The 72,089-nt window shown below is 39.9% G+C and overlaps 1 pseudogene; it reads left to right on the top strand.

Moving 5' to 3' along the window:
- Positions 1-50,548: 50,548 nt before the first annotated feature.
- LOC149258536 (pentatricopeptide repeat-containing protein At2g22070 pseudogene) lies at positions 50,549-53,267 on the top strand (annotated as a pseudogene).
- Positions 53,268-72,089: the final 18,822 nt, after the last annotated feature.

Below are 72,089 nucleotides of genomic sequence, written 5' to 3'. Positions count from 1 at the left end.
AGCACAGAGGCGGAGCATAGCTGCAAGTTTAAAGAAGATCCACTCGTGATGAAAGAAAATTTTGAGATTGACGCTATGAGGCAATGGCACTACAAGAGGATCGCACGAAGGCAAAGAGAGAAACAGAGAAGGAATTACAGGTGTTGAATCACAAACTCAAGGAAGAACAAGAGTTGCATGGACAAGAGAAGGAGTTGCAGCAAGAATAGGTATAGTAGGAGGCGCAACATGCACAGACTGATGAAACTGTGCCCATACAGGTTGTAGACCCATCCAATAGCTGGCATGGAGAAAATAGGGTGAGCAATGTTGTTGATTGCATGCAAGGGTGTTTAGGAGCATGGATGTCATTGTGCACATGCATGTGATCCCACCCATTGGCACACTCACCGAGGCGAAGACAACAACCAATTTCAACTGGAGCTAAACATGTATGTCGACAAGTTGATGCACATAGTCACCAGCACACACTTGGAGGTAAACACAGACATTATGGATCAGTATGTTTTTGTTCCTACTGAACTCAAGACGATGATGTGCATGTTATCAAATGAGTTGGATAAAGGAGCCACGTCAGTGTACTTGGATGCAACGGAGGCAAGAGTTCACTTCCAGCAGGATGTCACCATTGAGCGCGTAGACACCATCACAGATGACCAAGCTTGGAATCAGTTCACCACCATCGATCATCATGAGGATGTCGAGGAGTCTTAGTGATATCTTGCATGGCTTTCTCAAGCCTATTTTGTATCACATGGGTATATGTGCAGATTGTATGTAACATATTGTAAAGTGAAAGTCCAAGTGTCGATAGTTGAATTTACAGTCATGTAGTAGGTGAAGAGTCATGAGGGTAGGTGAAGAGACACAAAGGGGGATGTCAAGGGTCACCTCACCCTTTTTTATTTATAGAACATCATAACTCATTGTATGGGATTTTGGGAAGCCGAGTTTCCGATAGGAGTATCTTAGAGAAATCTTGGAGTGTATTGTAACGAGCCTTGACTTCTCCACAGTGCAGAGCTAGCATATCTCTTTGGAGGAGCAGGCGGTAGTGACTATAACGTTCTGTTATTGGGACTAGTGGTTCATCATGGTTGTACTATATGATTGGAACTTTCACTTCTTAATATAACAGACTCATCACATTTCATGCATATGTTGTTATTGTATTTCAGTTATCTTGGTTACTCTAATGATATATGTAGTTGTTTGCTTATGCATGTATGTATAGAATTTTTATGTATATGTATGTATGAATATTACTAAGATGTGTTGTTGGTTTAACCATCAATTTGGATTGTTGGTTCACCTGCCTTCTATTTTGTGATGCATTTTCACTCATGTGTTCCCTTCCAAGCCACATGTTTCCACAGGTTTCCAAGGGGCACACTCACCCCACTTTCTGTGTGTTAGAGCGGTCATACACCTTCCTTAGCTTCATGACTCTTAATCTACTCTTCATCTACTCTATGATTGTTACATCCACCATTGACACTTGAACTTACTCTTGACAAGATGTTACATAGAGTCTTCACATGTACCCATGTGAGACAAAATGGCTTGAGAAAGCCATGCAAGGCATCACTAACACTCAGACCATTGTGGTGAGACTAACTCTTGACATCCTTGTGATGGTCAATGGTGGTAAACTGATGCCAAGATTGTTCATCTGTGATGGTGTCCATGTGCTCAATGGTGTCTTGTTGAAGTGAACTCTTGCCTTCGTTGCATCTGGGTACATTGATATGTATCCTCCATCCAACTCATCTAATAGCATGTGCATGGTCGTCTAGGGTACGACCGGACCAGAAACATGTTGATGCATAGTGTCTGTGCTGATCTCCAAACATGTTCTCATGGTTGTACACATTGATTTGTCAAAATACATGTTCATCTCCAGTTGGACTTGCTTCTTGTCTTTGCCTCAGTGAGTGTACCAAATGGGTGGGATCGCATGCATACACACATTGACATGCATACTGTTGAGTTCCCTTGCATGCGATCAACAACACTTCTCACCTTGTCTGCTCTGTGCCAGCTGCTGGGATGGATCTATAACTTGTAGGAGAGAATTTTCATCCATGAATGCATGTTGTGCCCCCTGTTGTACTTGTTCCTACTGCAAATCATTCTCTCGTCTATGCAACTCCTGTCCTTCCTTGAGTTGTTGCTTCAGCACATGAAACTTCTTCTCTATTCCATTCTTTTTTTTCACGTGATCTTCATGTTGTGTTGTCACCTTATAGCCTGAGTCTCCAAAGATTTTTTCATCACAAGTGGATCTACTTGAGCTTGCAACTTTGTTTCGCCTCTGCGTTGTCAACAACCTTCCCCTTGCGTTCCTTGCATCTGGTATTTTGCCTTCAGTTGTTGTTGATGGTGCTACTTGCTATGATGTTGCTTCCATCATATCTTGATGTCCTTGTCTATGAACAACTTGATGTCTTCGTGGGTAGGCAAGTTCATAGACACTTGATCGACTGTATCCCCAAGCATACTTTGAATGGTGTCTTCGACTTTGCTCTCCTAGAAACCATTTTACTTGTGCTGCTGAGAGGCAGATGAACACCTATGATACCTGGAGACATGGAAACACTCATGGAAAGCAATCTGTTAGTTGAAAACCAAAATGAACTTGAGAACTTAATTGCAACATACCTGTGTGACTGATCATGAAGGTTACACAATTTCTGTCGGGAGGTTGGGAGACTGACTTCCAAGACTGTGCAAGGCATAGTTTGGGTTGTCAGGAGGCTAACTGAATACTGAAACTATGCAATTCATAATCCATCCTAGCCTATTGAGTACTGAAACTGTGCAATTCACAATTTCAGTCAGCAGTGACATGAACCAGCAAACTGCATTACGCAGTTTCTGGGGCCAACAAGACATTGCCTCCAAGAATTGCACAATGCATGCCTGGAGGTTAGTTTCTGGCTAGATTTGCATAATTTTTGGAGCGAAGGCAGAACCTTCACTTTTGGAAATGCGCAATGCTAGCCGGTCAAGGCACGGTCTAGGCCAAGGCATCCTAGTCCAGCCAATGGGCGACAGAAAATATGAGAATTGTGAATGCATGAGGAGATAAGTACAAACAAGAGAGAATGAACATTCATGCAAACAACAAGTGCAGGACTCAGGAAACGGGAAAGAATGCAAGTGTGTGAATCAAGTCTGCAATGGGGACTGTCTGTGTAAAAACAGTTCCATGCATGCGATAGCAGTGAGATGCAAATAAAAACTGAAACAGTGCTAGTACAAGCTAGTATGCATGTAAACGACATAAAGCTCTCATTGAAATAAAGCAGTCAACACTCACAAAAAGTGACAAAAATGCAGTGCAAGTCATGAACAGCGAGCTTACCCCAAGACAACTGAGTTGAATGTGCTGACGACTCCTAGATGCAATGTGGGATGCCAAAGTTGCAAGGTCAATGTGAGGAATGAACTCTGTAGTGTCTAGTTGATGAGTTTTGATAAGATCGAGGTTGTGACGCGCATGCCACAAATATAGGAAAAGCGACACTTGGTGGGAGGTTTCTGAGATGATCCTTGCATGTAACCTCCAACTGCTAAAAATAGATCCCTGAATCAAGGGATGCCTTTGCATGTTGCCTTGGGAGGAGTAGCCCATGCATGTAAATCAGTTTTTCTCGATCCTGGAGGGAATTGATCAACTCAACTGCACATGCAAGAGCTTGCTCAACTAGTAGGAGAAAATGTGAATTTCTGGGAGGGAGTTGGGTTGGCTGCCCAGGAGATTTGCGCAATTTCTAGGTAGAGTAGCTTATTGTTGCCTAGGATTGCGCAATTCCTGGGCTAAGCATCCTTGCTGGGAAGAATTGCGCAATGTTCTCAATGAATCTTGATTGGTATATTTGCACAATTCTGAAGCCCAGTAGGCTGCGAGACAAAATTTGCACAATTTCTGGAGGGAAGGTTGGTTTCACTCCATAATTGCACAATTTTTTGAGGGAGTTGCTCGACATGCAGCTGGACCAAGTCCAGAAGAATAGACTGTGAGGGGAATGCAACAAGCTCTGATGGATAGGCTATCATTCTGCAAGAAAATCATTGAAGTTTATGTACTTGACGAAGCAAGACATGTTTCTGTGAAAGGTTGGTAGGGAGGCTCCAAAACGAAGCAAGGGAAAAATATTGGAGGGTGGTTGTAGCTGCTACAACACTTGGCGACAAAAGACCTCTTGTACTTTACCCAGCTTGTTTCAAGATTCATACATGGTTTCATGCGAAACTAACCTACAAACAAAACAAGAAAACAAAAAACAAATAAAAGAAAAAGAAAAGTGAGTAAGCGAACAAGCAAGCAGACAAACAAACAAACAAAACAAGTAAGCAAACAAGCATGCAAGCAAACCAACTAAAAGCAAACACTACTCCTACTCCTAAGCTAACGGTGCATGGGCCTGATCATGTGAAGTGATATTTCCAATGCAGCCATCGGCGCATTGGTTGACCCATGTTGGTGAAGGCTTGGTCCGCGAGCAACCCAGTTGTGCAGACTAGCAAGTGAGAAAGATATAACAATGAATAGAAACAGCCTTTATGTTTAAAAGTGTCCACGAGACATAAGTGAGTGCAAGTGCGTGACGAGAAATCCGTGGACTTGTCATGGTCTTGTGTGACATTGCATGTAGCTTTAAAGCATGTGCACACTCTTGACTATGACATGCAAGCAAACGAAAGAAATAAATCCAACTTGTGTCATGCACGTGTGCTTGCAATGTAAGATTCCTCCAATGCATTTGTGATAGGATCGTGCAATTTGAGTAGAGGAAGTATGATCTCTGTGTGAGATTGATCTTCAATGCATACAGATGGGTGATGAGGAGCCTTAGGTGATTGATCAATTTCCTGATCAGAAGTGAAACCGACCTCTGGACAGCGAGGGCCTAACATAACCATCAGCTCGGGATGAAGTGCCTCAACGACCTGGAGTGTTTTAACTTCATCGTGAGATAGATCATCATAGACCAGTGGCTTCGAAAAATAAACTGCAATAGAACCATGATCATGATCGAATATGGGAGTAAATGGATCACAACAGCAACGATAAAAAAAATCAATGATTTCATTGGCATCCTCATGATTTGATGAATCAAACAAAGGAGTAGATGAGAAGCGTACAAATCCATCCTCTGTGTATCCAGAAAAGGTAGATGAAAAATCAAGTGGATTTTCAATGAATAAATTATCCTCTCCATTGTCGGATGATGGACTAACATCCAGTGTATCCTCTGATTGATCAACAATGTGTGCATCTGTGGATGAAGATACACATGCGAAATCATGGATGGCAGGTTCACCAAATATGTCAAGAAAGAACGAAGGAGGCTCGGATGGAAGGGAGTCATCCTTCGTCGAGTGTTGATGATCAAGCTTCCACTCATACTCTTCATGAATGACAGTGCATGTTGGTTGTGCAACACCAACTCCGTCAGTGGCTTGTTCCTCGTTCACAACAAGTGTAGAGTCTGGAATGGAAGAACACAAGATAGTATCATCTAGAGGAACAGCCGAGTGCGAAGACGGAGGTTGTGGAACATAATGCATATGACAACTATATGGGCTCACAACTAAATGTGTGCGAAAATTAAGGAAAGTGATGTCGGTAGGATGTGACAGCTGAACCGGTGTGTGAACATGATCCTCAACATCACTCTGTAATGGTGGAGTTATTTGATGAGGGGATAGTAGAGAGTCACTTCTGATAGTGACCGCATCTGTCTGAGATTGTGCGGATCCATCACTGAAGAATGTTGAGCGAGGCTTGATTTCAAACTTCTTCTTGGGACGAGCATAATTCTTAATGCAATACTCAAATCAATCCCAAAGATAGAAAAACTTCATCTAGCTCTTTGGAGCTTGAAACTGCAAATCACATAAGTGCTACCAAAAATCCATAATCAATTCATGCAGAGCCTTCCATTGTTGTAACAGTTTTTTGTCAAGATGTTCTAGATCAAAATGATAGAAAGTGTCTTCAATGAGATCAAAGAAGTGCTCAAGTGAGTGCACGATGTCAGCCGGTAGGTTGCACAGCCACCGATGTGGAGATTCGCGAAGTGTGTATGCAAGCAGCAAGCTTGCATGTTCGTTAGAACATCCATCTTCCTCATGAAGCATGGAAAGAAAGTCATGTAAGAGCTCAGGTCAGGCCACTTCACCTTCACCATCATACGTGTAAGTGGACAAGTGATCAAAAAAATCCTTCGTGATGGTGACATCTTCGTGGTTTGAAAAACATCATGGAGGGAGAAGAGTGGAAGAATCCATGATAGATATGCAAAGGTTCAAAACAGGATGAGAGGACACAACTTGTCATCTGGCCCTCCTTCTAGCGCCATAAATGTTGATAGTGCTGGATCCACCAACATGTCAGGGGATCTCCCAAGTAAGAAGTCCCAGTTAGACCTCACACTGTTTGGTGTAGGAGTCCCAGCAATGAGTCACACGATAATGCCATGACCGCGATTTCGTACAGAAGCAAGTAAGATAACTCTGTTGGTAGCAAGGGTGTGATAGTTGTAGTGAGCCAAGGAAGGTGTATGAGAGGTTCTAACACACAAGGGTTGAGATGAGTGCACGCCTTGGAAACCTATGATAGCACGTAGTTAAGAAGGGAACACACGAGCAAAGATGCATCACAACATGGAAGGAAAGTTAGCTAGCAATCCAAAGTGATGGTTAAACCAACATCACATTTCAGAAAGATTCATACATACATACACAGATAGCTATACATGCATGCGTAAGTAAATAGATACATATATCATTTAGAGTAAACCAGATAGCATAGAATACAATACAACATATGCATGAAATGTGTTGGCTCTTGTTATATTAAGAAGTTTAAGTTCCAGTCATACAATACATCCATGTCCAACCACTAGTTCCGACAGCAGAACATTACAGCCACAACTGCCTGCTCCTCCAAAGAGATGTACTAGCTCTGCGCAGTGGAGAAGCCAAGGCTCATTACAATATTTTCCAAGCTCTCTCCAATATAGTTTTATCGGAAGCTTAGCTAACCAAAAGCCTCTACAATGAGTTATGAGGTACTATTTATAGCAAAGGGTGGGTGACCCTTGACATTCCCCTTCATGACAGTTCGTCTACCCTCATGACTCTTCATCTACTCTATGATTGTTACATCCACTATCAACACTTGAACTTACACTTGACAAGATGGTACATACAGTCTTCACATGTACCCATGTGAGACAAAATGGCTTGAGCAAGCCATGAAAGACATCACAAACACTCGGACCATTGTGGTGAGACTAACTCTTGACATCCTTGTGATGGTCGGTGGTGGCGAACTGATGCCAATCTTGTTCATCCATGATGGTGTCTGTGCACTCAATGGTGATATCTTATTGAAGCAAACTCTTGCCTTCATTGCATCTGGGTACACTAATAAAACTCCTCCATCTAGCTCATCTGATACCATGTGCATGGTCGTCCAGGGTGCGATTAGACCGACAACATGTTGGTGCATAGTGTCTGCACAGATCTCCAAGCATGTGCTGGTGGTTGTGCGCATCGATTTTTCAAAATACATGTTCAGCTCCAGTTGAACTTGCTTCTTGTCTTCACCTTGGTGAGTGTGCCAAATGGGTGGGATCGCATCCATGCACACATTGACATGTATGCTGTTGAGTTCCCTTGCATGCGATCAAAAGCATTGTTCACCTTGTCTACTTCGTGCCAGCTGCTGGGATGGATCTATAACTTGTACGAGCACAATTTCATCAGTGAATGCATGTTGTGCCCCTTGTTTTACTTGTTCATGCTGCAACTCATTCTCTCGTCTATGCAGCTCATGTTCTTCCTTGAGTTAATGCTTCAGCACATGCAACTCCTTCTCTGTTCCATTCTCTATTTTCACGTGATCTTCATGTCGCGCTATCACCTTATAGCCTGAGTCTCCAAAGTTTCTTTCATCACAAGTGGATCTACTTGAGCTTGCAACTTTGTTCCACCTCTACGTTTTCAACAACCTTCCTCTTGCATTCGTTGCATTTGGTATGCTTCCTTTAGCTGTTGTTGATGGTGCTTCTTGTTGTGATGTTGTTGTCATCATATCTTAATGTCCTTGTCTAGGAAAGTTCATAGACACTTGATCGACTGCATCCCCAAGCATACTATGAACGGTGTCTTCAAATCTGCGCTCCTAGAAACCATTATACCTGTGCTGCTGAGAGGCAGATGAACACCTACAATACCTGGAGACATGGAAACACTCGTGGAAAGCAATCTGTCAGTTGAAAACCAAAATGAACTTGAGAACTTACTTGCAACATACCTGTGTGACTGATCATGAAGGTTCTACAATTTCCGCCGGGAGGTCGGGAGACTGACTGCCAAGATTGCGCAAGGCATAGTCCGGGTTTTCAAGAGGCTGACTAACTACTTGAACTGTGTAATGCACATTCCAACCTAGCCTACTAAGGATTGAAAATGCGTAATGTGAAATTTTAGTCAGTAGTGACATGCAACCAACAAACTGCATTGCACAATTCCTCGGGCTAACATGACACTGCCTCCAAGAATTGCGCAATGCATGCCTAGAGGTCAGTGCATGGCTAGATTTGCTCAATTTTGGGAGGGAAGGCAAGGCCTTCACTTCCATAAATGTGCAGTGCGAGCTGGTCAAGGCATGGTCTGGGCCAAGGCAGCCCAATCCGACCAACGGGCGATTGAAAATATGAGAAGTGTGAATGCATGAGGAGATAAGTGAAAACAATAGTGAATGATCATTCATGCAAACAACAAGTGTAGGACTCAGGAAACGGGAAAGTATGCAAGTGTGTGAAGTAAGTCGCCACAACGACGACCATCCGTGCAAAAACAGTTCCATGCATGCAACAACAGTGAGATGCAAACGAAAACTAAAACGGTGCTACTACAATCTAGTATGCATGTAAATGACAGCAAGCGCTCACTGAAATCGAGAAGAGAGCACTCATACAAAGTGAAACACAAAAATCGACAGAAACATAGCACAAGTCATGAACAACAAGCTTACCCTAAGACAATTGATTTGAATGTGTCGATAATTCCTAGATGCAATGTGGGATGCCAAAGCTGCAAGGTCGATGTGAGGAATGAGCTTTGCAGCATCCAGTTCATGATTTTTGATAAGATCGAGGTTGTGACGCACATGTCACAAATATAGGAAAAGCAACACTTGGCAGGAGGTTTCTGAGATGATCATTGCATGTAACCTCCTGCTGCTAAAAATAGATCCCTGAATCAATGCATGCCTTTGCTTGTTGCCTTGGGAGGAGCAGCCCATGCATGCAAATCATTTGTGCTTGATCCCAAAGGGAACCGGTCAACTCAACTGCACATGAAAGAGCCTACTCAACTACTGGGAGAAAATGTGTATTTCGGGGACGGATTTGGGCTGGTTGCCCAGGATATTTGTGCAATTTCTAGGCAGAGTAGCTGACTGCTACCCAGGATTACACAATTCCTGGGTTGAGCAGCCCTGCTAGGAATAATTGCGCAATTTTCTCAATGAAGCTTGACTGGCAGATTTGTGCAATTCTAGAGCCTAGCAGGCTGCCAAACAGAATTGTGCAATTTCTGGAGGGAAGGCTGGTTGCCCTCCAGAATTACGCAATTTCCTGAGGGAGTTTCTCAGCGTACAACTATACCAACTCCAGAAGAAAAACCTGTGAGGGGAATGCAACAAGCTCTGATGGACAGGCTATCATTCTGCAAGAAAAATCATTAAAGCTTGTGTACTTGACGAATCAAGACATGCTGCTGTGAAAGATTGGTAGGGAGGCTCCAAAAAGAAGCTAAGGCAAAATTTTGGAGGGTGGTTGTAGTCATTGCAACGCCACTTTTTGTTAGAAACCGTGATAACATTGAGAGTGGGGAAGGAGGGGGAATCAGTGTTATGACCAAATTAAACAACTATTTCCGATTTATTTAGCAATAACTTTTGTAATCAACATCATAAATCAACACATGAATCATACAACAACACTATAATTTAGCATACTCGTATGGCAACATATAAGACACTAGATGTACCATCAATATTCTTCTTGATTCCTTTTGCAAAGGAAGCTTAAAATTCTTGTTACAATTTTTTTTTGGCACCAACTAGAAGGAAGAAACCACTCCCTGGTTTATCAAAACCAACTGAAAGGATCACTAACCCATTATTTGTTTTGTTGGCACCAACTCCCTATATTGTTTCTGAAGCACCCACCTTAAGGAAGCACTGATTCCCTTGTGTGCAAACACCAACCTAATGAACTTCACATATCCCTCTTTCATTCATTTTCAAACTCAGATCAACTCTTACTCATACTAATATTGCTTCATCTCTTTCAACACTTAATGGCTTCTCTACCTAGATAAATTATTTATTCTTCTCACTCAATCACCTATATCAATTCATAAAACACCTTTGATTACCAATGCATTCTCTATAATCTTGCTTGTGTTGAATTTCCACAAGCTTGGGTCTAGGTTAGAATCTTAAAATATCATACACTACCAAACCAAGAATCTCAACAAGAACTACTTAGACAATGGAAAATATAACGCAGCAAATCACATATGCACAAGTATACACAATTTTTAACAAAATTGTACAATAATGTACAACCCAATCTTCGTTATATTAAACCAATCTGAATAATACAATAGCTTATGGTATACAAGATACAATGACAAACTTCGTTGTGAAAACTTTATGTCACATCTTGACTTGTCGGTCCTTCGCTTTCATACTGCTCACTAGTTGCCCCTTAGTCCTTCAAAGTACAACACATCGAGACTCCAGGAGGGCTACCACCTAACATTGTTGCAAGTCACTTTTGTAGCATGTACACGAGCTGATCCAATCTTCTATTTGGTAGGCCTAATCCCAAGCTCCAATCTCCTAGGCTAGCAGTAACCTTAGTCCATCAAGGTACTGCACTTCGACACCAATCTTCACCTGACCTTCATCTCCTCTTCATCACTTCAAGATAGATTGTCTAGGGCTACTTTGGGTAGCCAACACACTACCCTCTGTGAAAAATCATTGACCTGATTCCTAATGCACCAAACTAATGATATTCTCCTATTTGTTAAATTACTTGTAGTTTTCTATGAAAAATATCAAAATACATACACTGCAGCCTACACAAAATAAAATATTATGGAAACTAAATATTGCACTAGAGATAAATACACACACACACACAATTACACCGTTATTTTTGGACAAACATCCCTAGAAAAACCTAATGTGGGAAAACCGGTGTAGCAGCTGAGGATTTTATTATTATGCAGTAGTTTTTTAGTACAAATCCTTAGATTCCCAAACTGGCAATCCATTATAGAGAATAAACTGGCAAAGAGGTAGTGAGAAAAATCACACATTGTCATTGGCAATCTGAATCTGATCCGGGTTTTGGATGGCTAGTCCCATGCTGCCATTGCGCAGCCTCTACGTCAACCTACGTAGATCTATGCCACAGTCTCTAGGCTCTACATCACCCTTCTCTCTGGTTGATTTTCCTCTGGAACTTCGACACTCAGGCCCTCCGGTGTCATGCCCCGGCTTTTGGCCCTAGATTTCTACTCTCCCATCAAAATTTCAGACTCGCTCTGAAGCTTTGTGCTGCCTCTCTAAAGCTCTATTAGCTTTCTCTGCCTTGCACTCTCTGGATCTAGAAAAAACTCTCCTTCGGTCTACTATCCCTGCCCCTCACTGCAAGAATATCACTCGATCTCTCTCTGGAAACTCAATGCTACTACTCTTGAAAAATTTGATCTCTTGGCCTCACTATCTTGGTGTCTCCAATGTGTTCTCCAAGTGTCCATCAAGCTCCATCTTATAATATCTCATCGGAGCACCAACGACCAAGATTAAAACATTATCAAAGGCTAAGATTAACTAGGAGTTGATCCTCATCTTCCTCTAGAAGATTCACGCCATATTTAATTAATTCCCTTTAATTAATCACATTGCCTAAGTTTAGACTTGGGAATACATTACAAATTATTAATTATTTTAATTAAACCATCTCTAGGTGGAATTTTACCAAATGATTTATGGGTATTGGAAAATACATGTTTCTTAGCCTCTCTGCAAAATTTCAAGGCTAGAGCGCAACCAATGCTACAGAAATCAACACTACCTCTTAGCGAGGAATGTGCTATAGTTCTGCAACCCACTGAAGCATCACTCTATCTCTGCATCATCTCCAGCTGCATTGTTGATGTCTCAATGTTTCTTACCACCAACCACTGCGAAACTCTAGTTGTTCCATCTATACTACAGCTGGCCCAACTGAACTGCTGCCAAAACTGCATCTACACTGCAATCTTCTCCATCTGTTGTTTCTCCAACTGCAACAACTGCAATAGAAAATCATCCAAAATACTAAACCAATTATGGTCAGTGTGATGCATCTATCACCCGAGTTCTAACTTCTGCTAGCCTCTACACTATCATTGAAGCTTCTACATTGTTGTTAACTCTGCATTGTGCCAATTGCACTACTATTAACTCTACACTCCATTTCCCAACATCTAACCTGCTACTAGTTATTTCATTTGTCACTCTAGCACCTGACTGCACCAACTGCCACTAATCCATCCTACTACTGCATGTCTTGGGCTCCCGTAGCAAGGTAGTGATTCATGAGGTGGACCTCCTCAATCATGCCCATTCTGTAGCTCTTTGGGGCTACAACTCCATATCACCCCACCTCACCTCTGGAGGCATCTTGGCGATCATGGAAAACTCTTCCTCCAATCTAGAGGATAACCTGTCAATCTGAGTAGATGCAGCCTGTTGATCCTACTTCTCCTCTTTGTCCTTCTTTTTAAGAGGACACTGAGTGTTGTAGTGGGCTAGCTTACCACACCTGAAGCACTTGATCTTCGAAATGTCCTTCTTTCTTCTGTGCTGCTCCTTCTGCCCCTTCAATGCAAGGGCGACGTCCTCCTCTTCCTTCACTTGCTTCATCCCCCTACTGCTACTTCCACTGATGGTGGCCTTCAGTAGATCATGCCTCATCTCCTCCTGTTGCAGATAAACCCACACATGTTCCCAATCTAGCATTTTTTCTCTACCCAGGATACTCTCGACGAAAACTTGCCAATCTTGAAAAACGTTGTTCAGTGCTAATCGTACAAAATCTATAGGTTGGGGCATTGATCCTACTGAAGCTAGTTGATCCCAAACATCTTGAAGCCTAGTAATGAATGGGTCTACACACTCCACTTTTTGCATCCTCGTGCTTCTTAGCTTCTCCTCAAGATACATCTTCCTCTGCTCGGAAGATCCTTCGTATAGCATAGCTAGTGCCTCCCACATCTATCGAGCATTATCTTTGCCAGCTATGTGAGATACCACATGATATCGAACCCCATCGAGAATAAACCTCTTAGCTCTTTCCATCTCCTTTTTGTACCTCTTGAGCGGATTTGCATCTGCAGGCACAACTACCAAACTATCGACATAAGTTTTGAGATCATGCTCATTTAGAAGGTAGGAAATTCTAGCCTTCTAGATCACATCGTTGGAGGCTCTGTCCAATCACTTTTGATCTCTCAACCCAGTTTATGCCATCTCTCTGATAGAAAGTTGAATTCTTCCTCTTCTCCTCTACACAGTTGCTTCCTAGCTATTCACACTCCCTTCTGGAGTGAGAAATCCTGCACATAGTTATTGCTTCTTTGTTGGGAAAGTTCGAACTTCTTGGCTAGAAGTCTCCTGAGGAAATAATTCCCTCAGTATGTGCTCTCCTCTCCTTCTGATGCTATTCTTCTAGTAACTACTACAAAAAATAACTGTGTCCCAGCTGAAGATATGCTCTGCGTGGAAACTGTTGCAGTATTCCCTTTGCCTCTATGAATCTTCGATCTGGAAAATCTACTCTCTGTCGACTCACTAAGAGAAGAAATTTTCACAAAAATTAGCCCTCCTAGCCAATGGAATGCGTTGCCTCTCTAGGGTTTCAAAATGTTGCCTATGTAGTGTTTTCAAACTCCCTCTTCCACCTGTAACTGAGATCTTCTTCTTACGATCTATGCTCTGATATCATGTGAAAAATTAGTGACGCGATTCTTGCTGCAGCAAACTGAAGATATTTCTCCTATTTGTTAAATTTCTTTAAACAAATTACCTGCATTTTTATATGACAAATATCGGAATACATACGTTGTAGCCTACACAAAATAAAATATTTTGAAAACTAAATACTGCACTTGAGAGAAATAAACACACACACAATTACACCATTATTTTTGGACAAACATCCCCAGAAAAACCCAATGTGGGAAAACCAGTGCAGTAGCTGAGGGTTTTATTATCATGCCGTAGTTTCTGAGTACAAATCTCTAGATGCCCAAACTGGAAATATGATACACAAAATAAACTGTCAAAGAGGTAGTGAGAAAACTATCACACTATCACTGCCGATCTGAATCTGATCCAAGCTCTAGATGGCTAGCCCCACGCTGCCTCTACATTAGCCTACAAAGATATGTGTTACAGTCTCTAGGCTCTGCGTCACCCTTCTCGATGGTCGATTTTCCTCTAGAACTTTGACTTTCTGGCCCTCCAGTCTCACACCCCGACTTCTGGGACTAGATTTCGACTCTCCCAGTAAAATTCCAGACTCCCTCTGAAGCTTTCTATGCCTTCTCTGTCGTGCACTCTCCGGATCTAGAAAAAAACTCTCCTCTGGTCTACTCTCCCTTCCCCTCACTACAAGATCACTTGATCTCTCTCTGGCAACTTAATGCTACTACTCTTGAGAAATTTGATCCCTTGATCTCACTATTTCAGTGTCTTCAATGCATTCTCCAAGTGCCCATCAAGCTCCTTCTTATAATCTCTTGTTGGAGCACCAATGACCAAGATTAAAACATAATCAAAGGCTAAGATTAATTGGGAGTTGATCCTCGTCTTCTTCTAGAAGATTCACACCAGATTTAATTAATACCCTTTAATTAATCACATTTCCTAAGTTTAGACTTAGCAATACATTAAAAATGATTAATTATTTTAATTAAACCATCTCTAGGTGGAATTTTCCCAAACGGTTTATGGTATTGGAGAATACATGTGTCTTAGCCTCTCTACAAAACCTCGAGGCTAGACCACAACCAATTCTACAGAAATCAATACCCTCCACCAAATCAATGGCACCCAATTCTACACTGTAAGATATCCACCAATGAAGGCTTATGATCACCCAATCAAGCCTCCAAATTGGCTCCCATGGGCTTCCTAACACTCTGATCTAAATCTGACCCAAAAATAAGGATCCAACACCTCAACAACACATATCTAGCTCATTGTTTGAGGTCCACTCCTATGCTGCCATCTAGGCCTGGTTAGGGCATCATTATAGTCTCATATCCAACCTTCAATTTTGTACATTTTTGTTGTTTGAGAGTGTGACTTCTCTTTGTTAGGAGGCTAACCCGTCTTGCTATAATTTTGGGTAGTCTAGCCCTCACCAACAACCTCACAATGCCCTATATTCCCTGCAGTCTTCTACAACAAGGCACCACAAGCCTACAGTAGCCTTGTTTAGGGCTTGCCTCCCCTCTACTTAGCCCTCAAACAACCTAGACTTCCACTCCTCTACTTCGACCTTTAAGAACAGGCCCTCTGTTGGAATTTCTAAGTTTGACATGTTAGAAACCCTTCATGCACTTCACTGATTTATTCCTACCTACTTGCTCTATTAATTAACAAGTTATTTACCATGTAAATACTGGAAATAAATACAAGTACATGCTCAACACGTTACAGATAATCAACTGAAGGAAATAGAAACAAGCACACAAGTGACACTGTTGTTTTTGGATTAATGTCCCTGGAAAAACCCAATGTGGGAAAACCGGTGCAGCTATTTGAGGGTTTGATTTATTAAGTAGTTTCAGAATACAATCTGGGTGCCAAATTTGGCTCACCCAATAGAAAAAAATCTCGGCAGTAGTACCTCTCTACTTGGAAGAAAATATTCTGGCTGAAACCTCGGATAAACACTCTGACAGCTCCATAACTCCAATCTGCCCCATGAAACCCCAACATCAGCCTCTAGGGACTACATCAACCTCTCTCTGGCCCAGCATTAGCCCAGCGTCACTCTGGCTTGGCCTGCGTTAGCCTCTAGAGGCATTGCGTCAGCCCTCTGGCCCTCTGTATCACCCATGCTAGCCCTCTGAGGCACTGCGCAACTCCTAGCTGCCTTTGTGTGAGCCCTGGCTGTCTCTGTGTGAACCCTTGGCTGCTTCTGCGTCCCTCTCTACGGCTACTACGTTGATCCTCCCAGTGTTATCTCTACCTCACTGCTTCTGTATTCACAGCTCCTCAACTGCAACTCTAATCACTCTCTCAACTTTCTCAGCAAACCCAGCCCCAGAAAGTCGAAATCTTGATCTCTTGGTGTGTTCTCCAAGTGACCCTCAAGCCTCCTCTTATACTTTTCTCGTTGACAAATCAATGGCCGAGATTTCCCTAATCAACGGCTAAGATTAGATCTGTCTTGATCCATGAATTTTGGACCATTCTAACACAGTTTTATATTAATTCACATTAATATTTTATTTTCCCTAAGTTTAGAATTAGGGGCTCCATTAAAAATATTAATTATTTTAATATATCCAAAACTCTTTAGAATCTGCCCAAACCATTTCTGGGTATTGGAGATCTCATGTGCCTTATCCTTTGCACCAATTTTCATGGCTAGAGAACATCTGATGCTACCCCAAATCAACACTCCCTCGTAGCGAGGACTGTGCTCTAGTAATATTCCTCACTGAGCATCACTCTGATCATCCGGCATCGATACCTGTGCTTATGCTAGGCCTGCTACCCAACATCATTTGAACTACTGCATCCTATAATGATACCCATGGCCCTGTCACTGCCACTGTTGCATCTGTACTACAACTCCCTCTGCATCCATGTTGTTGCCCATGGCACTGCCACTTCCACTGCTACATCTACACTGCAACCCCTCTCTTCATGCTGCATCTTGCTACCCATAGCACTACCACTGCTAACTGCTGCACTGCAACCCAGTTACTAAGAAGTAAGTAATTGATATCCCAATTCTGACATCTCCGTCAGGCTAGAAACACTCCTAATGCTGAAGCTCCCTCTATCACTGACACATGCTCCCTCTTTGACCTCTGTGTTGCTGCAACAACTCTGTGCATCTCGCACCGTTGCACACCTCTCTATGCCATCCTGCATCGGTGCAACACTCCCGTGCTTCTCGCACTACTTCCTCACACTGTCCTGGGAATCCTGCACTGTAGCTTCCTCTCTCACTCCATCCACATCCATCTCTATTGACATCCGCTAGCACTGCTACTCCTCTTCAGGGCTCCCGTAGCCAGGTATAATCTGAGAGGTTGCGTACCTCAAGGATCTTGCCCCTCATACCCTATAGTCTGCCTAACTACAGCTCGATGTTTCCCCACTTCCGCTCAAGTGGTGTGTGTGCACTCATGGCATAGTCATCGTCTGTCTCCACTTCCTTCTATGCCCTTACTGGCCCTGCCTTGGTCTTGAAGGCCTCTCCCTTACTCTTCTTCCTTGGACACTAGGTCGCATAATGACCCAGCTCCCCACAGTGGAAGCATTTGACCTTAGAGAGGTCCTTCTTCTTCCATTTCTCCTGCTTTCCCTTAGATGTTAGGGCAGCAGCCTCCTCCTCCTCCTTCTTGATTCTGATCCCCTTACTACTGCTTCCCGCCTTGCTCAACCTTCTGATCTCTTCTTGGCGAAGAGCAGCCCACATTTCCTCCCAATCTAGAAGGGTCACCTTGCCTAGTATGCTTTGGACAAACACCTCCCAGTCTTCTGAGACTGCGTTCAGGGCTATTCTCACCATCAATTCTGGATCTAGCATTTCCCCTATGGAAGTCAACTGATCCTGGATCTCCTTCAATCGACTGAGGAATGGGTCGATCTGATATCCTTTTTGCATCTGGTATGATCGCAACTAATTTTCTAGTAGCATCTTCCTCTGCACGCAAGTATGCTAATACAACTTGGTCTGGGCCTCCCACATATCCTGTGTCGTATTCTTCTCAACAATATGTGGTACTATATGATCCTTGACCCTGTCAAGGATGATACTCTTATCCCTTGCCATTACATCCTCGTACATGTCGTTATCAGCTAGGTCAAATGGGACCACTATCGTCATCAAGGCAAAGTGCTTGAGACGATTTCTATCAAGTACGGATAAAATTCTGGCCTTCCAGACTACGAAGTTTGAGGCTTTGTCCAGTCTGTCCTACTCTCTTACTCTATGTAGTGTCATTTCGCTACTCCTCTACTTCCCTCTTGGAATTTCTCAGTGTGACTCCCTCTGAGCCTCGATTTCCTTCCTGGAAACCCTTCTACCAATGTCGAGATACCCCCACTATGATCATTTGTGCAGCTACACCACTGATCTAGATTTCTCGGCTAGAAACTCTCGATAGCAACTCCCTCCTCCTTGGCCTTGCCCTGTTAGGTATTTTTCCGACTATAGTACCCCACCAGCTCCACTCTACAACTTGCCCACAACCTCCTAAACCCCAGCAAACTAAAGGTTAGAGCTCCTAGGCTCTGCGCAATCCCGGCACCAGCAAATCAACTTCCTCATCCAACTACGTCAGCCCTCCTGGCCTCTATGTGGCTCTGCGTGAGCTTGTATTTACCTCCCTCAGCCTCTGCGCAGCCTCTTCTTGGCTCAATCTTGATGACACAAGCACTGTGTCACCCGTTCCTTGCTGTTACTCTGCTAAGAACAACTTTTGTCACTCGGGACAATTTTTTTCCATTATTGCTACTCTGCTCGATTGATGTCCTCAGTTCTCTTGTGATCTGTAACCACACTCTGATACCATGTTGGAATTTCTAAGTCTGACACGTTAGAAACCCTTCATGCACTTTACTGATTTATTCCTACCTACTTGTTTTGTTAATTAACAAGTTATTTACCATGTAACTACTGGAAATAAATACAAGTACATGCTCAACACATTACAAATCATCAACTGAAGGAAATAGAAGCAAGCACACAAGTGACACTGTTGTTTTTGGACTAATGTCCCTGAAAAACCCAATGTGGGAAAATCGGTGCAGCTATCTCAGGTTTGATTTATTAAGCAGTTTCATAATACAATCTAGGTTCCTAATCTGCCTCACCCAATAGAGAAAAATCTTGGAAGTAGTACCTCTCTACTTGGAAGTAGATATTCCCACTGAAACCCCAGATAAACACTCTGGCAGCTCCACTACTCCAATCTGCCCCACGAAACCCCTGTGTCAACCTCTAGGGGCTGCATCAGCCTCTCTCTGGCCCAGTGTTAGCCCAACGTCACTCTGGCTTAGCCTGCGTTAGCCTCTAGAGGCACTGCGTCAGCCGTATGGCTCTTTGTGTCACCCACGCTGGCCCTCTGAGGCACTACGCAGCTCCTGATTGCCTCTACATGAGCCCCGCGTGAACCCTTGGTTGCTTCTGCGTCCCTCTCTCTGGCTACTACGCCAATCCTCCCGTGCTAGCTTTGCCTCTCTGCTTCTGTATTCACAGCCCCTCAGCTACAACTCTTATCACTCTCTCAACTTTCTCAGCAAACCCAGCCCCAGAAAGTTGAAATCTTGATATCTTGGTGTGTTCTCTAAGTGACCCTCAAGCCTCCTCTTATACTTTTCTCATTGAAAAATCAACGGTTGAGATTAAGTCCCTAATCAACAGATAAGATTAGATCTGGCTTCATCCATAACTTTGGACCATTCTAACACAGTTTTATATTAATTCACATTAATATTTTATTTTCCCTAAGTTTATACTTAGGGACTCCATTAAAAATATTAATTATTTTAATATCTCCCAAACTATTTAGAATCTGCCCAAACCCTTTCTGGATATTGGAGATCTCATGTGCCTTAGCCTCTCCACTAATTTTCATGGCTAGATCACATCTGATGCTACCCCAAATCAACACCCTCAACCCTCCTTCCTGCACTTCGACCTCCTCAAAATTCCCTAGAAATAGTCCTTGAAACTTCGTTGGTCTGTTCTTCTCTTCTGCAGCCCAAAATAGAGTTACTTCTCCCTTCTACGATCTTGTCACTTGTTGTGTATTGCACAGATGGATGAGAATAATTCCTCACATCACCTTGTATATATACACATAAACAAGGGCTCCCAAAATTTCATCTAAGGGCTTGAACAATTGTCACGTGCCTAAATGACCTTAGGCCCACCGTAACACTTCATGTGCAAACCCATTTAATAACTTCAAAAATTCATATCTCCACTTCTACAAATCAGAATTCAATGATTCTCAAAGCATTGGATTCTCCTTTCTGCACTCTATCATCTCATGCCATCACATGTAGGAATGTGCTCATGCAAATTCCCCAAACCATGATGGGTGAAAAACCCCATACTTGGGTTCCAAGCCCACAAGTGACTCTTGTGGCACTTTGCCCTCCAATCCTCGAACCCTAGGGCTTCAATTACCTCCCAAGCTACTCAAAAATTAACAACTTGTGTGTCTGCTTATATTAAGTTTTTACTTATAAAGATTTTAGAGCTATCAATTTTAGTATTAATAGTTAGTTTAAATTTAACTCTATTTTTAAAATAATCATTGTTTTCTTTCTTTAATCTCTTTGTTCTCTTGTTGTTCTATCAGTTAGAAAATTTATTCATAGTTTGCATGTGAACATTTTTTTTTCCATTCTCTATATGTTTTTTTGAAATACACTATGACTTCTTCCATATGTTTTAATTCTAGCTTTTCTTTGTCTTAACAATTGTCTTCGTGATAACTTCTTTGTGTTCTTTGATCAAACATTTAATTTAATCTTTATCTTTTCTTTAACTTGAATAGATTTCTCACTTTATTTCAATTTCAAGATTTATTTTTCAGTTTAACTCCATTGGACTAATACTTCATTCTATTCATACACTTTGTACCGATTTACAGTTTAACAACTTGTTTAATTTCTATTTTGGGTTTAATTGTTGTCCATATTATTATTCTAGTTTCTTTAAACTTTGCGTTCTCTCATTGTTAACAATAATAAAAAAAATTATTGATTCGCATGTAAACATCATGTTCCCTGTTAAAATAACATTCTAGCTTTTTATGTTTTGCAATTTACCAATCTATTTTAATTCCAATTATGGTATATGGACTGCAGTTTAGAGATTCGAACTTTCTAGAACCCTATCAATTGTAGAATCATGAACCCTATCCATTGTAGAACTATGCCCTTAGCTATCTAAGGTCATCTCCATGCTAACATCATGATGATGTCACTTGTGCCACGTGGCTGGTATGTCGCATTGTTGGGTCCAAGTGGAACCATGACAAATTTTACGCTGCGATAACTTTTGATCCCTTAGGTGTTTTGCAGAGTGCCATATACCATCGGAAAGGTATTTCTAATGGATATCTAACTCAGCACTTCATAGGAACATTTGGGTTGATCCTATGTAGCTAAAATGCCTCCAAAGTATATGATCCATCCCTGACCTTAGCTAAGCAATAACTTACTAATAATACCAACAAATAGCAAGAACTAAACAATCACTAGCCACCTTTAACATCAGTGACAATACTTTTCTAACACTTTTATAGAATAAGTGATAATCACTTTTATAATAAAGTTACTTTATAAAATAAAGTTGCATGCAAAATGTAATTTAAAAAATGATATTAAAGTTACTTTACTATGCTTCATTTTAATAACTTAAGTGAAATATATTTTAAAATAAAGCTATGAAACAACTTAAAATTGCGTAACTTTTTTCAACAAATAACTTGAAAAAAATGAGACACTTGAATACAAAACCTTATAGATAAGGTAAATTCCAACCAAAGTGAGCTAATGCAAAATATTTATGTTTTTTAATAAAGGAAAATATGGACTTCATATTTATTTTTCTTCTCATCTCATTGTGTATCTTTACCCCTCACAAATCCTTATTTTTGCTGCAAAAAAGTTTCAACACAGCCACATGCATAAACAAACAAACAAACAAACAAAAAATCAAAAACAAATTTTCTGAACCTTAGCAATAATGGGGTTAGATCTTGGTCCGCTTACCTAGAGAATGCAAGTTTTCTATTTGTTTCTAATTTGTTGAGATTGAATAGAGTGCATGAAAAAAATCATATGCATATAAGAGAACATTCTCCACTCTATTTTCTAATTTTGATGAGATTTCATAGAAAGCACGACAAAGACTACGCATATTCGAAAGAGTAGTAAGTTAGGAATTAAAAAAATATAAAATATAAATATTAACTCTTGTATTTTTTTTAAAGAGAGTGTATTCCAACTATATACCTTTAGATTTGACAAAAAATCCATATATCTAGTAAACAAAAACCCTTCCAAGTGAAATGTAAAATGTTTCTAACTAAAAGAAATGCTCTAGATTTAATGAAATAGTTTGCTCAAGCCAAAAACTCATGGAATGAAACAACACAAGTTCAATATCTCGATCAATAATTGGAGTATCTCTTCAAATGGACTTTGATAGAATATATTGAATGAACACCTTAAGTAACCACTCATATAACTAGATCAAAGATTATAACACCAATATTTATACATGGTTAAAATCCTCTAAGAGTTAAATAATCCACAAGCCAACCAAAGTGGCCACTTGAGGCAATTTTATTATTGCAAAAAAAAATTGTACATAAAAGAGTTTCTTACAATCAATGACCCTTCATGCTCTTTAAATAGGGATCATGGACCAATTATATGTTAAGCCATTGATTAATAATTATTAGTATTGAGGAGAATATGAGCCATTAATCACTCTATGTCTAGACCATATCATGACCATCGGATTACAATCCAATTAATTCATACTAAAGAACAAGCTTTTAACTAAAAACACATTATACCAAGTCGATCTTAATTAATCCCTAATTGTCTAAATATCCTAACATAAAGTTCCAGTTCCAACCACAAGGTTCTACCTTCACCTCCTCTTAAGTTTAGGTATGTTCTATGCTTAGAGCAATTTATTTCAATTTTCATAGTTAGCTCGATATCTTTTCTAGATTAGCAATCACATCAGCATTAAAGAAAACTACAGATAAAACATAAACATAAATTGTAGAAGACAAGCCAATACAAGAGGACACAAGATGTGGTGCTAGCCAGGGACAAACCCCAATGTGGGGAAACCCTTGATCAATTTTTCTTATATGTTCTTCAATAGTTCAGCAGAGAGAGAGAGAGAGTACATTTACAACAGAAGTCAACACTTTGACTTATCTAGATAAGAACATAGATCATCTCTAAGAAGATGATACATGAGATCAGTTGAAGACAAGCTACTTCAACTGATTCTCCAAGGTGACTCCTTCACCTATCATCATGTTGCATCTCATCATCATGCTGCACCTCACCATGTTGCACCATGCTACACCCATCATCATAGTGTTGGACCTAATGACCATGTTGTACACTTCATACTGTTGCACCTGTCACTGTGTTGCTCCCAATCACTGAGTTGCTCTCATCACTGATCTGCACCCAATGCTGCACTCATCATGCTGCATCCATCACTACATCCAATATGTTGCAATCATTTACACTCACCAGTCTTGGCTGCTTTCTATGGCTTACAGCCTAGCAGAGCAACTAGACTCCTTCAACAAACCCAAAATGCAGTCAACTAACAATCACAATGTTTTCCCAGATTTGTCTGCAATTTTCCTCTAAGGGAAGGTTGTCTTTGCCTTCCACAAGACTCTCCTCCATTTACTACATCATGTATATATATTCGACATGTCATACATCAGATTGAAATTTTCATTGTCATGTGTTCACTAGATAACATACAACACAGTCATACTGAAGATAGTTTCCCACATAAACTATCCATCTAGAACTCATATTAAGGTTTTGATCTTGCACTCCTAGACTAGTCCTACTGCCCAACAAACTCAACCAAGAGAGCAGACTTCTACAATGCACTACTTCTTCTTTATGACAGTGAATTCCCAATCCTTAACTCATGCCTTGTAATTGTTTTATTTAACATGTTGTCACCTACAACACATATATTTCCATGCTGTCACCTACAGCACACATAGGCCTTGTGTTGTTGATTAGGGCTGCATATTGTAGATAAAACAGCAGCTAGGTATCCTTGATTGGACTGTGGATTAGGGCCTTTACTTGCTTCTCATTAGGTCTCCTTAGACTAAGGTTCGGGCACCTTTAAGACTATGGATATATGTCCTCCTTAACACTGCTAGAGCTCTCCTTTAATTGCGGCCAAAGCTCTCCCTTTCCTGCGAATAAGACTCTTCCTTACTGCGGCTAAGGTAAGGCAAGATCTACCTCCCATTAGGACTGTGTATAGGGCAGCATTAGCCCTTCCTTGACAGCTGATTAGGGCACACTTGAACAACAACTTGAGCTCCTATATTGGATTGTGGCTAGGGTATCTTATCTCCATTAAGACAGCGTATAGAACCCTTCTTGACTACGTAGAAGTGTCTCCTCCTAGGACTGTGTAGAGCCTTCTTTGATTAACTGTGTTAGGGCTTCTTCATTAGGGCAGCGTAGAGCCTTTCTCCATTAGGGAAACGTTATCCCTTAGGATCTCTCCTCCTACCAAAACCCAAAGACAAGTAGAGAGGAAGAGATCTCGAGTGAGTGTGTCTATATAACTTTCAAGGCACCTCTATTTATACTAAAATGTTGAGCACATGTGGGGTTTATTTGGTTGCTCGTCGACCTTGACGAATTGTCCCATAACACAAATAAATTCATATCTCCATGAATACTTATCAGGATCGGATGATCTTTAGATCAATCCTACACCTCTCGATGAGAGGGATCCAAGAAAGATATCAGTTGCCGTTAATAAGATTACCCACATGGAGTTTGGCCCTAGTTTCCAATTTTAACACTCCCTCTCAACTAGGGAGAACTCCATCCACTGATCCATATGTTCGACTGTACTATCTCTACCATCAGTGCCCTGCACTGATCTGATCTGCTAAGCTCTACTCTGCTCTGCTGAGCTCTGTTCTTCTCTGCTCTACTGAGCTCTACTATGCTCTGCTGAGCTCTGTTCTACTCTACTCTGCTGAGCTCTGTTCTACTCTGCTCTACTGAGCTCTGCCATGCTCTGCTGAACCATGAAGAAGAAGAATTGATCAAGAATGTCTCATACCATTCTCTACTGACCCGAAGTCAGTTTCATATGAAGAGAGTGTGTCATACCACTCTTACTGACCTGAAGTTAGTTTCATTGATCCTAGATCAATATCACAAGAGAGTGTCTCAAACCACTCATTCTAATCCCATATCAATTTCATTGATCCCATATCAATTTCATTGATCCCATATCAATTTCATTGATCCCAGATCAATGGAGGTCATCCTAGCATAGGGAGTACAGTAGATACAATGATGCGTCCATCAATAGTACTACTATGGTCCTGTTGACGCCTCTAAAATCCTGGCACCAACATTGGGGATAACCACCCGGTTCGGACCTTAGTACAGCTCCTTTTCTATTTGATGTGGTGGATTCGACCAGATATTACGAGACTAATTTCCCTTAATGAATGGTTTAATGGATGGTTGTTTTGTAATGTATAATGGAGAGGGTAAATGTTTTATCCTATAACTCAAAATATACAAATATATTTATATAACCCGGGTATTCTGTAAACAATGCGATTTCTGATTATTTCTAACAGACAAATAATCATATAGATGGCTTACTTATCAATAGAAAGATGCACTCATATAATGATTACTTCATTTAAAAAGTTAAACGAAGTAATAATAAAAGCATATCACATTCATAACAATGTATATCGCTGACATATATCTTCAAAGGATAACAATTCTAAATCTTCAGAAATGATATGATAAAGAATTATTTGAAAAAGCATACACATATATATATCAACAATAGCAACTTTTAAAAGAAATGCTTCATCACATAAGGAAATAAGACAAAAACAGTGATAGGAATACCACATGCATTTGAATCCTTCCGATGTAAATAACACTCCGATTCCACTTTCTTATTTGAGAAAACTTCCAAGAAATACAAAAGTGCAGGTCTTGAAAAAGATTCTTTCACAAAAATGTAGAACCTTGATCCACTATTGATAAAAAAATATTTAGAAGTACAAAAGTGCAACTTCTCAAGTCAAATCTTATACAAATTGAGGACCCTTTCTTCAAAGACATGAAAGGGTTTAAATAATCAAAATAAAAACTAACTGTCAATAAAAATCGCTCTGAGCTGTTGAAACTGCTAACATGAAAATCTAGGATTTGATCTATAAAAATAACAATGCGATAGCCTTTGAACTGATTCGTTATATCTACTTCTTCTCTTGCACTTGCAGCTGACACACTAAGAGCATTTGATGAATTTCCAGAGGGTGACTCAGCCTAGAATGTAGTTGAGCTGCGTACGTAGCATCTGAAAGTTCGGGAACCATGAGATTGACAGCGTTGGCAAGGCATTTGGTGGCCATCTGTTGACTGTGCGGCTTTACTAGGAAAAACCAAAATGCATCCCAAGTCAAGTCTTGTACTTTGCCGATTTGTTCTTCTCTGCTGGCTATATCCTGTCTCCATTGATCTTCTAGTGCTTTTTCTTTCGGGAGCTTTCCTGGAGAGCAATCGGAGATCAAGTTAGTTAGATATAGGCTGTCATTTACCAACTCAATCACACTGTTCATTGTTTCCCTGGCTCTGGAAGTGGCTCTTTCGGCCTTAATTAACTGTGATTCCCACTCCGAAAACAAGATCTCTTTGTGCGATTCTTGGATTTTCAGTAGATTAGCAGCCATACCTTCTGCTGAACTTTGCCAAGAAAGAAATTTTGTTACCTTATCATCTGCGTTTTCAAATTCTAGCTTGGTGTCAACTGCCTTTTCAATAAGTGATGCAGAGATAGCGCACAATGGGTCAACCAATGATATTTTATGGAAAAGGATGTTTAGCTACCGAGATAAGGCTTTAGTTACTTCCAGGGCTTCTTTCTTGAATTCACTAACCTTCGGATAATCCTTGAATTTCTCAATCTGTAATTGCAACTGTGAAATTTGATCTTCTTTAGCCTTCTTTTCCCGTTGAATTGCCATTTGAAGCTTGCTAATTTCTTGAGACAACTTCTGTTGTTTTCTGGAGAGCCTGCTGATCAATCTTTTGCTTCTCCAAATTCAACTGTTCTTTTAGTTGCTAATTCTGTTGTACTTGCTCTGCTAGATGTTGCTCAAGATGACTAATCCTTTGTTGTTCTTCTGCCATTTGACCTTCAAGTTGGGTGATCCTTAGATCCTTTTCCCTGATTAGTTGACCAACTTCAGAGGCTTTATCCATTGTTGTGGCTGTATAAGCACCTGCATACTGAGATAACTTGGTTAAATCCTCAGAAGGATTGACTTTTGAGTCTTTCCATACCACATTCATCAGTTCAGCATGAGGAGTTGAGAGAGGTCCTTGATCAATTTTCCTCCTTTTCCTTTGTCTTTTGACCACAACCCTATGCTTTGGACTGTAAAATACATCCAGGGGTGGTATTTCCTCTACCTTCAATACAATTTCTTCAGAAGGATTTTCTGGAATTATTTCAATGTCCTGCTGAGTGTTCACTGTGCCGACTGCCCCTTCAATTGTAGTAGTCGTAACAATAGGCTCCTGTGTTGCGGTCGATTCTGGTGTTACGATGTTTTGGGAGTCATTCTGGTTCTTGATCATTTGATCGAACTGCTCCCATTCCTTGAGTAAGTTGGAATCAATATTTACATCTGTATCAAGGAGCTCGCTGGTCTTTTCATTTGTCTGCTCCTTTTCGGGACTTTGCTCCTTTTCGGGACTCTTCTCTTTTTCAGGAGTCTTCTCCTTTTCAGGAGTCTTCTTAGTAGTTTGTTCTTCACTATGGGCTTCTTGCTGCACCATAGGGTAGTGGCCAATAAATCTAGAGGCAGTGTTTGTAACCTCTGTGCCCTGAACTGCATAAACTTATCTCTTCCCCCTACTCCTAATTTGATCTTTGCTAGATGTTTTACACGTGAGAATACTTTAGCCGAAGTGAACAAGTCATTTTTGGGTGCCAGAATTGCACTTAAGAAAACTCCTCAACACTTAATTGTCAACCTGAGGGATTCGTAAACTTAGAGACGAAGCACAGGAAATGCCAGAGATGGTATGAATTTTCCTGATAGAAATTCCTACTTTCTTAAAGAAAAGCTTGCAGAATCGAAAGAGTAAAAGATAATTGAATCATCAAAGTAATCTAGTGCTAGAACAAGAAAGAATGCATTTGCAAAGGAATCAAAAAAAAAAAGGAAATCACTCCAACTGATCAATTTTTAATTACTGAGTATGTGTTATGTTTTTCTTTAGCAGAGACACTTGGCAGTCTCGTAGAATGGGCCCTTAAACCTGCTTCTTTAGAGATTTCCTTCTTGCACTAATTTGTCCTGCACTATCGCAATCTGCTTGCACTAGTGCAGGAACAAAGGTTTATGCAGGAGGTATAAATGGTGTCTTTACCAAAGGCTTTTTACTTCATGCAAGGGCTCGAACTTCCAAGGTTCAGAGCACTCAGATCCTATGACAAGAAACTAGTTCTTGCACCTGATCAGAGCTTCCTGCACTTAGCTATTAATTCTTAAAATGAGTGCTTAATTATTGTAAGTGTCAAATTAAATTGCACACATAAAAAGTGAATGTTCCTGATCTTAATAGAATGTAATAATGAAGAAACAAACAACATACATTTATCCGATCATAAGCATTTAATGAAAGAAAAGAAGATTACGGGAAGTAAGCTAAAAAATCTTGTTGCAACACACCAACGTGCACTGGTGCAGGTTCATTTCTCCTGCTTGGACCAGGCGAGGAAAACAAATCAAACAGAATTACAGGAAAGGAATATCACACTAATGTGCACTAGTGCAGATTCATTTCTCCTGCTTGGACCAGGCGGGGAAAACCAATCAAATAGAATTGCGCGAAAGGAAATATCACACCAACGTGAACTGGTGCAGTTTCATTTCTCCTACTTGGACCAGGGGCGAAAACCAATCTGAAATCAAGTGTGGGAAAATAAATTGCAGGAAAAGGAAATTTTTCTACTTCACACAATGGATCCTCATTCACTTAGATAGGAATGCATGTGTTGGAAATTAAATCACACTTGACAATGTAAACACAAATTATAGGGAAGCGAAATGGGGTAAACATGTTGGGTTGGTTGGGCCCTAGCCAACCAGCGCGTTTCCCTTTTAAATAAAAATGTTGCTCAGTAACTCAGATCAGACTCATTTGTTTAAAGGAACAAATAAGATTCGAAAAGCATGAGGTGGAGCTCCTTATTCCTATTAATTCACAAAGGCAAAGTACATCATGAAATACAGAGTCCAGCCCAGATTTGGGCGATAACAAAAGGTACAATCTCTCGTTTAGAAACACAGTCCTGTTACCGCCTCTCCCCCCTACGTGCATAATCGCTCCTCCTTTTATAATATGTTTACATGATAATTAATCATATCCTTTGTAAACAATCATGGGGATTTCATCCCAACTAATTCTAATTAAATAGAATATTAGTACAACCATTCCCCTATTAAAAAATAGAGATTTAATATGAATTTTCCAAATCTGGGCGTTTTCTAGATTTCTGGAAAAATTGGTATTTTTAACAAACTACCTCCAAAGACCTCTTCGTATCTCCTCAACCATTACGCATTTTGGAAAACGGCCCGCGTATTACTCAATTTCCTATACTAGGAAAAAAACCCATGTTTCAAAATTTTGAGATTCGCAATGATCGGCATGGAAATCGAGGAGTAAATTGGTTGTTGGGAAATTGCTACGAATTTGGGTGGAAGTTGTAAAATCTGAACTGGTGCAGGAATGTGTGGTGCAGGAATCCTACCAATACTAGTGCAAGAATGTGTGGTGCAGGAACTTCGCCTCTATCATAATAGGCATATAACCAACTTTGTAAACCTGCAAACACACAAACTATTATTAAATATGTCTTTAATGTTTAAATCTCATTAAAACAAAGGAATAGCAAATACTTACTTATTATCTCCGAGAATGCACAAAACTATGACAATGACTAGTCAATCTAAACAAAAGCATGAGTGATTTCAAGTAAAAGGTGATATAAAGCAAGGCAAAACAAAGGCCCAACATCCCCCCATGTTGACCTTCTTGCATGTCCTCATGCAAGGAAATCAATTGTCGTGTTGTTGCTCCCTTGCAAAAAGCAAGATTAAAAACATTTATGGGCATTCGTAATGATGTTTCCTGCAATTCTATGTGATCACATTTCCTACACCAGATAAATCTTGTTTCAAGAACAAAGTGTTTGCTGGAATATTTGATTATTTATACTAATTTCAAGAAAATCTATCACAATGACTACAATAAAAATACCAAATTGCAAGGATGGTGCATGCTTGCACTGATCTGCTTACACCACCTAAACTGCGCTACTTTGCTGGCACTTTTCTGCTTGCACTACTGTATATTACAATGTGATTGCACTGGTGCAAGCATAAAATTTGCTTAAAAAAAAGGGAATTTTGGTAAAACGTGGGCTGGACTTTAACATTACTTCCTCAATCATACGAAAGTTTTGCTTCGCTATTTCTTTGATGCTTCTGAGTATATCCTTTTTCTCTTTCTCCAGTGGATCCTGCAATAAGTTCATGGGGGAAGAAAGAAGTGGGAAAAGGGAAAAATTCAGAATGGGAAGGAAGTTTATTACAGGGATTCCAGGAACAATACCATCAAGAGGGCGTAAACAGAAGTGGGATAGGAAAAAAAATTCAAGGGGTAAAGTGGGATTTACGAAATGGATGGGAAGGTAATCATTCTGGGATTGAAGAAGAAAACTGATGGGGAATTACGAAAATGGGATATGAAGAAAGGTAGAAAATTTTCTAGAAGGTCTGCCTGCTAACCATGTTACAGTTCTAATGAAAATATCAATTGTAAGAATGCAACAAGATTAGGTACAAAAAGTAGAAATTATAGACAAAAGAGTATGGTACATACCTGTTACCTTGTCCCAAATGAATTCCTTGTTTTGTTTCTGCCCAAAGTCTTATAATGAAAATCAAATTTTGTTGAAAAGGTGCAATCTCAAAATAACTACCACAAGTTCATGCACCTACTATAGCAATCTTGTACCTAGATTATGCAGCGCATATTTAGAGGCAACCACCATCAATACACATTGTTGCCAACCAACATCTTGTGAGCAGTCATCATTGAGTAATTCATCACTCTAAATACCATGAAAGTCAAAATGAGTTATGATACCAATTAGCAACCTCTTTATTGAACACTCTAAATTCCATTGTCATCCGGATTCAAACTAAATTTCCTCTTAATATAGAACAAAGAATAACCTTTACTAAGGGTACCACATCCTTAAAGATTCTTGATTTTTTAAAGATATAACTCAAAGCATCATGTTCAAATCGTCTTTAAAACCATTGTCCAAAAAAAGGATAAGTTTAGGGGAAGAGAAAGATAGCCAAGCAAATCATAGTATGCAATTAACTTTAATACCACAGACATAGCCCTGCTGCCCGCAGGTGTCCATAACCTCAACAGGGGTGTCTTTTGACCCATCGAAATGTCTGTGTCCCACTTACTAGGCATGGATTTAGAGTTATCTTATTTTAACTTTAGATGAAGGCCACTATTTTGGCTTTGGAACCAACTAATGGCAGTGCCACTCACAAGAAGTAACATGGATGAACAGACCAGCTCGTGATGAGACCTCCTATCTTCCAACTTTTTGGTTGAAAGCCATTACTCTGGCTTGGTGACCAGAAGTAGTAATGTCATGCATGCTAGGTCTCATGATCATGGTAGGTCAGCTCATCATGAGACCTCCTATCCTCCCCTAAATCTTTTGTATACTCTAATTATGATTAACCTAAAAGGTTACTTAATAAGTGGGGAGACAGATCTACTCCTTAAGAGTACGGGATGGCGTGAAAAGTTTTTAATGACTAATCATTACTGACTAGTTCCTCTGCCCCAAAGACTTATTAAAGATATCCCAGATAATGACTAAAAGACTCCTTGAATTAAGAATGCTAGTGTTCTCATGAATAGCTTATTATGATCTTAGCAAGAGTGGTCCTCCATAGGGGGTTTCCAATAGTACCTTCTAAGGGAAGCTGAAATCATATATATATCAAATGAAAACTTATTAGAGTGGTTAGTCATGGTTACTTTTAAAAATCATGAGGTATTAGAGTGAATCATACTCAACAAGATGTGTCACAGATGTGTGTGTTAACAACCAATGCAGATCAAAAGTAGTTTTAGTGACTACACTTTAAAAATCAAAAACCCTAATAGCATCTTAACAGCTTTATTCACCTACCCTACTTTACCTAAGAGGCGAAAGACTTCCTTTTATGTATAGGATTACTTCCAATGAAGCCATGTGTGGATCAGGTGAAATATATATTCATGCTCAAATTTATCATACAAACATGAAAGTGTGCATGAGCATGAAAAACCAATGACTGTAAATGATATGAAAACAAAAGTTTTAGAAGAGGATAATGTTGCCTTGCTTGAGTAGTTGCTTGGAACCAATGTTCGATGTAACCATGGTAGCCTTGGTCCATTTCTTTATTTGGCCCATGCTGCACATCTTCTTCTTCTGTGTCATTTCGCTTGTCCTCCTTAGGGCGATTAGTCTCTTGATCATATTCTGGATCTGCTGATAGACATGTCAAGAACTTTTCGTTCTCAGGTTCCAATGGATATACTTCGTTGATTATAGTGCATGATTCATTCATCTCCTGAAAAGAGACTTCTAAATCCTCTTGTGATGGTGGAGAAATGGACAAGTCCTTGACTATTGTCAAGAAGTTTTCTTCCTGAGAGGTAGAGATCAAGATCCCAGTAGTTGTTAGGGCTTGAGAGAGAACCTTCATACTTGTTATCATCTTTAAGTCCATCTGGTTGATTGATAATCCCTGTCTCCACACACATATTAGTAACAGGGGTTATTACAACACCCCAAAAATGATATAACGTTAAAGATTAGGATCTAAAGATAATTGATTTTAAAATTTATTGGCTGAAATAAAGCTCACCAAACTTGCATAAAAAATACAAAAAGATAAAGGTAGACTTACCCCTATTCCATCAACAGAAAATCCTTACCAAATCAAATCGCCTCCCCAGCAACGGCACCAAATTGTTGGATGCAGGAATTGCACTTAAGCAAACTCCTCAACACTTAATTGTCAACCCGGGGGATTCGTAAACTTAGAGATGAAGCACAGGCAATGCCAGAAATGGTATGAATTTTCCTGATAGAAATTCCTACTTTCTTAAAGAAAAGATTGCAAAATTGAAAGAGTAAAAGATAACTGAATCATCAAAGTAATCTAGTGTTGGAACAAGAAAGAATGCATTTGCAAAGGAATAAAAATAAAACGAAATCACTCCAACTGATCAATTTTTAATCACTGAGTATGTGTTATGTTTTTCTTTAGCAGAGACACTTGGCAGTCTCATAGAATGGGCCCTTAAACCTGCTTCTTTAGAGATTTCCTTCTTGCACTAATATGTCCTGCACTATCGCAATCTGCTTGCACTAGTGCAGGAATAGAGGTTTATGCAGGAGGTATAAATGGTGTCTTTACCAATGGCATTTTACTTCATGCAAGGGCTTGAACTTCCAAGGTTCAGAGCACTCAGATCCTATGACAAGAAACTAGTTCTTGCACCTGATCAAAGCTTCCTGCACTTAGCTATTAATTCTTAAAATGAGTGCTTAATTATTGCAAGTGTCAAATTAAATTGCACACATAAAAAGTGAATGTTCCTGATCTTAACAGAATGCAATAATGAAGAAACAATCAATATACATTTATCCTATCATAAGCATTTAATGAAAGAAAAGAAGATTGCGGGAAGTAAGCTAAAAATTCTTGCTGCAACACACCAACGTGCACTGGTGCAGGTTCATTTCTCCTGCTTGGACCAAGTGAGGAAAACCAATCAAATGGAATTGCAGGAAAGGAATATCACACCAACGTGCACTGGTGCAGGTTCATTTCTCCTGCTTGGACCAAGTGGGGAAAACCAATCAAACAGAATTGCGGGAAAGGAAATATCACACCAATGTGCACTGGTGCAAATTCATTTCTCCTGCTTGGACCAGGCAGGGAAAACAAATCTAAAATCAAGTGCGGGAAAAGAAATTGCAGGAAAAGGAAATTTTTCTACTTCACACAACGAATCCGCTTTCACTCAGACAGGAATGTATGTGCTGGAAATTAAATCACACTTGACAATAAAAACACAAATTACAGGGAAGCAAAATGGGGTAAACATGTTGGATTGGCTGGGCCCTAGCCAACCAACGCATTTCCCTTTTAAATAAAAACGCTGCTTAGTAACTCAGATCATACTCATTTGTTTAAAGGAACAAATAAGATTTGAAAAGCATGAGGTGGAGCTCCTTATTCCTATTAATTCACAAAGGCAAAGTACATCATGAAATACAAAGTCCAGCCCAAATTCGAGCGATAACAAAAGGTACAATCTCTCGTTTAGAAACACAATCCTGTTACCGCCTCTCCCCCCTACGTGCATAATCGCTCCTCCTTTTATAATATGTTTACATGATAATTAATCGTATCCTTTGTAAACAATCATGGGGATTTCATCCCAACTAATTCTAATTAAATAGAATATCAGTACAACCATTCCCCTATTAAAAAAATACAGATTTAATACGAATTTTCCAAATCTGGGCGTTTTCTAGATTTCTGGAAAATTTGGTATTTTTAACAAACTGCCTCCAAAGACCTCTTCGTATCTCCTCAACCATTACGCATTTTGGAAAACATCCCACATATTATTCAATTTCCTATACTGGGAAAAAACCCATGTTTCATAATTTTGAGATTCGCAACGATCGGCGTGGAAATCGAGGAGTAAATCGGCTGTCGGGAAACTATTGCGAATTCGGGTGGAAGTTGTAAAATCTGAACTGGTGCAGGAATCCTACCGGTACTAGTGCAAGAATGTGTGGTGCAGGAACTTCACCTCTATCAGAATAGGCATATAACCAACTTTGTAAACCTGCAAACACACAAACTATTATTAAATATGTCTTTAATGTTTAAATCTCATTAAAACAAAGGAATAACAAATACTTATTATCTCCGAGAATGCACAAAACTATAACAATGACTAGTCAAGCTAAAGAAAAGCATGAGTGATTTTGAGTAAAAGGTGATATAAAGCAAGGCAAAACAGAGGCCCAACAGTCATCATATTCATCTGTCTCATGTTCAAATTTGGCAAGCTTCACCTGACTGGTGAAGTTGTAAGCCACTACTCTTGGCTCATACTGTCTCTTTGGAATGACTGCTAACTTGAGAATTTTTATCTTCTCTATTTATTTCTTTGCATGTTTGAAATCATGCAGTGTGTAGGTACCACAGTGGAGGGAAATGGAGGCCACATTTGTTTCTTGGACTCTTTTAGGTTCCTTGACCTTCCTGTTTCTGTTATCTGGTAAGATATTTCCCTGGCCAACAACTTATCAGGAATGTACAAGGGGAGAACATGTGGATCTGTAGTGCCACCAAAAAGTCATACATAGGTGAAAATTTCTTCACTGAACCAATTGCCGATTGATGTTCAGTCAATGTTGGCCTCATCAAATAACTGAGGAGCAGGTTTGTTGAATATGGCCTGATGGACAGGTAAAATAAAACCATGACAAATTCTATATATATGATCTTTATAATGGGCCTTCCACAAATACTTATGATAAATGTGAATAGGAGTTGGGTCTTGAGGAGTCCATTTCCAACCTAGAATGGGGTAGTCAGAATTGAAACAGATGGTATCCATGATGTAGGCACTCATATAGAATGGGGGTATTGTACGGGTAGTTACAAACCTATTTCTTCTATAATCAAGGATTTGGTTGGCCATTTTATCTGATAAAATGGTTGCCCAATCCATGATATAAGAGTGGATTGTTGCTTCCATTAAAGGCACCATTTCTATAGTAAACCTAGCTGAATCAGAGACTCCAAAGAGTCTACATAACATAGCGCCAGCATAGCAATAAGGAGATGCTAAGGAGTCTATAGAGTACATACCAGAAGATTCATGCTTATGCTTATTCGGGAAATGTCTCCATTGCCTGATAGGGTCCAACTCTATATCATTCTCTTTGGAAAAGGCTTCTAAAAATGCTTTATTGTAATGTTTCTGGGGGTCCGGCAATTGATACATCTTCTTGATATCTTCTGCCCTGAATGTCTCGAACATCCTTCCATCGGCTGTATAGAAGGCCCTGTCGGTTATGTTGATACTTTCTATAACCCATCTCACCATGTCATTGTATGGTAACACTTTCACTCAAGCTGCTATTCTGTGGATGAAGGAGCTAGCTAAATCGTATAGAGTATTTTCTGATTTATCAGTTGAACCAACCGTTGCTCCTTCTTCTTCAACTTCACTTGGATCCTTGGCTTCAAGTAAATTATATATACCCTCCCATGAAGTCTTGTCGAGGCCTACACAGGTAGTATCAGCTATCAGTACCAACTTTGTTGGTTCATCTTTCGCCACGACGGGGGCCTTTGCTTTCCGAGCTCTCTTAGACATTTTTGCTGGACTGATGTTTTCAGATTCGCTCTGCAAAATGAAATGGAAGGACGTAACAGTGGAAAAACTTGTTCAAATTTAATATGCAACGCACAAGACTAACAACAATTAAGCACAATAGATGTTATGGTTCTATGATATATTAAGCCACCATGGATGAAATCCTTGAAAGATTCAACCATAACTACTTCTTAATGATTTCCCCATAACTTCCAACGTGAAACTTTAATGCCATGATGATATGTCGCATCACCAATTTATAACGGTCCTTTTTATAATGGTGTCATGACTTCCCGATCAGTGATTAGCGATAATTGCATATCGCAGACTGGGAATTACAAGTGTCATGCTTAAATGGTTCCATTGCATGGTTTTGATTGCGATCAGTGGTGAGCTGGCATGAGGAGGCGAGATGACTTAAACTTAATCAATCTTTTTAAGTTTTCTTTGTAATTGATTTATAACTTTATGTCTCACATATTCGTGATAGCTCATATTTACCTTTATCGAAAACACACTTCACAATAATGAAATCACTTCAGAAGATTTCAAAGGGGCTTTTGGTATGTGTTTTGTGATTTCAGCGATGAGCGATTGCGATCGACTAATCGCATCGGAGGATTTATATGAACACTTGGAAGGGCTTCTTGATAAGTAGTGATATGCGATTTTTCCGATGGAGTTATCGCATCGACAAATGTCAATGGAACACCTTAAGTCCATCATTGAAGCAAAGGATTTGCGCGATGCGACATATTCCATTAATAATTATTTTACGATAAGGTTTTGTTTAAATTGGATTGGACCTTATCAAGAGGACTTTCATGGGTTGAATAGATTTGCAAATTGCGATTGTGATTTAACCTATTCTAAAAACAAATTTTATATGACCTGTTATAAAATTTATTTTCAAACGTTTTATTGATTTTATTTATTAAAGGGGACCCATTTCTTATTAAAGTTATTTTTTATGTGAAAATTTTTGAAATGGGGAGGGTTGTTGTATAGCTCAACAGGTCCCTAACCCCATTTCCTTGCTCATTGATCAGATGAGAGATACTTCCCATGAGCCCCAGACTGCATGGGTAGGATGCCTCGACCGGAGAACTAATCATCCTGTCCCTAAGTTGCCTCAGGGTATCACAAGGGAAGGTTGATCCATTCACCCTGTACATAGTGCACCATTATGGGAGGGTGAGTCGCCCTATGGTCGTGTGTTTCTCCAGTAAGTACCCCAAGCCCCCCAGAGCTCCAAGAGCTCAATGCATGCAACGTGTAGGACCCTTATAAGAAGGTCTCTCAATGACTCCAAGTCATTCGTGAAAGTCACCGATTTGACCTTTCCCCAGGGCTTTGACAAAATGTCTGCGACCTGTACATCAGTCTCAATGTGATGGAGCCTTCTCGCTCATCAACATACCATATCCCAGATAAGGTAGTATTTGATGTCTATCTATTGGAGCAATCATCGAATACAAGATTCCTCAGCAATCGAATCCCCCCCTAGTTGTCATAGAGGATCACGGTGGTATTCATCATGTGTACAAACAGTTCACTGAAGAGCTTCCACAACCAGGAAGCTTCATACGAGATAATACTCATAGCTATGTATTCGGTCTCGACGGTGCTTATAGCAACCGACTTCTGCTTCCTACTCATCCATGATATCGAAGCAAAACCCAAAGAGAACCAGCAATGAGAAGTGCTCTAGTGATCCTCCACACTGCCTGCCAAGTCAGCATTCGAATAATCATGCAGCTTCATATTTCCGACAGTGTATCTCAATCCATGAGAGATTGTGCCCCGAAGATACCTCAGAAGATTCTAGGCACCAATCCAGGGTGGCTCAACCATATATGAGCTCACCATGCTAACTGCGAATCATATGTCCAGACGAAAGCTAACCAAGAACATCAACGCGAATGAGTTTATGAAACTCAAAGGTATTTTCACAAATTTGGTCTGGCATCACTACCATATAACTTCTGAAAGTTAAGATCCTCAAGGTAGTCACCGGCTTGCAGTTTACCGTTCCACATCTGGAATCCAACTCCCTCTTACTTCTACAAATGAGAGGGTTTGCACCTGTCAGAAATTGTTCATTCTTAGAAGGTGCTGGTATGAGAGGTCTATCATCCACAACCTTTGATCAATGGTTTGGATCGGTTTCACTCCTAGTGAATCTCATCTTCATCAGACGGCTATCAATCATCTCATACTAAGCGTGGGGTGTTTTTCTTCAAGCCATAGAGGGATTTCTTTCACCTACATACATGAGATTCCTGATGAATCTCAAACCCCTCGGGTTGTTCCAAACCTGTGGACCTGCTACATGAGGGGAATGGTCCCCTTGTAAGATTTTCCTTTGGTACATATCAGACATGTACCTTCATGCTCTTTTTGAATTCAGGCGTCTGAATCACCATTTGATTCACTTCGGGTAGGTTCCCGCAATAAGTAGACTTCTGCTGCTATAGATGAGATGTGTCGACTGAAATGGCCCCCAATGGACCATCTTGCAACTTGGTACAAATTTCCAACCCTGAACCCATGAGTAAAAGCATCTTTGAAAATTCTATTTTCAAACACGTACCTTTCCATCGATGAATTCCACCCTGAAACCTTTGACTTCCATTGCTGAAATGGACACCAGGTTCTTCTTGCGATCAGGTACATAAAAGAGATTCTGTAAATGAATCGAGTTACCCTCATTCAGTTGAGGGGTAACATTTCCTACAACCTTTCTGGGATAGGTGGCATTGGCTCCAAGTATAATCCCATGATTTTTTCTTACCAAATTCAAGAGAGCACCCTTCTATTCGATGAAGTGCCTTGAAGCACTATAATCAATAAGCCAGATTCCCACAGAATCTAAAGGAGAGGGCCAATACAAGATAACGCTTATTTATCTTATCAGAAACAACATTTGATTCTTCATACCTGGGTTCCTTGCTTTCCTTGAAGAGTCGGTCGTTTCCTTGATGACCTGCATTATCTGTCATTCCTTCGATCATTGAGGATGTCCCTGGAATGACTAATCTTCATCAAGAGATGTGTCCCTTCCATTTGGACACTCCTTTGCATAATTTTCGAACATATTGTAAGCAAGGCATATGCCTTTCCTTTCACCCTAAGATATAGACTTCCCATTGAAGTGATCTGTAGGTAGGCCATCAGAAGCTTCCGATGCAACACTTGGATAGTATTCTTTGCTTCGACTTAACCCTTCGTGAATTTGAAGAGGGATGAGGAATCCATTGATCCTTTTTTCCTTTCCCAACTATCTTCGGTGATTACTCTTTCACTCTTGCTTGGGCTTTGTCTTCACCTCAGCTTTGATACCATGTTCAGTTTAGGTATGTTCTATGCGTAGAGCAATTTATTTCAATTTTCATAGTTAGCTCAATATCTTTTCCAGATTAGCAATCACATCAGTATTAAAGTAAACTGCAAATAGAACATAAACATAAATCGCAAAATACAAGCCAATACAAGAGGACACAAGTTGTGGCGCTAGCCAGGGACAAACCCCAATGTGGGGAAACCCTTGATAAATTATTCTTATATGTTCTTCAATAGTTCAACAGAGACAGAGACAGAGAGAGAGAGAGAGACAGAGAGAGAGAGAGAGAGAGAGAGATTACATTTACAATAGAAGTCAACACTTTGACTTATCTAGATAAGAGCATAGATCATCTCTAAGAAGATGATACATGAGATCAGTTGAAGACAAGCTGCTTCAACTGATTCTCCAAGGTGACTCCTTCACCTATCATCATGTTGCATCTCATCATCATGCTGCACCTCACTGTGTTGCACCATGCTGCACCCATCATCACAGTGCTGGACCTAATGACCATGTTGTACACTTCATACTACTGCACCTATCACTGTGCTGCTCCCAATCACTGAGCTGCTCTCATCACTGATCTGCACCCAATGCTGCACTCATCATGCTGCATCCATCACTGCATCCAATATGCTGCAATCATTTACACTCACTAGTCTTAGCTGCTTGCTATGGCTTACAGCCTAGCAGAGCAACTAGACTCCTTCAACAAACCCAAAATGCAGTCAACTAATAGTCACAATGTCTGCCCAGATTTGTCTGCAATTGTCCTCTAAGGGAAGATTGTCTCTACCTTCCATAAGACTGTCCATTTACTATAGCATGTATATATCTGACATGTCATAAATCAGACTGAAGATGTCACTGTCATGTGTCCATTAGATAACATACAACACAGTCATACTGAATATAGTTGCCCACATAAACTATCCATCTAGAACTCAGATTAAGGTTTTGATATTGCACTCCTAGACTAGGCCTACTACCCAACAAACTAGGCCTAGAGAGCAGACTTCTACAATGCACTACTTATTTATGACAGCGAATTCCCAGTCCTTAACTCATGCCTTGTCATTGTTTTATTTAACATGATGTCACCTACAACACATATATTTCCATGTTGTCACCTACAACACACATAGGCCTTGTGTCGTTGATTAGGGTTGTGTATTGTAGATAGAACAACAACTAGGTATCCTTGATTAGACTATGGATTAGGGCCTTTACCTGCTGCTCGTTAGGCCTCCTTACACTGCAGCTAGGGCACCTTTAAGATTGTGGATATATCTCCTCCTTAACGCTGCTAGAGCTCTCCTTTAACTGCGGCTAAATCTCTCCCTTACCTGCGACTAAGACTCTTCCTTACCGCGGCTAAGGTAAGGCAATATCTACCTCCCATCTGTATGATTAGGGGGGATAATATGAGGTACAGAGAGAGGTACCCAAGGGAATAATGTAATAATGGGATGGGCCATAGTAATAAATAAGGTGGTTAACCCGTATCATGGAAGGGACCACAAGTAGTTAGCAATAATGTAATAAGTCCATGGTATTAGATAGATGATATTAAGAGAACTATGGTAATGACGCATGGTATTGTATGCATGAGGCCTATATAGAGGCTAGACACTCCCCATTGAGAGATGTCAAGGATTATTGTATGAACAGGTGTATGGCTTGTGGAGTGTTCTCCTTCCTTAAGCAGTGATTGTATGGTGTTTCCCTACCTTAAGGGTTCGGATTAATAAAGTGAAACATTTCTATATTCAGATCTTGTTATTTCTTGGGTTTATTTATATTATCTTATATTTTGGATTAGAACTATAATAAGTGGTATCAGAGCTATAACAAGTGGTATCAGAGCACTTTCTTGGGCAAAGCAGAGTTTTTTTTTTTTTTTTTTTTTTTTGTAGGAACTTTTTGGGGCGGCAAGTTTGCAAATCAGATCTGTATTTTTTGGTGAAAATTTTTTAGAATCTAATTGCATATCTGAGTTCCTTGCACAAAAATACCCAATTTGAAAAAAAAAAATCAGTCGAATCAGAGTCCAGATGAGGGAGATATTGCTGATTTAAAAATCAGTTGGGTTGTAGACATTTTTCGAGGCAGCAAGTTTGTGGATCATATATGTACGTTCTGGTGCAAAATATACAAAATATAATTGCAAATCTTGGTTTTTTGTGAAATAATACCCAATTTGAAAAAAAACAGCCGAATCAGAGTCTGGATGAGGGAGATATCGTTGATTTAAAAATCAGCTATGTGGCAGACATTTTTCAGGGCGGCAAGTTTGCAGATCAGATATGTATGTTATGATGCAAAATTTGTAGCATCTTATTGCAGATCTGAGTTGTTGGAAAAAAATACTCAAGTTCAAAAAAAAAATCAGTCGATTCGGAGTCCGAATGAGGGAGATATCGCTGATTTAAAATCAGCTCTTTTTTCAAAATAATTTTGTGAGGGTGGGACAGTTGCAGTGCGAATAAGAAATTCCAATGCCTAGATTGGGGTTTCTATCACATGGAAAGATGCAGAATGGTTGTTCCAATTCCGAAAATAGGTCATAATAGGGATTCTAAGCAATATTGACTAAATTGTGACAATTTCAAATTTTCGCCAAAAAATTTTGTGACGGCCAGACAATTGAAGCGCGAATCTAAAATTCCAGAGCCTAGATCAGAATGTACAAATTTGATGGTTGTGAACCGGAAATATGGATGGCACAAATGGAACAATATTTCACTCTGGAACACATCGTAGACAATGCTATTAAACTAAGTATGGCAACCATTTACTTGGACCAAGAAATATGGCAATGGTGGCAGTGTCATCAAAAAGGATATCCAAGGACAATTACTTGGCAGGTGTTCGCAAAATCTATTTGTGACCACTCTGACCATAAATCTAATTTTGTGGGTCCTCTTATTAAGCTCACACAGACAGGCACACAACCTAGCAAAGATTTTATTTGTACAAGAAAGTAGGAAAACAAGAAACCTAAAGGGTTATTTTCTGTTGGTATCTCCTTATTGCAGGTTCATGGATTGATTCAGAAGGATAAGATCGTTGTGTCTATAAATCCTAGTTGCAAGCATAATTTTATCAATGTTAATTTGGCAAAAAAAATTGTAAGTTCTAGCAAAACACATTGAAAACACACAAGTTGATAATGAGGATGTTCAAGTTTATAAAGATTTGAAGCTTTCTATGGATAATTATGTGTTGCATTGTGATTTTTATACTTCAGATATGGATAACATGGATGTTGTTTTGGGATATCCTTGGATGGAATCTGTGGCTACTATCAGTATTAATGTGTAGAAGAAATTCCTTAAGCTCTGGTATAAAAAGAAGAAAATTACATTGCAGGATATTTCCATTAAGACCCAAGCAGAGACTATGGAGGGAGAAGCAGAAAGCTCTAATGACACTGACACATTAGATGATGAGCCTTTAATGGTCGACAACCAAACACAAACATCGAACTAGGTACCAGAAAAATAGGGAGAATCCAAGGAGGCTGAAGCAGAAAAGGTTACAGGTACTGATACATCAGATGAGGACTCAGTGGTTGAAGTAATATTGGAAGATAAGAAACAACAGAAGGAACCACAACGTGTACCAGATACCAATCAAGCTCCATTAGGTGGTGAATTAAAGAAAGATACATCGTTGGTTAAAACTTCAGCATATCACCACCCACATCACCCTGCAAGAAAACAACCAACAAGATGGCAACGAATTAACCACAAGGACAACAACCCCTGCATGACAGATAGAGAGGGGCAACGATACACCTACTACACATCAACACAGAAGAGCCACCAGGGTCAACTTCCATCTCAAGCGAACGAGGCACCAGCTGGATCGAGGGTTCACTTTTCTCTTGGATGGCTAGATGCACGTGCATGGTACTAGTGGACTACTCTTTTGAGTAGATCTTATTATTTGTGTTCTTCGTATGTTTCGGGGACGAAACATGTTAAGGGGGGTGGAATGTAGTATACCTGGGGGGGATAATATGGGGTATAGAGGGAGGTACCCAAGGGAATAATGTAATAATGGGATGGGCCATAGTAATAAATAAGGTGGTTAACCCGTATCATGGAAGGGACCACAAGTAGTTAGCAATAATGTAATAAGCCCATGGTATTAGATAGATGGTATTGAGGGAACCATGGTAATGACCCATGGTATTATATGTATGAGGCCTATATAGAGGCTAGAGACTCCCCATTGAGAGATGTCAAGGATTATTGTATGAACCGACATATGGCTTGTGGAGTGTTCTCCTTCCGTAAGGAGTGATTGTATGGTGTTGCCCTACCTTAAGGGTTTTGATTAATAAAGTGAAGCATTTCTATCTATCTCTATCTTATTATTTCTGGGTATATTTGTATTTTAATATATTTTCATATCAGATTTATAACAAGTGGTATCAGAGCACTTTCTTGGGCAAAACAGAGTATTTTTTAAATTTTTTGCAGGAATTTTTTGGGCGGTGAGTTTGCAGATTAGATCTGTACCTTCTGGTACAAAATCTACAGAATTGCACATCTGAGTTGTTAGCGAAAAAATACCCAATTTGAAAAAAAAAATCAACCGAAGCAGAGTTCAGATAAGGGAGATATCGTTGATTTAAAAATCAGCTGGGTTGCAGACATTTTTCGGGGCGACGAGTTTGTGGATCAGATCTGGATGTTCTAGTGCAAAATCTGCAGAATCTATTTCTATCTTATTATTTCTGGGAATATTTGTATTTTCATATGTTTTCAAATCAGATCTATAACAGTGTATAGGGCAACATTAGCCCTTCCTTGACAGCTGATTAGGGCACACTTGAACAACAACTTGAGCTCGTAGATTGGATTGTGGCTAGGGCATCTTATCTCCATTAAGACAATGTTTAGAACCATTTTTGATAGCATAGAAGTGTCTCCTCCTAGGACTACGTAGAGCCTTCTTTCATTAACTGCATTAGGGCTTCTTCATTAGGGCAGTGTAGAGCCTTTCTCCATTAGGGCAGCGCTATCCCTTATGATCTCTCCTCCTACCAAAACCCAAAGACAAGTAGAGAGGAAGAGATCCCAAGTGAGTGTATACAAATGAATTTCAAGGCACCTATATTTATACTAAAACGTTTAGCACATGTGGGGTTTATTTGGTTGTTGGCTGACCTTGACGAATTGTCCCATAACACAAATAAGTTCATATCTCCATGAATACTTATCAGAATCGGATGATCTTTAGATCAATCCTACACCTCTCAATGAGAGGGATCCAAGAAAAATATCAGCTACCATTAATAAGATGACCGACATGGAGTTTGGCCCCAGTTTTCAATTTTAACACCTCCTCCCCTCTTAGAACATGAGTGATCCACCTAACATACATGGATAAAGGTTGAGTGTGATTCCTCACCATTCCCTAAATGTGCATTAAATATTCCAACCAATTCTTGAAATCATTTATTCCTCCCGAACTTCGCAAAAGACATAATATAAGAAGATTAGCGTTCAAAAGAATTAACTATTAATATATAATTGAAAACAAATAGACATGGGTGGAAAGGAACACTTTTTTTTATAGTTATGAAATTGAGAAACTTAAGTTATGTGCTTAGATGTCCATTTATCAACTTCCCTTTTCAACCTATGAATGGTTGTATTTGAGCATTTCTTAAGTTTGGCTTAAGAAAATGAAATATTGGTCAAGCATTCAAAAATATAGAGTAATTTACTCCAAGTCATCCTTATTTTTAACTAATATAACATGTTCCATAAGCTCTACTTAAACCTTCAATTTTAATCCATTGACCATTAGAACTCAATCCAATAATAAAATATATCTAAGCATTCCATGGTATTCACTATTAATTCTTATATAGGAATAATACACAAAGAGTTGTCACCAAAATGTTTTTCACATGATAGAATGTATCTAGTTTAAGGAAATAGATCCTTTTAATAAAACTTTATGTGCTGAGGGAAGGTTGTCTCTGCCTTCCATAAGATTGTCCTCCATTTACTACAACATGTATATATATCTGACATGTCATACATCAGACTGAAGATGTCAATGTCATGTGTTCATTAGATAACATACAACACAGTCATACTAAAGATAGTTGCCCACATAAACTACCCATCTAGAACTCAGAATAAGGTTTTGATCTTGCACTCCTAGACTAGGCCTACTGCCTAGCAAACTCGGGCTAGAGATCAGACTTCTACAATGCACTACTTCTTCTTTATGACAGTGAATTCCTAGTCCTTAACTCATGCCTTGTAATCATTTTATTTAACACGTTGTCACCTACAACACATATATTTCCATGCTGTCACCGACATCATACATAGGCCTTGTGTTGTTGAATAGGGTTGCGTATTGTAGATAGAACAACGGCTAGGTATCCTTTATTGGACTATGGATTAGGGCCTTTACTTGTTGCTCGTTAGGCCTCCTTAGACTGCGGCTAGGGAACCTTTAAGATTGTGGATATATCTCCTTCTTAACGCTGCTAGAGCTCTCCTTTAACTGCGGCCAAATCTCTCCCTTGCCTGCAGCTAAGACTCTTCCTTATTGTGGCTAAGGTAAGGCAAGATCTACCTCCCATTAGGACTGTGTATAGGGCAGCATTAGCCCTTCCTTGATAGCTGATTAGGGCACACTTGAACAACAACTTGAGCTCCTAGATTGGACTGCATCTAGGGCATCTTATCTCCATTAAGTCAACATATAGAACCCTTTTTCACTGCGTAGAAGTATCTCCTCCTAGGACTGCGTAGAGCCTTCTTTGATTAACTGCGTTAGGGATTCTTCATTAGGGCAGCGTAGAGCCTTTCTACATTAGGACAACGTTATCCCTTAGGATCTCTCCTCTTACCAAAACCCAAAGACAAGTAGAGAGGAAGAGATCCCAAGTGAATGTGTCCAAATGACTTTCAAGGCACCTATATTTATACTAAAATGTTGATCCGAGTTGACTCACCTCCCGAATTTAACCAAGATCTTTTGCTTTCGTGATGTGATTAGAATTGCAAATAAAATAGCATAAAGGAACATAAATGCCTAATGTAAAGAAGAAGGAACATGACAATAATCAGCAACATAAATAACAAGACGTTGATAACGGAGTTCATCTAGGAGGGACTACGTCTCCGAGCCCCGGTGTCAAGATGGTGTAGTCTGCTACATTAAGTGTTGTCAATAGTGATGATGTACATAGGTGGTGACGTCGTTATCATACAAGGAAAATGCCTTCACGTAGGAGTGGCTCCAAGAGATGTTCCACTACAGGAACTCTCAATCAAAAAAGGACTCCTATCAGTATGACATGAAACTCATGCATGATGATAATGAGCATCCCGCCGACATGGCATAAAAGGGATCTCAATGCAAACATACATAGCGACACATGAGTATCCCATCAACATAAAAAAAAATGGATCTCAAACCAAACATGACGAATCATGACAACAAGTACATCCCACAGATGATTCTGCATCACATCAAGCAAGAATCATGAAACAAGTAAGAAAACAAGATCCCACATCAAACATCAAAACAGGGATCTATGCAACACAATGCATCTCATAGCAAAAAGAAGTACATGAACACACTGCATATACCTCACATCTTGAGGCCATCTGAAGAAGAGGATGTCAAACTGCTGAAGCTGGATGTACCATCAATCTCGTGGTGTCGAATCTCATGGAAATGACTGCTCGCACATTGAATGCTAACACTTGCATTCCACTTTGAAAAGTGGTCGAAAAATGAAATGATCAAATGGAAAATCTGAATGCGCCATCATATTTGTGGTGTCGAATAGTACAAAATTGACTATCAAATTCTGAATTCTAAGAACGTGTAAATCTGGGGCTTAAGGAATCTTTTAGATTCCCCCTTAGATTCCTCAAAGATTCCCTCCTCTGGGTCCTCTGAAAATTTGCTGCTCAGATCAGGAAACTAACTGCGCCATCGAGTTCATGTCACTGAGAGGTGTAAGATCGACATAAAATTTGTCCAATTTGGACACTGCAAAAATTTCACCCTCTTGAGAATTTTGCCCAATCATGGTTCCACCTGCAATAAATTAATTAAAAATTGTCTCGATTTCCGTGTTGCGCCTTGGCCTCTGTGCACTGAGGAAATGAGGGTTTATATACTAAAACTTGTGGGTGAATATTACAAGGAGGTGGTTGGGTGAATTGGTATAAAGCTTGAGTTATAAGGAGGAGGTTGGGTGGTCAAAACCTGAGCCCTCCATATTAAAAACACATTTTTGTTTTAAAAACTGCATTTAACACCTTTTTTGGGGTCAGATCCGCATTGGGCGGCCCGCCCTTTAACCTCCGCGATGCTTTGAAGTATGGTGCGTTGTTGGGTTGGTTGCATTAAAGTTTTGGTGGCGCGTGGTTGTTGGTACATATCATATGGGGTCCCCCGGTGGGTGCCGACCCACATGGGTCGGACATGTTCAATCCCTACCAGCCTCACCTTTAACGTATGGTGTATAGTGTGGTGGAAATGGGGTGTGATCCGGGTCCACCAGAGGTGGCCCACCCACCCCTTTAACATAGTTTAATGTTGTGGTTTGGTCGAAGGGTTCGGCGGGGTAATGGCCGCTGACCCAATTTTAATATTAAATTTTGTTGGAGGGTGCAGTTGGACCGGCGGGGGTCATGGCCTGTCAGTCCTTTTAATATGATTTTTTTGTTATATAGTTTGGGGGTGGTGGCCCGCCACCTCATTTATATTTTTTTTTCAATTTTTCTTTATAAAACATATTTTTCAAATTTGTCTAATATAAGGGATATTAGACAAATTAACGATCCAACAAATTCGCCCGCTTTCGGGAGCTAGGTTTCATGCCCCGGGGTCGGTCAAATTGTAGGACACTTAAACCTAGCCCATAGTCCAACTTTGACCAAAAGTTTGACTGGCTCATTCTCCCTCATACGAGCTCGGATTGATGAACCTTTCACACCGTTGCAATCAAGACAACAAAATCTACGCTATGGTCTTGGTTTGAAAGCATTCTGGTCACTTTTATTTTCGAGCTTCCATAAGCCCTCTTTGTCTTGTGTGTATCCCTGGAGCCACCTGGAACAAACGTTGAGCACATGTGGGGTTTATTTGGTTGTTGGCCGACCTTGACGAATTGTCCCATAACACAAATAAGTTCATATCTCCATGAATACTTATCGGAATTGGATGATCTTTAGATCAATCCTACACCTCTCGATGAGAGGGATCCAAGAAAAATATCAGCTGCCATTAATAAGATGACCCACATGGAGTTTGGCCCTAGTTGCCAATTTTAACACCTCCTCCCCTCTTAGAACATGAGTGATCCACCTAACATACAAGGATAAAGGCTGAGCATGATTCCTCGCCATTCCCTAAATGTGCATTAAATATTCCAACCAATTCTTGAAATCATTTATTCCTCCAGAACTTCTCAAAAGACATAATATAAAAAAATGAGCATTTAAAAGCATTAATTATTAATATATAATTGAAAACTAATAGACATGGGTGGAAAGGAACACTTTTTTTTTATAACTATGAAATTGGGAAACTTAAATTATATACTTAAATGTCCATTTATCAACTTCCATTTTCAACCTATGAATGGTTATATTTGAGCGTTTCTTACGTTTGTCTTAAGAAAATGAAAGATTAGTCAAGCATTCAAAAATATAGAGTAATTAACTCCAAATCATCCTTAATTTTAAGTAATGTTCCATAAACTCTGCCTAAACCTTCAATTTTAATCCATTGACCATTAAAACTCAATCCAATAATAAAATATATCTAAACATTCCATAGTATTCACTATTGATTCTTATATAGGAATAATACAAAAAGAGTCGTCACCAAAATGTTTTTCACATACTAGAATGTATCTAGTTTAAGGAAATAGATCCTTTTAATAAAACTTTATGTGCTATTAGATAACCAAGGCCTTATTCTACCTAACATATAATGTTGGTTTGTTGGTACTAAATAGTAACCTTACAAATTGAATAAAAAAAAATGGATCCACCTCCTTTGATTTACATTTTATTATATTATTATGAAAAAAACAGCAACTTAATTTTAATATATAAAAAATTGGATCAGTTTTTATGCATTATCGTTATATTGAAGATAAAAAGATGTATTTAAGCTTATTAAAAAAAAATTAAAAAATAAAAAATAATATATAATATAATAATAAACTTATATGGCAGGTATCACTTGGCAAATTGTAACAAATAAATTTTATAAAATCGTTGATTCAAATTTAGACTTACCTAGATTCATGTACAATTATTGGTACGAACCTATTTCCTTCCTTGTGTTTCAAATGATAATAATATCATTAAAAATAATTCATTTGGTTGTAGAAAATAAAATATTATAAAGATATACAAGGATACCATGATCCAAAATATCTAAATAATGGTAAATCATAATTTTTTTATCGAAGTTACTAGTCAACTCCAAAAGCCAGAGTCTTTAAGCAAAAAGCAGGATGTAACAAAATACAGAGCTCAAGTAGCGATGGCAGTGAGGATTTATGATCGTCAGAAAAATAAGACAGCACTGTGTCTTGGCTTAATATTTCCATTGCATGCTCGCAGCACTACGACCAGTGCTGTGAAAATTCAAGGCAATAACGATAGTGGTTCTCTGAAGACGCTATGTGAGCAAGGCCGACTGAAGGAGGCGTTGCAGCTATTATACTTGAATGAGCAGGACGTCGACTCTTCTGCATATGTTTCTCTCTTACAGGGCTGCATTAAGAAGAAGGCTTTGTCAGAGGGAAAACTAGTCCATGCCCACATGGCCGAGAGGGGATTTCTAGGCGACAAATTGTTGCCGAACAAGCTTGCGAATATGTATGCCAAATGTGGAAGTGTGGAGGACGCTCGCAGAATTTTCGACCAAATGCTGAAACGAAATGTGTTCTCATGGAATGTGATGATTTCAGCTTACGCCAAGCATGGCCCTGCGGAGGAAGCATTGGCACTCTTTCGCCAAATGAAACACATGGGTTTTCAACCAGATCCATTTATCTTCGCCAGCGTTCTCCCAGCATGCGCCCACTTGGCAGCTCTGGATCATGGGAAGGAGATCCATGAAGAAATTAAGAAGAAGGGTTTTCAGTCCGATACCTTTGTGGCCAACGGCCTCGTGGATATGTATGCGAAATGTGGGAGGATAGAGGATGCACGCAATGTGTTTGATAAAATGCGTAAACGAGATTTGGTCTCCTGGAATGCCATGATATCGGCTTATGCTCAGAGTGGGGATGTTGATGAGTCCATGAGGCTCTTTCAGGAAATGCCCAAGAAGGACGTGGTGTCATGGACAGCCATGATTGCAGGATATTCCCAGAATGGTCATTTCGAGGAAGCACTGGAGATTTATCGGCAAATGCAGGTTGCGGGCGTGAAGCCTAATTTGAAAACATTTGCTAGTGTTATTGCAACTTGTGCTAATTTGGGGGCATTGGATTATGGTTTAGAGGTTCATTATGAAATACTTAGAATAGGGGTTCAATGTGACGTGTTTGTTGAGAGTGCCCTTGTAGACATGTATGCCAAGTGTGGCAGTTTGGAGAAGGCGCGCGAAGTGTTTGACAACATGCATAAGAGAAATGCCATTTCCTGGACAGCAATGCTTGCAGGATATGCGCAGAATGGGTGTGTTGATGAGGCGTTAAAGCTCTTTCAGAAGATGCCTCAGCGAGACGTGGTCTCGTGGACGGCTATGATTTCAGGATTTGCCCAGAATGGGTTTCTTGATCAGGCCTTGAAGCTATTTCAGGAAATGCCGAAAAGGAATTCCGTCTCTTGGACTGCGATGATTGCAGGATATGTGCAAAATGGACAGAGCGACGAGGCCCTTAAGATTTTCCAACAAATGCAACAGTCAGATATAAAACCAGACTCAAATACCTATGCTACGGTGCTCCCGGCCTTTGCAAACTTGGCAGCTCTGGAGCAGGGTATGGAGATCCATGAAGAAATAATAAAGAATGGACTTCAGTCAGATGTCTTTGTGGCAAATGCCCTGGTTGACATGTATGCTAAATGTGGGAGCATAGAGAATGCTTGTAACGTTTTTGATAAAATCCATCCAAAAAGTGTGATTTCATGGAATACAATGATTGCAGCGTATTCTATGCACGGCGCTGGCAAGGAGGCTCTCAAACTGTTTGAACAGATGCAACTCTGTAATGCAAAACCAAACCACGTTACTTTACTATCTGTTTTGTCTGCCTGTTGCCATTCAGGCCTTGTGGTTGAAGGCTGGCAATTCTTTCATTGCATGAGTCAAAGCTACCAAATCACACCTTCAATGGAGCATTATAGCTGCATGGTTGATCTTCTTGGCCGGGCTGGGCGCCTTAACGAGGCACTCAGCTTCATTGTCAAAATGCCAATAAAACCTGGTGCTATTGTGTGGGGTTGTTTGCTCGGTGCTTGTAGAATCCATAACAATATTGAGCTCGCAGAACATGTGGCAGAACAGCTTTTCGAGTTGGATCCTAGCAATGCTGCACCTTATGTGCTGCTGTCAAACATCTACGCGGCAATGGGCAAATGGGTTGAAAGGGAAAAGCTATGGAAAATGATGAACGACCGTAATGTTCATAAAAAGCCTGGATGCAGCTGGATTGAGGTCAATAAGCAAGTAAATGCTTTTCGCTCTGGAGACAAATCACACCCACAAACACAAGAAATTTATGCAGAGTTGGAGAAATTGTCTAGGCAGATGATAATGGTAGGTTATGTGGCCAATACAAAATTTGTGTTGAACGATGTGGATGATGAGCAGAAAGAACAAATTCTTGGGCACCACAGTGAGAAGCTGGCAATTGCATTTGGGCTCATCAACACATCAACGGGGACAACTATTAGGGTGATCAAGAATCTTAGGGTGTGTGGTGACTGCCATACTGCTATCAAATTCATCTCCAAACTTGTTGCCCGAGAAATGATTGTTAGGGATACTAACCGTTTTCATCATTTCAAGGATGGATGGTGTTCTTGTAGGGATTATTGGTGATGCTAGGTGAAACAAGTACTAACAAATTTAAATCATCAACTTCGTATTAGTAGCTCGTTGTCATGCATCATAGTACGTTTTCTTGGTTGTTCTCCAACTCTCATACAAAGCGCTCAACTCTATACTCATGAGACTTAGGGACAAGTACTACTATATATTTTATTTCTTGAGTCACTCTCACATTCTTTTGAACTATTACTCACCCCTTCACTTACATGTTCCATAGTCGGTGTTACCTCTCAATTTGTACTTGATGATAAAAGTCCTAATCCACAACATACAAACCAAGAGAGAACTATTAACACAATAACTAGTATCATCTAAGTAACCTATTCTCTTCTTAGGCTGACTCTTCTTCAACTTAAGGGGGCATTCCTAGTAGGCTTACTAATGTTAAGCAATGAGGCACATGGTGATATGGAAGTAGCTTTAGTAAAACAATATTTTTTGGGTTTTTAAAGGGTTTGAGTGATGGAAGGAAATAGAAATTAGTGCCAATTCAACAAGGGCAAGGAGGTGTTGACTTATTTTCTTATGTGTTAGTAATAGAAACTAGGTTAAAAGACTCATTAACCTCCACTCTAAGTATGTTAGTATTAGTGCAGAAGCTCTACAAGGAAGTGGTTCAAAGGATCGACTTTCAACCAAACAACTAAACTCTATCCTTGAAATTGAAGTTAAATGAGCTTGAAGGCTATAAAAAACAAACTATTACACATCAAAGATTAAACTAACAAGGCGAAAAGTGCTACCACACACAAAACTCCTTCAAAGTGGTAGATTTTACCCTTTACTGGATCAAGTTGCTAATATTGCCTATGCGGAAGAGACTACACCACTTCAAACTTTAAGCATCAAAATAGTTATGCACTCAACAAAGAAAGAACCCGTGTACACCACATATGCTCCAAGAAAGATGTGCCCATTAAGCTCCAAGGAGGGAAGCTCCAAAATTCCAACCATACAAAAATGAGAGAGAGAGTAAACCTTTATATAGGTTTGAACTCAACTCTTCTCAATAATGAAATAATTTTTTTACTAGATCCACTAATCTCTCCAAGAATACATTAAAGTAATTTTGTTAAATTGGAAACTAGGGCCAAACTCCACATGGATCATCTTATTTATGACAGTTGATATTTTTTTTGGATTCCTCTCTCCAAAAAGTGTAGAATTGATCTAAAGATCATCCGATTCCGACATGTACAAATGAAGTTATGAATTTATTTTGATTACGGACAAATTGTCAAGGTCAGCGAGCAAACTTATGTAGGCTCAGAAGCCCAACAGTCATGTAATTCATCATCAACGTTTGCTATAAATACATGATGCCTTAGCCTCATTTGGCCATACTCATCCTCACACATCTCTCTCTCTCCTCATTGATTGGGTATGGATTTCTGGGCCTCTCTCTCCACACATTCGAAATTTCAGGAGAGAAATTTCAAGAGACCGAATTTTTGGACAGTTTGACCAAGCGTTGACCAGCATGTGTTGACCTACTTTGAATGCATTTTTGTGAGGGCTATCTCTGTTTGGGTAGGCCGCATTTTTGGGCACAGAAATCAAGGCTAAACGTTGATTGTTGACTAGCGTTGACTGCAGCTAGGGCTGACCGCGGGTGGGCTATTTGACCAGACTTTGACTGGGCTGAATTTGACTGTTTTGAGCATTGTTTTATCTCGTTGTTTGGAGGCTGAAGTTGACTGAAGTTGACTGATTTGTTGAGGGTCAAATCTTCCATGTTGACCAATGTTGACTTTTCTGGTTAGGGCTCTTTTGTTGCTGTTATAAATTATCAAATTCGTAAATTGTACTATCTCTCTCTGCTGAACTATTGAAGACTAAAAGAAGATTTGATTAAGGGTTTCCCCACATCAGGGTTTGTCCTTGGCTGGTGCCACATCTCATGTCATCTTTTCTTGGCTTGTCTTCTACTGTTTATGTTTATGTTCTATTTTCATTTTCCTATCATGTTGATGTGATTGCTAATCTGGATATTGATATTGGGCTAATTAAGAAAGTGAAGTAAAATTGCTCTAAAGCATAGAACATACCATTGTTGCCTAAAATTAACATGGTATTGGAGTTGAGGTAAAAACAAAGCCCAAGCAAGAGTGAAAGAGTAATCACCAAAGATAGTTGGATAAAGACAAAAGGTTCAATGGGTTCTTTATCCTACTTCCCCACTGAAGACAATCTCCATGATAAATTTGACTATCATGGATGGAAGATGTATCTTGATTTGACCTTGGAAGAAAAAGAAGTGATGGACTATGTGCAGGGTAAAATCCTTGAACCTCCTTCAAATGCATCGGTTGTTGTGAAGACCAAGTACAATAGGGCTGAAGTCAAAGCAAAGAAGATTATCATGGATTCCATTGACAAACATCTGGTGGCTTACATATCCGAATTGAAGACCTCCAAGGAGATCAACGACAGGGTGGTCGACATGTTCAAGGTTAGTAATTCTAATCAAATTCTATTTCTGAAGAATAAGTTGAAGGATATTTAGAAGGACAAGGATGACGATATTCAATCCTATTTCTTGGGGATTACTTAGATCAAGAATGATCTACTCTCAATTGGAGAAGTCATTCATGACAGAGAACTTACTCTCACCACCCTTGGAGGATTCCCACCTGAGTGGTATGTATTTAGAACCACCGTCCTCAACAATGATCGAATTCCAGAGTTTGAAGAATTGATGTTGAGATGCATTCAAGAAGAAACAAGAATGGTGGAGCAAGAAATGCTTTCTAATAGAAACAACCCCACTGCATTCTCCGCTCACCAAAAGGAGAAATAATGTAGGGTCTAAAGGTCATTTCCATGGAAAGCTTGGATCTAAGGGAGGGAGGAAGGGCAGGTGCTTTATTTGCAATAAGTTTGGCCACTATGCAAGGAAGTGTCCAAATAGAAGGAGTATCAAGTTGGAGGAAGTCCATTGGGAGCCATGTTTTGCGACACATCTCTACAATCTGTACTATGGCACTAGAGGTTTGCTCATGTTCATTATAAGGCCCTACTCGATGTGAGACAGATGGTGACAGGTATGACCGAGTTCAAAATAAAGCATGAAGGTGTATGTCCGAGATGTGTCAAAGGAAAACTTACAAGGGGACCATTCCCTTCAAGTAATAGCAGAACCACAAACATATTGCAATTGATCCACTCCGACATATCTAGTATGATGCCCGTAAACTCTTTGGGAGGATACTTATATTATCTCACCTTTACGGATGATTATTTTCGCAAGACCTGGATCTACTTCTTGAAGAAGAAGGATGAAGTGTTCACCTGGTTTCGACACTTCAAAGCCTTTATCAAAAACTAATCCGAGAAGAAAATCAAGATATTGAGGACTGATAATGGGACCGAGTACGAATCCAATGAATTTTAAGATTATTGCAGAGAAGCTAGCATTAAGAGGGAGACTACAATGTCATACACTCCCGAGAAGAATGGTGTGGCTGAAAGGAAGAATTGCTCTATTGTAGAAGTTGTTCATGCCATGCTTCATGATCAAGGGCTTCTGTAGTTTCTATGGGCTGAAGCAGCGAATACCGTCGTGTATGTTCAAAATCGATGCCCTCATCAAGCATTGGACTCCAAGACTCCCGAAGAAATGTTCGCTGGTAAGAAACCTGATGTCTCTCATTTTAGAATTTTTGGAAGTCCCGTATATTTTCATGCCCCGAAAGAGAAAAGAAGCAAATTGGGTGCATTTGGGAAGAAAGGAATCTTTATGGGCTATAATAAAAATTCTAAGGAATATAGAATTTATGTGGCTGGTCAAAAGGAAGTTGAGATAAGTCATGATGTCACCTTTGACGAAGATATGGCCCTTAGGAAAATCAACAACCTTCCTATCCTAAGGAAGGACAAAGAAGTTGACACCGAAAATCAGGATGCAAAAAAAGACGAAACGATGCCTGATGTTGATGAACCTATGGATCTTATTGATCCTCCTCCACATGGGCCCTCCTCCTCCAAAAGGAGACCCTCATGGCTTAGGGAGACTCTCGAAGATGCCGAGAGACACCTTACACCAAGGGGGACTTTCCGTGAAAGCAAGAAGTCGAACAGGTATCAAGGATAATTGACCGCCATGAGCACTATCATTCAAAATGAGCCTTTATCATTCGAAGAAGTTGTGAAGCATCAAGTATGGAAGGATGCTATGAATGAAGAATACGAGTCAATTATGAAGAATGATGTCTGGGATGTAGTCCCTAAACCCTAGGACAAATCGGTTGTCACCTCTAAGTGACTGTAAAAAATCAAGCATGACGCTGATAGAAGTGCAGAAAAGTTCAAGGCTTGCTTTGTTGCTCGAGGCTTCTCTCAAAAGGAAGGTGTAGATTACAATGAGATATTTGCACCTGTTGCCCGATACACCACCATCCACTCAATCATAGCCCTTGTTGTCTCGCAAGGATGGAACCTACATCAAATGGATGTCAAGACCTCTTTCTTGCATGGTTCAATCAAAGAGGAAGTCTATGTGGAACAACCCGAGGGGTTTGAGGTTCATGATCGGGAATCTCATGTAGGCAGGTTGAATAAATCTCTGTATGGATTGAAGCAAGCACTTCGGGCTTGGTATGAGAGTATTGATAGCTATCTAATGACGCTGGGATTCGCTAGAAGTAAAGTCGATCCTAACCTTTAAGGTTGAAAATGATAAACCTCTCATTTTGGTACTTTATGTGGACGACCTCTTTTTAATAGGTGCAAAGCCTCTCATTCACAAATGTAAAAGGGAGTTGGCTTCTGAATTTGAGGTGAAGAACCTAAGAATGACGCACTATTTCCTAGGGTTGGAGGTCTGGCAAAAGTCAGGTGAAATTTTCCTCTCTCAAGGAAAATATGTTGTGAAGATATTGGAAAGATTTGGGATGGTGGACTGCAAGCCTGTGACTACTCCGATGGAACTTAACTTTAAGAAGTTATGTGGTAGTATTGTTGGACCTGAATTGGGAAATGCTTCTAAGTATCATCAACCCATAGGAGCACTGATGTTCTTGGTGAACCCCTGTCCGAACATATGTTTTGCAGTTAACAAATTGAGCCAATATATGGTTGATCCTCATCATATACATTGGATTGGTGCTAAGAATCTTTTGAGATACTTTCGGGGCACAATCACTCATGGACTGAGATACACTGTTGGAGATGTGAGGTTGCATGGTTATTCTGATGTTGATTGGGCTGGCTATGTGGTGGATCGCAAGAGCACTTCTGAATGTTGTTTTTCTTTGGGTTCTGCTTCGATATCCTGGATGAGCAGGAAGCAAAGATTGGTTGCCTTGAGCACCACCGAGGTCGAATACATAGCTGCAAGTATGGCCTCCTGTGAAGCTGTTTGGTTGAGGAAGCTCTTTAGTGAGCTGTTTGGACATGTGTTGGATACCACTGTGATCCTCTACGACAACCCAAGAAAGATTTGATTATTAGAGAATCCCATGTTTCATGATCGCTCCAAGCATATAGATATCAGGTACCACTTTATCCGGGATATGGTACAACGAGGAGTAATAAGGCTCCATCACATTGGGACCAATGAGCAGGTCGTCGATATTCTCAGAAAGCCCCTTGGGAAGGTCAAGTTCTTGGCCTTCCGAGAACGACCTAGAGTCGTGGAGAGACCCTCTTATGAGGGTCCTGTATGAGATAGACATTGAGCTCTGGGAGCTCCGAGGGGCTTGGGGTACTTCTTGGAGTGATGAACAACCATAGGGTGAGTGGTTCAACCTTCCCCTAGTGGTTTTCTGTGTATAGGGTGAGTGGTTCAGCCTTCCCCTGCGATACCCCTTGGCGACATGTAGGCAGGATGAGTGGTTCATCCTTCTCCCGCTGAGACATCCTACCCATGCAGTCTGGGACTCATGGGAAGTACCTCTCATCTGGCCAATGGGTAGGGAAATGAGGATAGGGACCATAGTACTACCGATGGACACATCATGTACTATCGTACTCCCTATGCTAGGATGACCAATATTAATCTGGGATCAATTAGAACTAACTTCGAGTTAGTAAGAGTGGTATGAGACACTCTCTCTTTTGATTGGAATTGACTTCGAGTCAGTAAGAGTGGTATGAGACACTCTCCTTTGATTGGGACTGACTTCGAATCAATAGAGAATGGTATGATACATTCTCGACCACTTCTCCTTCATAGTTTAGCAGAGCAGTGTAGAGCAGTGCATTGATGACAAAGATAGTACAGATTGGTAGATATATTAGCAGATGGATTTCTCCCTAGTTGAGAGGGAGTGTTAAAATTGGCAACTAGGGCCAAACTCCACATGGGTCATCTTATTTATGACAACTGATATTTTTCTTGGATTCTTCTCTCCAAGAGGTGTAGGATTGATCTAAACATCATCCGATTCCGACATGTACAAATGAAGTTATGAATTTATTTTGATTATGGACAAATTGTTAAGGTCAACCAACAAACTTATGTAGGCTCAAAAGCCCAACAGTCATATCTATCCATCCTCAACGTTTGCTATAAATACATGATGCCTTAGCCTCATTTGGACACACTCATCCTCACAAATCTCTCTCTCCTCATTGATTGGGTATGGATTTATGGGCCTCTCTCTCTCCACACATCCGAAATTTCAAGAGACCGAAATTTCAGGGGACCGAAATTTTAGGAGGCTGAAATTTCAGGAGACCGAATTTCTGGGCAGTTTGACCAAGCGTTGACCAGCATGCGTTGATCTCCTTTGACTGTGTTTTTGTGAGGGCTATCTCTGTTTGGGCAGGATGCATTTCTAGGCACAAAAATCGAGGCTAAACGTTGATTGTTGACTAGCGTTGACTGCATCTAGGGTTGACCACAGGTGGGTTGTTTGACCAGACTTTGATTGGGCTGAATTTGACTATTTTAAGGGTTGCTTTATCTTGATGTTTGGAGGCTGAAGTTAACTGAGGTCAACCGATTTTCTGAGGGTCAAATCTGCCCTGTTGACCAACGTTGACTTTTCTGGTAAGGGCTCTTTTGTTGTTGTTATAAATTATCAGATTTGTAAATTGTACTATCTCTCTACTGAACTATTGAAGACTAAAAGAAGATTTGATCAAGGGTTTCCCCATATTGGGGTTTGTCCCTGGCTAGTGCCACATCTTGTGGTCTCTTGTCTTGGCTTGTCTTCTACTATTTATGTTTATGTTCTATCTGCATTTTACTATCATGTTGATGTGATTGCTAATCTGGATATTGATATTGAGCTAGTTAAGAAATTAAAGTAAAATTGCTCTAAAGCATAGAACATACCATTGTTGCCTAAAATTAACAATTTCTTCAACAACTTCATTACTAAAAGTAGCAATGGTTTTTTGAGATCCACTTTCTTCTCCAAGAAGAATCAATAAGATATGCTAGGAAAACAGTACAATAATGCTTTCATGTAACTAACTGCATGAGATGAGTCAATGATGGTAAATAAAGGATTTGGTTATGCAACAACTTCTATAAAGTTATCCAAGTTGAAAAGTTCCATCAATAGTGCATAACAATGTGTGTCATGTGGCCTTAAGAGCTAGGGCACTTTCCACCATGAGTATACACCAATAATGATCTTGCCAAATAACCAAAGCACTCAAGCAAAAATTGTGGGCGCTTCTCTGAATAGGTGGTCAAAATGCAGCAAAATTTTTTAGTAGTAGATTTTGAAAACATCATAATTGCATCAATTCCTATGAGAATTCTATTACGACCACATTTTGTAAATCCCGTGACCACTCTACATCTATAATTTTGGCACTTTGTCAAAAGATAATTGCTCCTGAAGATAGGTTGCCCTTAAAATATGTAATGAAACTTTAGATCTAGGGTTTGGAACCTCCTAGATCTCCTCCAATGTGGGTCATGTAGCTCTTCAAGGTGATATGTCCTCTCAATCATGAATAAATGTGTAATAAAACTCCTCCATTGTGGACATCTCCTCAAAATAATGTAGGCATGTGTTCTAAGCAAGATCCTCAAGATGGACATCTCCTCAAAGTAGGGCATGAACCATGTCAACATTCCGAAGATATCAAGTGTGAAATCCCCAAGAGATATCCTATCAATAAGGCATGGAAGAGTGTGTTATATGGCATTTTACCCATATGGAGAAATTTGTTCTCTTCATTTGATAGCCTATTAATTTTCGTCAAGAATTTTTCTATGTTGCAACTATTGCTTCAACAATTTCCAATAGCATCCAAATTACAAATTCCACTTCTTCAATTAACTAATAACAATAGAGAAATAGTATATAGAATGATTTTACAAAGTGCACTATAAAGGACAACCAAGAGACAAGATACACAATGTTTGTTCAGTGACTAAGGAAAAACCCCACAAGGGAGAAAACCCTTTGCAATTCTTCTTTTATTAAATGTCTTCAAATGTTCAGCAGAGAGAGTACATTATCCAAGAGTCAAAGTCAAGCTTTGGCTAGCCAATATCCAAAACCAATATCTAATATTCAATCAAGTCAATATGCTAAGCAATTATCCAAATCAAAGACAAGAGAGAGAGACTCAAAAAAAGTCAACTTTGTTGCAACTATAAATTTGTCCAAGTCAACGATACTAATGTGCCCTAACCAGTCCTTCAGTCAACGGTCAAACAACCCCTCAATACTTTGGTCAACAACAATCAAATTCAACCTCAATTGTTGGTCAAAGTCCGCTCAAAATAGTCATAAAAAATGGGTTAGTCAAACTCGGTTATATGAGAGGATTTTTGTGGTCAATGACTACGATTTATCTCTGCAGTCAGCCCAAGTCAAAGTGCCCAAATCTCCTTAGTTTTTGTGCCAATAGACTAGGCCTACCAAAACAGAAGTATCCCCAAGAGATTGAACTCCAAAACAACTCCAAAACAAGTGGTTAATGTTGGTTAAAGTGCTGCAAAACTCAGATTTTCAGTCACCTGAAACTCATCCTTCTTTCTAGCCCACACGTGTGAAGAGATCATGCAATTTTCGTACAAACCATTGAGATGAAGAGAGATAATAAGTGTGTTGATGTGTGTCCAAATGAACTTGAGGTGACCTTGATTTATAGGCGTTGGAGGAGGGCTAATTAGCCTCTCTAGGCCGACTTGATCAAATGACACTTTGTGGGCTTCACTTCAAAAGTACACTTTCCCTTGTCCAAATCAAGTGCTTCAAAAGTCAAATTTGGTCCTCTCAGAAAGAGGAATTTAGTCCAATAGTTGGAGTTGTCACTGAGCTACCAAATTAACAAAACCAACCAACCAACAACCCCATGAGTGTTAACACGTAACACTTTGTCAATATTCTCCACTTGGTACTTCGGCCATATCTATCTCCCATCTAGGATTTCTTCTTGAAGGAAGGTGGGTCATATGTCCGTAGGTACTCTAACCATTCTTGCAATCATGTGCTTTCATTCAATGTTATGGGCATATTGATACAAATCATGGGGAAAACTGGATGATTGACTAATCTTGATTATATTCTTGATCCCACAGTGTGGAGATTAGTCTTTGACTCTAGTCTAGTGGGACCTCCTCTAAGGCCTTTAGATATAGGAAGGGCACTACTAGGGAGGCACTGCTTGATATAATGTGTCCAACGTAGTCCATAATTACTATTTTCCATCTCTCCCAATTACCCATTTCCATTATTTGGGTTAGTAGTCATTGGTCATTGGGATTGGCATATTTCATCCACTTCCTTGAGTTGGGGCTCGGAAACTTAGTCCTAGAGGTTGGTGTAACTGAAAGAAAGTTAAAAACATATAAAGCCACAAAGAAAGAAAATGTAAAATGCAATGGTTGGGACATTAATTATCACATGAGAAAAATCCTAACATGAAGCTCTACCCCTCATTAGCTATCACCTAGTTCCTCAAGCATTTAATGCTTTATCTAAAGAAAGGAAATCTTGAAATTTCCAACCTTGGCGAGTGAGAAATTCACTACATCTTCAAAGGGTATTGAAAAAATATAAAAGCAAACTTGGGCTCCTAAGTTATGCACCAAATAAAGACAAATCATTAAAATAAAAGGTGCACTAGAGGGGTGGAGAAAGAAGGCCAAGGAAAGGGGTAACTCATGCCACCATGATTTCCCCTTCCTTACATAAACACTAAGGATGTTGGACCCCCATTAGCTGGTCTCATGATTGTGGCACCTTCCTTGAAGTCATTCTCTCTCCATGACCACCATTATCACACACACATGGATTGATGGGCTAACCTGGGACATGTCACTTCCCTTGGGAGTTGGAAACACCTAATAGGGTTGTTGACCTAATCATCCATAACATAAGTGAGGTAACGTGTTTACAGGTGTTGATCTACTTATACTTTTGAAGATGAATTATGTGTGAAGTATTCCTATGCCCCTAGCATTAGATACGATCTACTATGATGCTTTAATGATTTTCATCCCTAATGGTGGTTTATCTCACTTGATCTTGAGAGGCATGTGTTATGTGGTGTTCTCATAGAAGTAGAGATCCCTTAAGGGATGGGTTTGAACCTCTTCAACACCACTCCAAATGATGTTTTGCCCCAATCTAAGAGCAGAGATAACTTGGATTCTTTAGTGTTGCCCCTCCAGAGATGAGCGTTGGGCTTTGAGATGATTCCTCGTGGTACTACATCCCCTTAGGTATCCCCAGATGTTGAAACATTGAGCCATAGAGCTTGGGCATTTGGGCTAGTTGATGATGAGCCTACACAAACCCAGTCGACCACCAAGTTGGCCTTGACCCTACTTGATGGACGTTTTTTGTTCCAAAGCCCAAATGAGGATGTTTTGACTTGGGAGGGCTTGCACTTTCTCCTTGGAGCCCAACACTTGCCTTGTATGATGCTACATCACCCCAACAAGCCCTAGAAGGGTGATGCATGAATTTTTATGGGTGACATCATGGTTGAGGTGGCACTTTTTAGAGATGTACCCATGCATTTTGACGATTTCTTAGAGTGAGGAACACTCATGGACCTATTCATCACTTGCTTAATGGATCTTGATCATTTCTAGAGGATGACGTCATGGTGGAGGCATTTATTTCCCACACATGTGGGCTATTTTTGGCATTTTGTTATGTTTTTGAGCTATTTTAAGGTCAACTTGTGGCCTTTTGAGCTTGTTGAATGCTCAAGTGAACTTTTAGGGGTTTTGCTTGTAAAATTATGAAATGAGACATGGTTGTCCTCATATAAATAGAGTGAAGTCTCATTTCATTATCATCTTTATTCACTCATCACACTTCCCCCTCTTTAGAAGTGCACATTAGCTCCTTGTATACTCTATTTTGAGGAAATGTATTTCTATGGTGTGAATTTCTCTTAGATGTGGGATTTTTCTTAAAGTTGGTTTCTTGGGATTGATTGAAGAGATTCTTGTGAAAATTTTGTAAATTTGTTTCATATCTTCTATATTTTGCATGTTATATTGTTGAAAGTAGGGTTTCTACATGTGCTATGATTAAAATTTCTTAATTTATCTAGAAATTTTGTTGCATTATGGTTTGCAAAATTGTTTTCCTTGAATATTTCAAGAGAACTCCGAGTTGTGCATCTCTTAAATTTAAAATCTCCTTAAAAAGGAAGTCGCTAGGGTTTGTAAGTAGATGTCCTTGCCATCTCACCCTCTTCAACAAGGCCTTCCTCATTGAATTTTCTCTATGTGACTCCATTGCCCAATTAGATCAAAGCATTAATCTAGGTTGTGATGATCAAACCCTATACTTCTATTATTTTATCTTTTCTCTCTACAATTCTAGAAATCTAGGTTTAGGGTTAGGATTTCTATGAAATATTGCCCCTTTTTTTTACCTGATGTGTCATTTCTCTCTAAGTAAGAATTGTATTAAACAATTATCTAAAAGCAAATCTAGCATTTAAAACCCTATTTCTAGGGCTGACATGATCACTTAATTGTTGTTTTATGCATTTTTCTGCCATAAAAACTTCATTGAAAATCCTAGACTCTTCATATCTAATTAAAAATCTTAATCCTTTATTAATTTGTCATTGTAAGACTATTTCTTCTAGCTTTTATATGACATCGCATGACCAATTATTGAAAAATTGCAAAACCCTAACTTATAACAGCTAATTTACTTAATCAATCTAAGGATAGAGTGCTTAAACTTTGGTGACGATTACATCAACCCTCTAGGCCCTACCAGTACTTTATCCCAATCATCAGACCTTAATCATCACCTTGAACCTTGCTTATTGGATATTCTTTAGGTGATCCCTAAGGAAGCCTTGCTTGTTGTTTAATACCACTAAATAACTAGAGAAATATTGTTGAGGTGACACAAGTAGATGATCTCGTGTTGCCCTGAGGTGTGGATTTTCCTATTGGGGCTTTGCACTAGGCCTATTAGATTTTGTGGCAACGTTTTTGGCTTCATTGCCACGGATTTGAGTCCACTTCCTTGTGCTCCGAAGTTTATGCTTCAAGATTTGTTGATGAAAACATCCCAAAGCCTAAGTTAGAATTTCTCATCGATTGACTCCATTGAAAGAATGAATCCTTAGTTCTTCTTTGATCTTCAAAGATTGAATCCTTATAGGGTGAAGCAAGCATCTTTCAAGGCATTTAAGTTCACCTTGGTGACTCCACAATTAATTGTTATGAAAAATTCAAGACAATGGCTCCTTAGGATTTGCATGAAATGTGTTAATATTTCAGAGTTCTATGCTTAACACAATCACTTGTTCCAATTACTCTCCAATTAGCAATCAATTTATCCAATACAATTCGATTTTCCAGCACCAATAAGCAATTGTAGATAGAATAGTAAACCAATGCACAATAAAGATGTTAAATTGGCAACTAGGGCCAAACTTCCTGTGGGTCATCTTATTCATGGCTAATAATATTTTTATTAGATTCCTCTCGTCGAGAGTTGTAGGATTGATCTAAATATCATCCAATTCCGATAAGTATTTATGGAGATATGAATTTATTTTGATTGTGGAATGATTATCAAGCTGAACTACCACTCATGTAGGCTCAGAAGCCCAACAGTCACATCTATTCAAACATCAACGTCGTGTATAAATATAGGAGGAATTTTCCTCATTTTCACTCACTCATCTCATCACATCTCTCTCTCTCTATTGTGCAGAAAATAGTCTCTTCTCTACTGCGCAGAAAAGGGTCTCTCTCTCACACATGTGGAAGGAAGCTGCTAAACCTAAAGTTGCAACTGCAAATCCAAAGTTTGACCAGCGTTGACCATTAGATCTCCTCCTCAGAACTGCATTGTAGGTCCATCTGGATCTCCTCTAAAGGCCGCATTTTTTGGTGGTGGAATCAAGCCAATCCGACGGTCAGTTTGTGAGATATCGACTACCCTAATTTTGATGATGAAGCCGCTAATGTTGATGCTGCTGACCTAGGGTTTGCTATTGTTGATATAAATCAGATTTATTGTAATATTTGTCTCTTTTGAATTATTGAAGATAAAAGAAGATTTGATCAAAGGGTTTCCCCACACATTGTGGGGTTTGTCCCTGGTAGCTGCCACATCTTGTGTCTCTTGTCTTGGCTTGTTTTCTGTCGATCGTTTAATGTTCTATCTACACTTTACTTTATGTACAAGTGATTGCTAATCTCTGAAATATAATAATAAAAAGAAGTAAATTGTTATAGGCATAGAAAATACCATAATTCAACATGGTATCGGAGCAGAGGTGAAGACAAAGCTCGAGCAAGAGCAAGAGCAATCATCGAAGAGAAGCTTGGAAAGGCTATCCTAAAAGAACTATGGGGTCCTCAACACTCTTTCCTGCCGAAGACAAGCTTCGTGAGAAAGCTGACTATCACGGATGGAAGATGTCTATCGATATAACCCTAGAAGATCAAGGAGTGTTGGACCATGTAAGAGGCAATATTATTGAGCCTCCATCAAATGCATCCACTGCTGCCTGGAACAAATGGAAAAATTGAGAAGTCAAAACAAAGAAGATCATCCGGGACTCTATCGACAAGCACTTGGTGGCCTACATCTCTGAACTGGACACCTCCAAAGAAATCTACGATAGATACGTGAGTTTATTTAAATTTAATGATGCAAATCAAGTTTTGTTTCTTAGAAATAAGCTAAGGGAAACCAAGAAGGGTAAAGATGAGAGTATGCAAGCATACTTCTTAAGAATCACCGAGATCAAGAATGATCTCCTATCTATTGGGGAGACTATTACTGACAGAGAAATGGCACTCACGACTCTTGGAGGATTACCATCCGAATGGTACGTGTTCAGGACTACTCTTCTGAACAATAATATAATTCCTGGTTTCGAGGAATTAATGGCTAGATGCATTCAAGAAGAAACAAGGGTAGAAGAGCAAGAAATGCCCTTGCCTAAAGGTCCTCCTGCTGCCTTTTCTTCTCATGCTAAGAAAATAAATAATTCTGGGTCTAAATCGAAAAAAAATGATGGACCTAAGGGTGGAAGAAAAGGACGATGTTACATTTGCAATAAAGTAGGTTACTATGCAAGGGAATGCCCTGATAGAAAGGACTCTCACTGAGACGATGATTAAAATCGCTCCCACGACAATCAAAGAAATGGAAAATCTAATAGCAGAGGTAAAAGGAGTGTTGGAAATCAAGGAAGAGGACAACCATTCAAGAAGGCTAGAAATTCCAGATATGAATCTGACGAGTTTCATAACTTTTGTAAAGAGGTTGGGATCAAGAGGGAGACTACTACACCATGTACCCCTGAACAGAATGGTGTGGCGGAAAGGAAAAGCCATACGATTATGGAAGCTGTTCGGGCCATGCTACATGATCAAAGACTTCTCAAGTTCCTATGGGTTGAAGCTGCAAACACCGTCGTATATGTACAAAATCGATGCCCTCATCAAGCATTGGGTTCCAAGACTCCTGAAGAAATGTTCACCGGTAAGAAACCTGATGTTTCTCATTTTAGAATTTTTGGAAGCCCTGCTTATTTTCATGTGCTGAGAGAGAAAAGAAATAAATTAGGTGCATCTGGAAAGAAAGGAATTTTCGTGGGCTATGGTGAAAATACTAAAGGCTATAGAATCTATGTAGCCAGTCAAAGGGAAGTCGTGATTAGTCATGATGTCACTTTTGACAAGATATGGCTCTCAGCAAAGTGGACAATCTTCCGACTTTGAGGAGCTCTGAAGAAACAGACACCAGGGAACTGAAAGAAAAGGATGGTGAATCAATGCCTAATGTGGAAGAACCCATGGATCCGATTGATCCTCCTCCACATGAGCCTTCCTCTTCCAGGAAAAGGCCTTCATGGCTTAGGGGGCTACTTGATGATGCTGAAGGACATGCTGCACCTCGAGGAACCTTCCGTGAAAGTAAGAAACCTAACAGGTATCAGGGATACCTGACCATCATGAGCACGATTATACAAAATGAGCCTTCATCATTCTCAGATGTCGTCAAGCATCAAGTATGGAATGATGCTATGATCGAAGAATATGAGTCTATTATGAAGAATGATGTCTGGGAAGTAGTTCCCAGACCCCAGGACAAGACAGTTGTCACGTCAAAATGGCTTTACAAGATAAAGCATGCAACAGATGGAAGTACGGAAAAGTATAAGGCTCGTTTTGTTGCTTGTGGTTTCTCCCAGAAGGAAGGTATAGACTATGATGAGATATTTGCACCTATTTCCAGATATACGACCATCCACTCGATCATAGCCCTTGTGGCTTCACAAGGATGGAACCTACATCAGATGGATGTCAAGATCGCGTTCTTGCATGGTTCGATAAAAAAAAAAGAGGTCTACGTGGAGCAACCCGAAGGATTTGAGATTTATGATCGAAAATCTCACGTATGCAAGTTGAAGAAGGCTCTCTATGGGCTAAAGCAAGCACCCTGAGCATGGTGTGAGAGGATCGATAGCTACTTGATGAAGCTAGGATTCACTAGGAGTGAAGCTGATCCTAACCTTTACTTTAAGGTTGAAGATGACAAACCTCTCATACTGGTGAAGTATGTGGATGACCTCTTTCTAACAGGTGCAGACCCTCTCATTCACAAATGTAAGAGGGAGATGGCTTCTGAATTTGAAATGAAGGACCTAGGACCGATGCACTATTTCCTAGGACTTGAAGTGTGGCAGAAGCCAGGGGAAATTTTCCTATCTCAAGGAAAATATGTGGTGAAAATATTGGAAAGATTCAGTATGGTGGACTGCAAGCCTGTAACTACCCCGATGGAGCTTGACTTCAAGAAGTTAAGCGGTAGTGCTGCTGGACCTGTTTTACGAAATGCTACCAAGTATCGGCAACTCGTCGGAGCATTAATGTTCTTAGTGAACTCCCGTCCAGATATATGCTTCGCAGTCAACAGGTTGAGTCAACATATGGTTGAACCTCACCATATACATTGGATTGGTGCGAAGAATCTATTAAGATATCTTCAAGGCACAATCACTTATGGGTTAAGATACACTGCCAGAGATGTGAGACTACTTTGATACACAGATGCTGATTAGGCAAGCAATGTGGAGGACCGTAAGAGTACTTTTGGGTGTTGTTTCTCCTTGGGATCTGCTACGATATCCTGGATGATCAAGAAGCAAAAGTCGGTGGCCTTGAGCACCACCGAAGCAGAGTATATTGCTGCTAGCATGGCCTCCTGTGAGGCAGTCTGGTTGAGAAAGCTCTTCAATGAGCTGTTTGGATTTACATTGGATACCACCGTGATCCTATGTGACAACCAGAGTGGGATTCGTTTGTCAGAGAATCCCAAATTTCATGATTGCTCCAAGCGTATCGATATCAGGTACCATTATATTCGAGATATGGTACAGCAGGGAGCTATAAGGCTCCAACATATCGGTACAGATGAACAAGTCGCCGACATTCTGACAAAGCCCCTTGGGAAAGTAAAATTCCTGACTTTCCGAGAACAACTTGGAGTTGTTCAAAGACCCTCCGATGAGGGTCCTGTATGATGCATTGAGCTCTGGGAGCTCCGGGGGGGTGCGGGGTACTTCTTGGAGCAACATATGACCACATGATGATTCACTATCCCCTGGTGGTATACATGTACACCCTGTGGCGACTACGTAGCAGGATTGATGTGTTCTCCTGTGAGGCCTGGATTGATGTGTTCTCCATGGCAATTGTAGCAGGATTGGTGTGTTCTCCTGTGAGGCCTGGATTGATGTGTTCTCCATGGCGATTATAGCAGGATTGATGTGTTCTCCTGTGAGGCCTGGATTGATGTGTTCTCCATGGCGATTGTAGCAGGATTTATGTGTTCTCTTGTGAGGCCTAGATTGATGTGTTCTCCATGGCGATTGTAGCAGGATTGATATGTTCTCCTGTGAGGACAGGATTAATTAGTTCTCCTGTCGAGGCATCCTACCAATGCAGTCTCGGACTCATGGGAAGTACCTCTTATCTGATCAATGAACAAGGAAATGAAGTAAGGTACCATAGTAGTACTGATGGACGCATCGTTGTATCTATCGTACTTCCTATGCTAGGATGACCTCCATTGATCTGGGATCAATGATACTAGTCTGGGACCAGTGGTAGGAGTGGTACATTCTATGACACTGACTTCGGGTCGGTTGAGACTGGTCTGGGACCAGTGGTACGCACTCTGAGACTGAATTTGAGTCAATGGAGGATGTTACTGGTCTGGGACCAGTGGTAGGAGTTGTACATACTATGAAACTGACTTCGGGTCGGTTGAGACTGGTCTGAGACCAGTGGTACATACTCTGAGGCTGACTTTAAGTCGGTATGATACATCCTCAATCATTTCTTCTTCTTCATAATTTGGACAAAAGCAGAGCAGAACAAAACAAAGCAGAACAAAGCAAAGTAGTACAGATCAGTACAGGGCAGAACAAGACAATGCAGAACAAGAAGAATAGAGCAAAGCAAGGCAAGGGTCAGGCTATACAGGGCAGTGCATTTGATGGAGGAATGGTAGCAACCGACAGACAGATTGTAGATGAAGTTCTCTGACTCCCTAGTTGAAAGGGAGTGTTAAATTGGCAACTAGGGCCAAACTTCATGTGGGTCATCTTATTCATGGCTAATAATATTTTTATTAGATTCCTCTCGTCGATAGGTGTAGGATTGATCTAAAGATCATCCGATTTCGATAAGTATTTATGGAGATATGAATTTATTTTGATTATGAAATTATTATCAAGCCGACCTACAACTCATGTAGGCTCAGAAGCCCAACAGTCGCATCTATTCAAACATAAACGGTGTGTATAAATACAGGAGGACTTTTCCTCATTTGCACTCACTCATCTCATCACATCTCTCTCTCTCTACTGCGCAGAAAAGAGTCTCTTCTCTACTGCACAAAAAAAGGGTCTCTCTCTCACACATGTGGAAGGAAGTTGCTGAACCTGAAGTTGCAACTACAGATCCAAAGTTTTACGAGCGTTGACCATCAGATCTCCTCCTCAGAACTGCGTTGTAGGTCCATCTGGATATCCTCTGAAGACCGCATTTTTTGGTGGTGGAATCAAGCCGATCCGACAGTCGGCTTGTGAGATATCGACTGTCCTAGTTTTGATGATGAGGCCGCTAATGTTGATGCTGTTGATCTAGGGTTTGCTACTGTTGATATAAATCAGATTTATTGTACTATTTCTCTATTGAATTATTGAAGATAAAATAAGATTTGATCAAAGGGTTTCCCCACACATTGTGGGTTTTTTCCCTGGCTAGCCGCCACATCTTGTGTCTCTTGTCTTGGCTTGTTTTCTGTTGAACGTTTAATGTTCTATCTGCACTTTACTTTATATACATGTGATTGCTAATCTGTGAAATATAATAAGAAAAAGAAGTAAACTGTTATAAGCATAGAACATACCATAATTCAACAAAATATAACCAAGAACAATAGAGACAATATTTGGTAAAAGACTAGAGAAAAACCCCACAAGGGGGAAAACCCTTTCAAAATTCTT

The sequence above is a fragment of the Pinus tabuliformis genome, chromosome 6 (assembly GCF_031772625.1).
Source record: "Pinus tabuliformis cultivar Carrire ecotype Pingquan chromosome 6, CPIR1, whole genome shotgun sequence".
In the NCBI taxonomy this organism is placed as follows: domain Eukaryota; kingdom Viridiplantae; phylum Streptophyta; class Pinopsida; order Pinales; family Pinaceae; genus Pinus; species Pinus tabuliformis.
The sequence above is the reverse complement of the archived record's forward strand: the minus strand, read 5'-3'. Positions and strand labels throughout refer to the sequence as shown.